Source organism: Apus apus, chromosome 21 (assembly GCF_020740795.1).
Source record: "Apus apus isolate bApuApu2 chromosome 21, bApuApu2.pri.cur, whole genome shotgun sequence".
Lineage (NCBI taxonomy): Eukaryota > Metazoa > Chordata > Aves > Apodiformes > Apodidae > Apus > Apus apus.
The window spans coordinates 7,187,121-7,238,830 of record NC_067302.1 but is presented as its reverse complement, the minus strand read 5'-3'; the positions used below and the strand labels follow the sequence as shown (position 1 = coordinate 7,238,830).

Sequence of the window (51,710 nt, the reverse complement as noted above, 5' to 3'; positions counted from 1 at the left end):
CCAAGGGCTGGAGCCATGAACAGCTTGTCTTGGCAGGGAGGAGAGCTCCAGAGATCAAGGGGTTTTCACTGTGGAATTGTTAAATTAACTATTCATTTAATTATATTTTTATTAAATTAGATACTTTTTTTTTTTATTCACAGCAAATGATTCTCTGCATAATTAATGTTGGCTGGTTCTGCTAATTCATTCACTGCTGCTGAGGGGCAGAGGTTTTGCTTGCACTCTGAGCTCTGTGCTGGTTTCCAGGAGCCTGGAGGACACCCAGGGGGGACACTCTTGTCCCTGAGGCTTTGGGGTATCTGGGACAGAGAAAACACTAGATCAGCATCCACAGAGAGGGGCTGGGATGAGGGGAGACCACTGGGGATGCCAGACTGTTTAGGATGGGGGAGGCCAGAGGGACAGTGTGGGCCCAGCTCTGCCAGAGCTGCTGGTGGCTACACTGGAGCTCCCCTGTGGGCTCTGAGAGAGAAATCTGAGTATGGCACAGCCTGACCCTGCTGCTACTTGGGGAGAGACCCAAACTGTCTCCCACTTCTCACGGATATGTGGAAGCTTCCGGAGCTGTCGTTACTGTGGGCTGAGCTGATGAGCTGTCTCCTGGTGAGAAACAAATTTAGTTAACCTTAAATTAGTCAGGAGAATGGGAGACTCTTCTGTGAAACGATGTCATTCAAATCATTGCACCTGAAATTATCCCCACTAGAAATGCAGCCAGAGATAGTAATTAATTCATTGTGGTCCCATATTAATTCTGCAGCTGCTGTGCTCCAGCCTGACTTTGACGAGCTGTGTCAAGCAGCAGTTCTGGGCTGGGAGCCCTGGGATGGGCAGCCTGGTCCCTGGTGGTTTCTGTGTAGCTGACCATCAGAAGATAATTTTCGGTTCTTCCCTGTGGTGTGTGTCTTTGTATCCTTTAAATGCCCTTCAGGCTTTGACAAGCTTCCTGAGGTGTGGAGAGTGCTGCCCTGCCTCCAGGTGTCTGATGGGAAAAGAAATGGTGAGTCTAGAGGGATCTGGGGTTTTAATAATGGAAGTTCATATTTTAAAAACTGCAGTGTGAGCAGGACAATTAGTTTAATTATTCTGACTGTGTTTGGCCAAAATTTTGTGCCTGTTAGGTGATGTCCCTTCCCCTCTCTGCCTCTGGTGGGGGGCACAGCACGTTGCTGCAGCTGCTGGGGAGGTGAGTGGTGGGACAGGGGCAGGAACTGTGGTGGTGGGAGAGGGACAGCAACAGGAACTCTGGTGGTGGGACAGGGGCCCTGGGGTCTGGCAGCAGGAGCAGATGCTGGGGGTCTGCAGGGAGGTGGGTCCTGGGCCAGCCCCTGCCCTGCTGTGGAGGTGGCTGGTGGTGGCCCTGCTGCTGGGGGGCTCTGGCCCCATGTCCCCAGAGCTCTGAGGGTGGGTGGGTGCCCAGGATGTGTCCTGGCAGAGCCTGGCTGGGGGAGGTGGGTCTTGGCAGGCTGCAATCACCAGCAAAGCTGTTCTGGCATCTTATGTGTTGCCCAGGGCAATGCCACCATGTCAGGGTCAGGCTGGTCCCACGGATAGCTCGACCAGGTGGGTGTTGGTGCAGGGGGCACGTGTGGCTCCACTTCTGCCTTCCATGGTTATCGCTTCCACTAGTAACCTCCTAGAACTGATTCCAATTAAGCTGGCACATCTCTTTGTAATCTGGATCCCTGTTGTGCTGTCAGACTCAATTCAAATTTAATTTGCAGAAGGTATGTCGGTCAGCTTTTTTACTTAGCACAAAACTGAGAGGAAGATAACAACATTGATGGGAAAAATAATACAAGTTTCTATTCCTCTTACCTTAAGGAAGGAAAAGAGATGCCAGAAAACTTAGCCAGATTTACATTTTAATGGGAAATGTTTCGACTGCCTGCTCCAGGAGGCACAAATTGGTTTCCGGATGGGACCCTGACTTCGTACCTAAGTGCAGGGAATTAAATCTAGCAGCCTCTGATGAGATGAAAGGGATATCTGGAAACTACTGCCACCAGCCAGACGAGAGGCCGGGCCAGCACTGCTGTCCCCATCCTGCCGGGGGGCACGGGCAGGGGGCTGGCAGCTCCGGGGCTGCGGGTCGTGCCGGGGCTGCAGGGCTGTTTGCAGGGAAAAATCTGTGTTTCAAACCCCAGGACACCCCGGCCATGGCCCCTGCCCACCGCGTGGGTGGGGCCGGGGAAGGGCTGTCCAGGAGCACCGACCCCGCAGCACCTGCCCCGCACCAGCCCCGCTCCGGCTCCCTGGGCCAGGGGCTCCTAGTCAGGGCAGCTGGAGCCTGCAGACGGGCTCTGGCAGCGTCCCTGCCGTGCCAGCCTGGTGTCGCAGATCTTCACACAGGGACACGAGCCGTGCCCAGGAGAAGCTGCTGTTAGTTTCTCAGTATCTGGAAGCTCTGTGAAGATGGAAGCACGGTGCAGTGCTGCGTGGCCTTGCTCTCTGCAGGGCCTGTTGCCTGCAGCCATCTCTGGCACATCCAGGAGCGTGCAAAGACCCTGCTGGGGCCGAGTCCGGGAGCTGCAGGGCTGTCACTAGGATTGTGTCTCCTGCAGCTCTGCTGGGTTCTGGCAGAGTGGCCTCAAGCTTGGGAGCCAATGGGCTGTTGTCTTGCACTTGTGACAAACAGTATATGAGCTTTTCTTAATCTCTGGGTCCTCTGAGTCTCACATTGCTGCTGGATTATCCCAGCTGTCCCCAGCCTGGTCCCTGCTCCCCTCTTTGTGTGCAAGACATTGGCTCTGCAGCTCTGCCTTGCAACTGAGATCCCACTGTGTGGGACCTGTCTGTGGGTCCTGCAGCTTTTTCCCTCCCCAGATGGTGCTTTTCCAGTTGTCAGGGCAGTTGTGCACAGTGGATGGGATGTAAATGCAGTGTTGTATGGCAAAGGCATCACTCAGGCAGGCAACATGCTTGCTGGGGACAGTTTAAACCAAATGAAATAAGCGAGTGTCACTGTTAGAGGCTCAGCTGGAGCAGATGTGCTGGCACCCATGAGGCTGCTTTCCTGGATGAACCAGTGTCACTCTCTGGAATCCAAAGCAGTGATAAATCATAGGTGACCTTCAGTAATTTATTACTGCCTTGTGCAAAACCCTGCTGTCTCTCTGGGCCAGTTCCCAGGCATCTGCCTGGAATTGGAGTAATTCTAATCTTTAGCATTGTAATGGGTTTGTCATGGGTTAGATAATGATAAAAGGCTGGGGTGTAGGGGAGGTTGGTGCTGAGCTGCTGGAAGCAGAGCTGTATGTGCACCAGAGGCAGCTGCTGTTGGTATTTGCTGCTGGGGAAGAGCTGTCCTGGGCTGCTGGGCTGGCAGAGCCAGGCAGGATCACCTAGGGGCACCTGTGGCTTTTCTGTGCTGGGACAGAGGTTGTTTCCAAGGTTTTCCCATTTCCAGGCATTAGCAGACTCTGACCTGTGCTGCAACTGCTTCTCTCAACACTTCAATTGTGAGGCAAAATTTACATTTTGATTTTGGAAATCAATAGCAATTCACAAATAATTCTCCTGTGCTGCTGCAGGTCATCCATCAGCTCTGGGCTGCTGCTCAATAGGAGCCATTAGTGGATTTTGTTTGTTGGTTTGTTCAGTGTTAGTGGGTTGTTCAGCTGTTCTCCAGGTCTGTGATATAATGATAAATTACAGACTCGTGGGCTCTTCCCAAATAGTATTAGAAAATGCAGATGGATGACATCATTAGTGTCACTGAGCCAGGACACCACGGCAGCAGCAGCTGTGAACATCTGGGATGAGCCGGTGCTGAGGGCATGTCCCTGTGTGAGGGGGAGGTGAGCCTGTGTCTGGGTGAGCAGGAGGGACCTGGAGAGAGAAGCTGGATGTGCTGGGGGCCACGGTGGCTGTGCAGGGCCGGGGGGCACAGGAGGGTTCTGAGCTGGTGTGGGGTCACCTCGGAGTGAGCCCAGAGCTGACGCTGCCCCAGAGCTGCTGGGCCCTGCAGGTATGGGGCTGTTTGCCAGCACTGGGCTTGTGCTATTAGGGCAAATTACCTGTGGAATGCCTTTTTAATACTGAAGGAAATAACTTGATTAGTAATTAGTGGTGCAGAACACTTGGAGAGCCTCTGCAAAAGACAAGGATGGGAGGGAGCTGCCTGTCAGTTTTGTCATCTAATTATAAGACTGTTCAGTGCCAATACTCTGGACAGAGAGAGGAGAAAAAAAAAAACCCTCAGTGTAATTGTATTGGTCACATTTTGTAGCCACTAATTAATTGCTTAGCAATTAATGTTTCTCTGGCTGGCTGAGGAGCTGTCATGGCTTTGGCTTGAGACAAATAGCTTGGTGCTTTCAGACCTTGCTAGTTGTGAGACTGGGTGGGAAAGGGGCCCAGACCCCCACTTGCTGCCCCCAGGCAGCAGGATGATCCCGCCTGTGGCTGCGCCCTGGGTGCCAGGCAGGGGAGCTGGGAACGGCTGCCACCCGCTCCAGGAAGGCTGCAATTCCACAGGGAGCGTCCCCTGACCCTGAGGAGAGGACTGATGGGCACTGATGTTATTCCTGGTTTACTGTTTGCTTCTAACAAGCATCATTTTCAGCTTATTAATTGTGACAGGATGTGAGCTGCATGAAAATTGATTTGGGCCCCGCCAGCCATGTGGGCAAACCGTTAAGTACCTATTTTACGCTCTCTACACAGACATTGTAATTTTTCTCCTCACACACTTCTTTACACCACCTTAATTCCAACACTAAATTGAAATCAAATGAAAGGCAGCTTTCCAGCCCGGAGGCCTTCCTGGCACACGTGCAGAAGAGGAGCCCCTCTCAGGGAGAGGCATTCAGAGGCACCAAGCGGGACAAACAGAGAAGCAGAGCTACAGACAGACAGAAGGATGGATGGAGAAGGGTCAACCTGTGTCTACAGTTGCTCTCGTGTCTCCGTTGTGTGAAGTTCCTGGGGGAGCTCCTGCTGTTACCAAGGTGCTCTTACAAAAAGAGCCCTTGGGTGGCCAAGCCTTTCCCAGGTCTCTGCTGGGCTCCTGCAGCATGGAGGTGAGGACGGCAAGAGCTGGCAGAGGAGGCAGGGGCTGCTGAAACTCAGAATCCCCTGCAGGTGCCTGGCCATGGTCCGTGAGGACCTGCAGCACAGGAGGGAGATGGGGGCTGGCAGTCAGTGGAGAGCAGGTGAGGGACACATTGTGTCCAAGTCTGGGACAAGGTGCCAGACCTGGGATTGATGGCTCCACCTGAGCTCAGCGTGCTCATAAATCAAAATCTTGGTGTGAACTTTAGCAGCATCCATAAATTCTTCATTTATCATTATTAATGATATGTCAACATGCAAAAATTGATTTATAGCTGGTAATTTAGATCATGGATTGCCTCTGATACAGTAAACTATTCATATCCAAAGCCCATCATGGAGTTTTCTACTCATTAGGAGTTAATGACTCCTAGAATAGGGCCAGAACAGGCTGTTAGTGAGAGTGAAAAGAAAGCTGTGACTGTTGGGGTTTCCCTCCTGTATTTCTGCTCTCAGGCTGCACTACCAGGTGCTCTCCTCTTAAATTTTACAATACGTATATTGAATCTCCAGTTCTCTGCACTGACAAAGCCTTTAAGTCCTTTATCTCCAGGAAAGACCATCTGCTGCTTCAACACCATGGAAACGGCTTTCAGCAGATGAAAACTTTATCATTTTAATTCAGCAACAAATTCCATGAGGTCAATTTATTGTGCAGTTTGCAAGGTATTTCTCTTAAGTATCTGGTATGGCTGTTGTTTGTTTCTAATGTTGTAGTGATTTTACATTAGTGTAAGTGCCACAGAATTGACATTATACAGCGAGACAGATTGTCCTGTCTTGAGCAGCACCTTGCAGTTAACCAGCAAGAGCTGCTAAATTGATGTGCTGTGTTGAGATACCTTTATAAATAACGTATTAAGTCCTAAAATAAAACTCTTCTAACATCTAAGTTAAAAGGAACCCAGGCTTAAATCATCAACTAAACATGTTTGCAGATGCCAGGCCATGGTGCTGGTGGCAGGCGATGGGGTGGGCAGTGGGAGCTGCAGTCTGGGCTGAGATGTGATGTTTCAGGTTCACTAATGAGGCTCGTTAAGTAAAGACCAGGGCTCCCTGCAAACTGCCTTCCTGCCCGGCCTCGCTGTCCTGCTCTGTTTTGGAAGGAGGAATGGTTCTGAGGGAGGGTTTGTACCAAATAATTTGCTGATTTTTTGGCTTTGTGGAGGATGTTTTGCATCCCAAATCTTGATTAACAAAACCTCTGCTTGTCCACTGTGACAAGCGATTGTCTTTTGGTTAAATTAATACGAGGAGATACTGGTGTGATAGAACATGCAACATTATCTCTAATAAGCAATTATATTTTGTAATAGGAATTAATTAAAATCTTAAACTAAGTAGCTAATTACAGACCTTTTATATTAATAGAGTGCAGAAAGGCATAATGTATATGGTAATTACTGAGTTAAGCAGAATGTAATGTGCATCCAAGGCTTGTCTAGGATGTTCTCAGTCAATACTTAATTACTTACTGCTCTCTGAAGTCCACATGGCATCTGGCTGCTCTGCTTGTGCTCCCCTCCCAAGACTGTCACTGCTGTGATTCACCCGTGGCTGCTCCTCCACAGCAGCAGTGGGCAAGAGGGACCTGGGGCAGGGGTTGTGTCTCATGGGGCTGGTTTGCTGGGGTAGGTGGGTGCCAGCCCTTAGACCTGCCGCGGGGAGGTGTTCAGGGTGTGTCTGCGGGGGGCTGGCAGCCCAGCGAGACCCTTTGCTCCTCTGCAGGCGGCAGCGGAGCCGCTCCTGGCAGCGCCCTGACGGGAACACCACGGGAAGATTGATCTGGCAAGGCCTGGGGTCAGGTTTTGCAAGTTCACGGTTGCAAGGTCTGGAACAGAGTGTTACAAGAGGAAACAAAACACCAACCGCAGCCCCCGCCAGCTCCAGGGACTCCCACAGCAGCCACAGGATGTGCAGGTTTTACCTCTCTGCCAGCGGGAACCAGGTGATGCTCCCTGAGCCTTCCTGCACCCACCTCAGGCCACGCTGCCATGTTCCCTTCAGGGGATGTTTGGTGAGGCCAAACCTTTCTGTCGGTGCGTGAACTGCCCTGGAGAGCTGCTGGTGCTGACCATGGCTGTCCTGGCACTGCACGACACCGAGGAGAACTTAAGGGCTGGACGTGAGCTTAACAACTGGATGTGAGTTTAATGACTGGCCAGCAGTGGGATTGGCTGGGTAAACTGGCACTTGACACAAAGTAGAGGTGTCCAGCTGGAAAATTCTGGCTTGTTTGGGAAAGGCCACTGTGATGCTGCCACACTTGAGCTGGCTGAATTGCAAACAGCTCCAAGAACCAGCAGTAAATGGAAAGTGGGATGAGATGTACCATGGGTTCCTCAGCAAGGGATCTGGGCAGGCACTGAGGGAACAGGAGGGCAGGAGGTCTAAATGATGCATATTGTGTTCAAATTAGAGTTAAACTGCTGGCTAAAATGCAGCAGATGAGATCAGAGCAAGGGCAGCAGCTGTGGGGCAGCAGTGTGAAGTGGTGGGATTCAGCTGGGGATACCCCTTGGGGATGGAAAAAGCACTGCAGGTGCAGGGTGCTGAATATTTCAAAAAAAAAATTGCTGGAGTCCTGTAACTGGAATGAAATGTCTTATTAGGAAGTGCGATGCTGTGTGTCAGGCCTGGCAGTGTGTTCTGCTGTAGGCAGAGTTCATCAGCCAGAAACAGACCTGAGTTATCAGTGCGTCACCACACGATTCCTGCTGGAATCTTCAACATCACTATCCCTGGCTTGTGGAAAATGCCCCCAGCTGCTTCACCAGGAGGTTTTCCATGGTCTCACAGGGCTGTGCAGAGGGGCTCGAGCATCACTCTTGGTGCCTGTTCTCCTCCGCTGCCCTCAGGCTTGGTCTCTGCTGCTGGGGGTGGTGGGGGCTGGGGTCCTGCCAGCATCTGCAGCAGGAGGTGGCACTGCTGCCACCCTTCAAAGGCAAAATGCTAATTTGTCTGAGCAAGAAGAGCCACTAATTGTATGCAAGCCCCTTCCAAGATACTTTATTTGTGCTTCATGCAGCAGCCCTGCAAAGGGTTTGAACAAGGATGAAAGTCCCCTTTTAGACAGAGAGGCTGTATGATTAAGCAGCTCTCTTCCTTTTCTCTCAAGTACTGTGCTGGTTGGCAGCTGTTCTGTGCCTGAGATAATTATGTCAAAGCCTGGGGTGCCATCAAGGGTCTCTGAGCATCTGCAAGTGAAGAGTTTCTTTCCAATTACTAGCACTGGCATCCCCTGTCCTCTTCGGTCTCAGTGGATGTTTGCTGAAGGATACTGGAAGAATTAGCAGATATAGTTCTCTCTAATCCTGTCCCAAGTGACAGCAAAATCAAACTAAAAAGTACTGGATAGTGTGCTGTTGTTTTAAGCAATAGCCCAGTGGTATTAATGAAGGTTTTTATTGTTCTGGGGCTTCATTGATCTAGAGAACCAAATATCCAAGGTAACAAAGCTGGATGAATTAAAAGCTTAAGAGCATAAAGAGGTGTTACAGCACCACCAGTTCTTCAGGTACTTGTCTGGGCTATCCCACTCCTTGAGACTGGTGTCCCTGCCTGACAGCGTTATCTTTTTATCGGGGCTGTTCATGTGTTGGGTTTCCTCTTTCTAAGAAGGAGGCTTTTTGGGTTGGCCGACTGGCCGTGCTGGTGCTTGCCCCGTGCCCTGCAGGTGACAGCTGCTGCCTGCCCTGGCCCCCATGAGGTGCGTGGAGGGGACCTGCCTGTCCCCACGGCCAGAGGAGGGGTGTCCTGCTGGGGACATGCTGCAGCCAGGCAGTGGTGGAGGGTGGCACTTTTGACAGGGACACAATGCAGTGGGACTATTGGGGGGTTCACAAACCAGGGCACTACTTGCCACTGTCTGTGCTTTGTCTTATATTTGATGAGCCAAATAATATACGTAAATGGTATTTGCAAAGGTGATGCTGCTGCATTTCAAACTGGCATGAAGAAGCAGCTTGGGGAAGAATCCCAGGGTGTGGATGTTTCTGAGAATCTTCTTTGCTCTTCTTTCCTGGCAATATCATCAGCTCTCAAGCACCTCTGCTCTCTAATCTAATCAGTCCTTGGGAAACAGGATTTGCTGCAGTGTCTGACCACTTAGGTACCCACCAGCAGAGTAAATACCAGAGAGACTTTCTGAGAATGGCCAAAAGTTCTCTCAGCACCTTTTAGTGCAGTGACAGGGACTCCAGAACCTGGACCTCCCCCTGCTTTGTGCTGCTGCTCCAAATTCCACCATTGCTGGCCTTGAGCAAGACTCTGGCAGGTTGGTTTGCCAAGGCAGAGGAGAATATGTACACAGGGAACTCCAGTATCGGGAAGGAATTCCTGTCCTCTCTGTTGGTACAGCAGCTCCCTGCACAGCTCTGCCCTCTGCAAGGGACAGCCAGGCAGGGACAGGTGCCCTGGGGGGCTCGGGCCCCCTCTGTAGTGCTACTGCCCCTGCTGAGGTTCTGACTTGGTGACACCGCATGGAGGGGTTGGTGGGGACCCGGCCGGGACTGCCAGAGCTGCTGGGGTTTCCCTGGAGATGCATTAGGGCATTTATGGGTGTCTTCCAAGGTTTTTTCCTTCATGGTTCTTGATTAGGAGATAAAATGCCCATTTCTTCTTTTAATGGAGTCTGTGATGTTAATGGCCTCCCTCCAGTCAGATTAAGGTGCTTTGGCCTGTTTTAATCTAATAGAGGATGATTGAGAAGCGTCTGGCTGGTTCACAGTTGGCTTCCTCGCAGGTCTTGCTGTGCTGTTCCACTGCCACCCCTGCAACGAGCAGCTTCCTGGAAATTATAAAAACCAGAGTCTGGAGGAGCTGACCCCTTCCCAGGGGCTGCCTCCTCCCGGCCTCTACTGTGTCATGCTGTGGACACATCTTGGGACTGTTGGGAGTGGGGAAGGGCTGTGCTGGGGCTGTGCCCACCCTGCTGAGCTCCTGAGGCAGTTCATGCTGCAGCAACTGCCCTCCCTGGCGTGCTGAAGGAGCAGCCTTGCCTGTCCCTGCCTGTCCCTGCCACATGCTGCCATCCAAGGACAAAGCTGAGTGCTGGAGCCTGCAGGATTATCAGAGCTATTAGAGTCACTCGTGTGTGCAAGAGGGTGTGAAATGCAGATAGATGGAGGACTCTGGGGAGTGGAGAGGACAAATGGGGATGTGCCCCTGTCCCTGCTGAGGCCAGAGGGGAGTGAGCTGTGGGAGTGGGTGTGGGGGTCCTGGTGTCCCTGTGCCTCCCTCAGCCATGGGTGGCTCCAGATCAGCTCGGAGCAACTCCCCATGCTGCAGCCTGGCTGTACAAGGCACCAGTTCTGCATTTTAAGTGCTCGCTTCTTGATGTTGTTCTGCCTCTAAATGATCCTGGAAATGTATCGTCTACTTAACTATATTTTAATTAAAAGTCAGGGATATTAGAAAAGAGAAATCAATTTTTGTCACAATTAAGACTTGCTTTGAACAATTGCGATGTGTTTCAGCAAAGGATCCTCTCTGGACTTATTGATCTGTATTGTCATAATGTCTGCTTTATTACCATGGCTCAGACCATCTTAAAATTAATATTTTGCCTGAATTATGCATGTCATCTGGCAGGCAGTGGAAGCTACCTGCTGCCAATCAGAACCTGCAGGGCTTCAGGGCCCCTGTGCCTGGTGGACCAGGGCTGGGGTGAGTAGTCTTGTCCCTTGTGCTGTCGGGCTCCTCTCGAGCAAGGTGCAACCCGGGAGGCTCAAGGTTTGCAGCCCCAGGAACCACCTCAAAGGCTGGAGGCAGCCTTGGCCAGTGGTACCAGGGGAGCAGGAACCTCTGACCAGAGCATCCCATGCCTGGTGTGATGCTGATGGGACCAGGACCTGGAGGGCATGATGGAGCCTTCCTTGCAGGTGTCCTCTCCCACTGGAGAGGGGCTGTAGGCAGATCTCCTATGCTCTCCCCTGTGGAAGTGAAGGAAGAATAGGAGGCTGATTAATCAAAATCTAACATGATGAAGGACCTTTTAAAAGGTAGAAGATGTCCTAGTTATGGCTTCTCTGCCCTTTAAAAGTTCTTGAAAACTAGGGGGTCTTGGAGGAGAGAAAATTGATTTCTCATGGTTCCTTTTGTACCTCGGGGCAGAAGTAAATTCAAAGGGGCCCTGACATGAAAGGTCAGAGTCTGTGTTGCTGCAGCTGATAATGAGATCTCTCATGGATAAATCAAAACACGTGGATTTTACCACTGGGGATCTGCTGCTTTAACCAGAGGTACTGGGATTAGGAAGAAGAGAGAGCACGTGCTAAAATCTTGTCTGCGTGGAAGCAGCCTGGGCAGCAGGAACACGTCCAGGGCCGTATCCTGCTGCCTGGCACAGCCCGTGCCTCCCCCAGTTGTGCCTCCACCAGCTCCTCTTCTGCTCCACCTCTGCTCTGGGCTCTGGTCCACAGCAGCAGCTCCTGCAGCTGCTTTCTCTCCCATTCCACGCTCCTCTGTCCTGTGCTGCCTGCGCGGCTGCTGTCTCCCAAGGCTGCATCCCACTAGATACCATTTGCTTTGTGATAAACAGGATGCATGCAATAATTTCTGCCTATTATTAATGCCTTTAATCTGCAGATCTCAGGAGAACTCAGGCAAGAAGTGAGCCAGAGAAAACCAGGAGAGAGCAATGTGCTCTGAAAAAAAAGGAAAGAAGGAAAGTGAGTAGGATGAACTCTTTACCTCTCTATCCTATTAGCACATTCACCACAGATTGCAAAATCCTGTTATGAGCCAGGGCTGGCCGGGCAGGGTGGAGCATGGGGGGCTCTACAGAGCCCTGGGCTCACCCTACTCGCCAGCTGGGGTGTCAGGGATGGCTCCAGCCCCACCACCCCTGCCCCACCTGCCTCCCCCTCCCCGGGGCAGCCTCCAGCTTTGGTCTTTGCTCTTCTTGTTTGTGGGTTAAGTGACTCTTGGGCTCCACGTTCCTGTCGTTGGTGTGTGACTAATTGGAGAAGTGTCTAATCTTGTCCTCCACCGATGTTACGCGACGCAGCCTGTGATTAAACATGCTGTCAGCCACTGCTGTTTACAGATAATAATGCTGCTTTCTCTCTGTTCCTACACTATCAGCCTCATTAGGAAGGTTTATGGATAAATTAGTCAGTCTGGGATTGAACAATGTCTCCAAATGCATCCACTGAGCACTGCACCCTTCAACCCCAGCTGGGCAGATGTGACTGTGGTAACACCAAAGCACTGTGGGCAGAGACGTGGCCCTACACCAGGGTGACCCCGGCTCTGGAGCTCAAGTGCTGTCTCTTTGTTGGCTCTCTTCATGGAGACCCCTTCAGGGGTTCAGTCCCCCATGTTTGCTACTAGGCTGGAGACAGCAGTAAGTATCTGGGTTGATAAAATTCTCTCTGATGCTTCATTACAGCAGAATCTGCAGTACACGCAAAAAGATGCTCTTTTCCCACTCTTGCTGAATGAAGCACTCACAGATTTCCAGAGAAAGCTCCTGGTACGGATGGTGCGTGGCCTTTCAGATACAGTGGGAACAAACTGCAGCTGCAGATGGGAACAGGTTGTTTCTGCCATTTGTTATTCTTTTCCCTAATTATAATGCAGATTGGACACTCTCTCCAGCATTTCCTCCCTTTCTGTTTATTTAAGCAGGATTTTTGTGAACTTACATGGCAATCTGGCCCTTGGAGGCGAATGCACCATTATAATGAAACCAAATCCATTGCTTCCCCGGTTGCCTCAGCAGGGCTTTTCCCCCATTGCCCTTTCCTCTAGCAGCTAGTGCTGAGCCAGGGGCTGGAGCAGAGGGCCAGGAGGGACCCTCTCTCCATCATCAGATGGAGCTGGCAGAAAGCCCATGGCCAGCATCTCAAGGTCCCAGAGAGGGGCCACATCCAGCCCAGAGCAGGGGCTCCCACATTGCAGGAGCCATCCAGCTTGCTGCTGCCCACTGAGTGCTTGGTAATTACTGGAGAGCATTGATGGAGCTGGACACACCATGTAGGTGTCTTATTTAGAGTCTGCTCAGGTGCTGAGTCCTGGAGTGCAAAATGCATCTAGGAATTAGCCCCAGCTGGAGTAAATTGCTAATTATCATTTGCAAAGTCTGTTACCCTTTTTTATAATGGACTAATGAAAAAGACTCTACGTGACCTCCCTGTCACCTCGCCCCATGACCAAGGGATAATTGGCATGTGGCTTGTGGTGATTGAGTTATGAGTGAGTCCCCAACTGTCCTCCTTCATCAGTGTGTTATGCAACTTGCATCTCTGCCTAATGAGTAGGAGCCAGAGCAGTGTTCACTCCAAGGAAACCACTGCAGCTTTGCAGGAGCTTCACTGCCCTTTGTGCTCAGGGACCTCCACTGTACTGAGGGGACAATGAGGTTAAAAATCTTGGTAATTGATTTTAAATGGTGATTGAATGCAAAGACTTGAACATATAAAAGCTCTTAACAGCTAGGGGAAACACTGTGTGACAGGGCAATCCCTGCCCCTGGGGGGTAGGCACTTTGGGGTGCAGGTGCAGAGCTGTGGGTCCCTTGGGAGCAGCACTAACCAGCCTGGCACCCACTTTGTCTCCACATTTGGACAGGTTTGGGTGGCTAGTTTGTCTTGGGACCACTGAGGGAGGTCTGGGAGGAGCATGGGCTGTGGTGACAGCTCAGCTTGGGGCAGGTGCCATCCCTGTCCCAGCTCTCCAGCCTGGACCGCTCGGTCTGACCAGGAGTGGTGGCCACGCGCTGCGGGTCCCTTCGTGAAACACAAACAGCCTGCGGGGAAATTATTTCTGACGCCGCTGAAAATGAAAATCCTAATGACAGCACTTCAAACAGAACTGCTGCAAATCTCTGTAAGTGATTTTAATGAAACCAGCCAGGAGTACCAGGAGAGCAAATCAAAGCTAGGACAACTCCTTTGTTCAAATTACAGGTAATTGGTATCAAAATTATTATAATGGTTGTTTGCACCATTATACTTGAGGTATATCATCATTTCTATCAGAGACCTTGGCTCTCCGAGACTCAGACACACAAGTACTGTCTGCAGTTCCTCCTTCCAGCCAGAGTAAGGGTAGGAGAAGCAGAGGGGCTGTGTGAGGGTGGAGCCCAGCTGAGCAAAGATCAGGGCACTGGTGTCCTGCCCCATGTCTGGCTTCCCTGGGGGGCCTAGGATGCCTGCCTGGTAGGATCCCCACACAGCCTGGTCATTGCCATGGTCTCCATTGTGAGGGGCTGCTGGGCAGAGCAGCTCTGAGGGACCCTGGAGTCTGGCTGGGGATGTGTCCCTTCAGTGCTGTGGGAGTGCAGGTCAGTGATTCTGATCCTGTCGCTCAGAAGTGACTGAATGGGTGGGACAAGACACAGTCCCAAATTCAATATGTTTACTTTAAGTAATTGGCATTAATTACAGCTAAATTACAGCTGGATTCATCTGGAGCTCTAAATTACTTTTCTAATGGCACCAAATGGTTTCTGACTGATCAAAGCCACCCAGGCAAGTGCTGGAGCCACGGGCAGTGAGCGGTGGTGGCCACGACCCGCAGGGGATATGACCCAGCTGCTGTGTGTGAGGCATTGGGGATGAAAGGTGCTGGCTCCCTGCCCCTCTCCTGGCGACTGCCAAACCCCACGGCCCTGTGCCCCTGGGGCAGACCCACCCCTCACCTTTGCCCCCCATGCCAGGCGTCACCCCCACAGGTGCCGGGCAGGTGGAGGGGTCGCAGTGCCTGTGCTCAGCCCCAGCTTGGGAGGTGCCTTGGCTTGCCCCACAGATTCTGTCACCAAATTGTGGCACCTGAATCCCTCCTGTCTGGCTCTAATTAATAGCATGTGATAATTTGTCTCTGGTTGAGTTGGAATTTAAGGCTGAATGGATTCTTGTCCCTTGTGGAAGGCTGGGTTTCATATTGATGGTGACAGAATGGAATATTACTTATATAAGTGTAATGATCTTATGCTGCCCAGAGCTCTGGATTTTCTCAGTCTTTGACGAATGTGAGGCATTTAAACAAATTAGACACTTAGTATATTTTACATTATTTTCTAGAATGTGGATCTCTGTGGGCTGCTTAGAAATCCATTAGCAAGAAATGTAAAGATGCTTAAAGGCATTTACCCAGATTAGCTGCCTTTATGTAGTCAAGGATCTTTTATGTGATTACCTTAAAAGCTAAAGAGCTGCTGCAAAACATTTATAGTGCAGAGATCCTGAAGCAAAGAGTACACATCTGACAGAAAAACGAAGCCATTAAAAACAAATGCATTGCTCTGGTTGCTTTTATTTTCAGACAAACAACATAGATGGCAAAAGGAGTTAATACACAGCGTATTTCCTTTTGATATAGGTCTTGATCACAAGATTTATGGGGAAGCTTTACATCAACTTTTATTTTTGCTGTGATTTGTACCTGTTAGGAGGGAGGACATGACGCAGGGACAAGACAGCACTGCCAGCAGCAAGTGGGGAAGGTGATGGCTGCAACAGAGCCTGATCCCCCTGGGAAGCAGTGTCTGATCCCCGGGATCAGCTGGAGGCAGCAGGTACCTGCTGTGAGTTGTTTGAGCTGCACTAACTGTCGCTTTCCTGTGCAGGATGTTTGCTTAATGCCAGGTACATTTATGCTGTGCTGCTGGTGCCTGCTCTGACTCTGGTATTGTCACAGCAGAAGGAGCAAAACTCATCCTAGAGCATGTTTTTGTGACATGCCCAAAATAGCACAAAATTGAACAAATTCCTTGTTTTCCGTTGTAAGAAAATCCTTTCAAGTGTGGAAGAGGAAGGAAAGGTGCAAAAAGCTTCCGTGAGGTTTCTGCCTGCTCCTTTCTTCAAGGGCAGCTCTTACAGGCACATCCCAGGGCCCACATCCTCCTGGCTCCTTTGTCCTTTAGCATAAAAAGTCATTTGTCAGCAAAAGAAAGAAAGTTTTGTTTTTCAGTCCAGATCTGGCTGTCCTCCCACTGAGACTTTCAACTCTTTATCTCAGGAATTGATGGTCTCGGATTCTGATCCTTTTTCCTTGGTGTTTGTATTGATTTTTGTTTTTTCCAAGAGGGTTATTTTCACTGTGGTTTCAAAACTATCTTTCTGTCTCCACTTACAGCAGGTAATAGCTCAGCTTGGAGAATTACACCTTTTCTGTGCTGTGCTGGCACCAGCTCTTTGCAGATGTTCCCCTGGAGCCCGGGGTGCCTTTGTGGGCTCATCCTGTGGTTCCACTCAGCAGTGGGGTGGGGAAAGCAGCCCAAGGGCTGGATATGAGTGCAGGTGACCAGACACCCAGTATTCCTCTCCCTTTGCTTATGGAAACTGGCTCCTTGTTGGGCACTGATGCTGGAGGAGATGGGTGCTCTGCCATGCCATCGTGGGGACAGTGTCCCTGTGTCCTGCTGAAGGAAAATTTGTGAGGTCATTTTCCCAAAAGCCACGATACTTCAAAATTGTAATAGCAATACCTCTGGCTGCTCTAATATTAAGCTAAGTGCTTGGAATAATATTTCAGGCAAATGGAAAAGTTTTTTACTCAATTAGTGTGACATACTCTTCTTCTAGTGAAAGTTGCATCAAATCCTCCATATCCACTGGAAATCCTCTTCCCTTTGTGGTTCTGCAGTGACATGAAGGTGGCATCTCTGTGGGCTCCTCGGTGCTGAAGAGAGCGGTCCCAGGGCTCTGCATCGATTTGCTTCACCACATTAATACCTTCCAACATGCCAGCAGCAAGACCCTGTGCATGAATGCTAAACAGGAGGGCATGTGCCCCAGGGGCTGGTAAGCGAGATCCCATATATTACACCATGAGAGTTGTGTGTCATATTAGAGCAATTTAGTTTTAAAGGGCATCTTTCAAGCACAAACTAGCTTTTTCCCACACTTGAGTGATCACACAAATAACTGTGATTAAAGGTCAAGTGCCTGGGTTTTTCTATTTTACTCCTTAAAAATTTATATGTGAAAGAAGACCTAGAAGTTAAGATAGCATGAAATTGTTATGCAGTTATGAGCCATTAACGACAACTAAATATCACTTTTCTTCCTGGGTGGCTGGAAAAATCTCCAGTAATAATGGGTCACTTCTGGTTTGCACTTGAGCAAGATTATAAATAAAATGTCTTTTGCTTCCCTGTCCCGTAATGTGATGGAGGGAAAATTTTAATCCTTTGAAGGTGTGACCAGAGTGCCCAGGCTGGCCCTGGGCTGGCTGGAGCTCTGGGGGGCTGGGAGCAGGGCTGTGCTGCCCCCGTGCTTCCCAATGGACAGAGCATTGACACATGGATGGGGATTTTCCTGCTGGTCAAGTTCACAGCTTTGGTGCTCAGCTGGGATGGGGGGGTCTGTGCTTTGGGGTGGGGAGGGAAGGGCTGGAAGGCACAGAGAGCAAGTGGAAATATTAGATCTATATATTGTCAAATCCAATTGTGAATTTCACCATGCTTGAAAAATTCTTCCTCCATTTCTCCTTGGAAACACAAGATTCCTGTGGAACAGGTTAAGGAAACATTGTGCTTGGGGGTTTGAGCTGGTCCCTGGGTTGCTCAGGATTCCTGGTCCTTCAGGGACTCTTGCATAGGTGAGTTCACATGGGCAGTATCAGTGACTTCAGGAAGAGAGTACTTAGAAGATGGGGCACAAAGCAAATGAACTGCAATCACCATATCTAACTAATCTCATTAGGCAGTGTGCAAATTTAAGTCTAATTGGCAGCTCCCGTGCCTGTCACTTTCAGGTGTTTGTGCAGACATGGCCCCTGCTCTGCCCCCGCAGTGCTGGGCCCCCCAGCCCTGGCATAGGCTGTTCCTGCTGCCAGCACGACCCTGCTCTCCATGTCCAGACAGCCCTGAGCTCTGGGAGCTCCTCACATCTGGGGGTGGCCAGAGGGGACCTGGCCATGCCAGGAGGGCTGGGGGTGCCCCTCCATGAGGCTGTGGGCCTGGCCCCAAGCACCTGCTGCCATGCCCAGGGGCTGTGTGCAGGTGCCATTGCCCAGCCAGGCTGCCTTAGAAGGAGAGTCAATATTTTTATTCCAGATTTTTTTTTTTTTTTGCATTTGACAGCACATAATCACAGTGAAGGGAACTTCCCACAGGAACAAGTTTTGCTACACAAGTGAGCTTTGGTGTCACTGTCTCAGCTGTCAGGTGGGAAACTGGCAGGCATTTGGCCTGACTAAATTTTGCAGGGACCTGCAACACCTACAATTAGTGACAATCAAACCTTGTCACGTTCCTTCCCCCGTGCTGGAGGCCGTGGGCCTGGTGGCACATACCTCGCCTGCAGCAAGCTGGGAATTGCCTCCCCCAGCTGAGCCAACCTCCTCACAGCCCTGCTGTTCTGGGCCTGCTGCCACAGCCCTGCCCTTCTCCCAGGGCTGCCAGGAGCCCCCCTGCCTGGCATGGACTTGTCTGGGACATCTTTCTGGCCACGCTGACTTTCACAGCAGCCACTGGGCTTGAAGAGCTTTGAGCTGAAGCTGGAGAATTTAAGTTCAACTCAGGCAGAAGAGGGGCTTTGATGTAACACTGGCATTCCTGGGTGGTGCTGGCAGGCAAGGGTGGTGATGAGCCCTACCCCCCTGCTCTGCTGGACCTGATGGAGCAGGAGCTCCAGAAATAAGGCTTTGACTCATCAGTGACTGCCCATTAAGAGGCATCTGGTGTCAGGGGCACAGCACCGTTAATTATGGCTGTGACCGCAAGGTTGCAGTGCCTCAGCGTCAGCAAGGGCTCTCTGTGCCCCAGCAGTAGTTTGGCTTCCATGGGGAGGGCAGCCCCTGCCCCCTGCAGCGGTCCCCGGGAGCCCAAAGCTCAGCCCCCGCTGCGGCCGCCCCGAGGGCAGCGCTGCCCGGCCCAGCCGCCCTCAGTAGGCTCCAGAGTGAACGGCCCCGCCCCGCCCCTTCCCGCCGATTGGCCGGGGCGGGGCGGGGCGCGGCGTCTGGCGCGCGGCGGCGGCGCGGGGCGCGCGGAGTCGGGGCCGCCATGGCGACGGCGCGCGGCGGCGGCGGGATCCCCCGCGCGCTGCTGCTGCCGGTGCTGCTGCCGGTGCTGCTGCCGGTGCTGCTGCCGGTGCTGCCGGTGCTGCTGCCGGTGCTGCCGCGCGCCGCCGCCGAGCAGGGTGAGCCGGGCGGGAGCGGGACGGGCGGTCACGGCATTGGGAACAGGACCGGGTGGGAGCGACACCACGAAGGGGACCGGCGGCACCGGGCAGGAACGGGCGGTGCCGGGACCGGGCGAGAGCGGCACCGGGCGGGCGGGGCGGCAGCCGGGGCGCCGATGCCGCCGCGTTGGCTCTGGTGTCGGGGCCGCCCGCGGCGTGTCGGGCCGCACGTTGCGGTGCCCGGTGCGTCCGAGAGAGGCCGGCGGGTCGGGGCTGGGGCCGGGCGCGCCTTCGCTGCTTTTCCCTGGGGCCGCCGCCGGTCCCCGCGGGCGCGGCGGGGGCTCCGCGGTGCGGACGCCGCTCTCTAGGCGCGGGGAGCGGGACGGGCCGCTCGGGAGTCCCGGAGCGAGGGGCTTCGGCGTCGCCCTCCCACTGCCCCCGGAGGAGCCAGCGGCCGCTGCCCGCCCCTTCCAGCGTGCGGGCGTGGGGCAGCGGCAGCTCCGGCTGGAGCTGTGGGCGGCACTGTCCTGCAGAGCCCCGGGGAAGGGCAGCAGCCGTCTCGGGACGTCATCCTCATTATGCCAGGGTGCTAATCACCGAGCTGCGAGGACTGCTCTGCAGCCCTGGTCCCTCCCGGTGCAGTTCCCGGTGCTCGGGCTAACGCCGTGGCTGGTGCGGGAGCTGCTCCCGCATCCTAGGACGTGCCTCCTGGCTCCGGCGGGTGCGGGAAGGGTCCGCAGCACTGATCGTCCCGACGCCGTCACGGGTGGGAGTTTGCCGGCGTTCCCTGCGCTGGAGAGTCCCTTCCTAACGTGCTGCGTGTCCCCCCCGCAGTTGTCCTGCTGGACTCGAAGGAATCGCAGGCGGAGCTGGGCTGGACCTCGCACCCGTCGAACGGGGTAAGTGCGGGGGTGGGGCTGTCCCTGCGCTGCGGGAGGGCTCGGCTCGGGGCTCGGTCGTTAGGGTCCGCAGGTGGAGCCGGTGGCGGGGCTGGCAGCCCGCGGGTCCCCCCGAGCAGGAGGCGGGTGGGCGGCTCGGCACGGGACCCATCGGCACTGTGGTGTGGGTGGGTCAGCGCTGGGCACCCGGGGAGCAGAGCCAGAGGTGACAAACTGGTCATGGGAGCGGTGTGGCCGATGTGGAACAGCTCCAAAAAAGGAATTTTACACTCCTGTAATAAGCAAATAACCACCGGCCAGCTGAGGCTCGATGTTGTAGTTGGAGTGAGCTCCTGGGGGTCAGCCCAGGTCCTGGAAGAGGTCTGTGGCTGGGGTGGGATTGTCAGGACATCTGGGTCATAGAGGGTCGGTTTTATCAGGTCCTTGCTTTGCTGCCAGGGTCAGTCTATAGCTGTTTTCAGGAGAGTGTATTGGGAAACTCGGATCTGTGTTCTTTATTGCTTTTGGTTCATGTTCCAGAATGGAAATGAACTGTTCTGTGGATGCAGTGATAGATCTTGCAGTCATCTCTGTTGCCCAGCTGTTAGCCTGCATAAAAAATTATTTTGGGTACATTTGGCAATCTTGCATGAATTTCCCCCCCAGAAATAATTGCTTTGGGAAGATGCCAGGTCATCCTGAAGGCTGTGAGGGTTGAATCAGTGTTTCACTCCTCAGAATCTCTGCTGGTAACTTCAGGGAAATACCATTTTGCTTCCAGTCAGATTTGTCCTGCACTAGCTAAAACTTCTCCTGACAGAGAAGCTGTTGCTTGCTGTTCAGAGAGATACTTGTCCTTGTGTGGTGGTGTGGAGATGTGGCACATCTCCTTGGCCGTCTTCAACTTCTCTGGGCAGCGCAACCCCATCTGGTGTCACACTGAGGTGATGCTGTGCAGAGGCACCTTCCAAGGAGTGTGTGGGAGATAAAGATTCTGGCTTCTTAGCAGATGATTTGTCCAGTTTCATACCAGGCTTTGTTTTATAAAGTCTGATGCCAGTGCCCTCTCTCTGGTTGTGTTTCCATGCTTACTCCTCTGTGAAGAGCTCAGGTGTAGGTGGTCCAGCAGCTCCACTGTGTTATGCAGCTTGTGGTTTTGATGGGCTCAGGGCTTGTGCCTGTGATATAAGAGCCCGTAGGTGGAGAGGCATGTGGTGGTGATATTTATACTGGTTGGTGTGTTTCTGCCAGGGCGGCTGGTTCTTGCTCATGGCAGCTCTTGAGCTGTTACAGACCTTTGTGTTCCTTCCCCAGTGGGAAGAAATCAGTGGTGTGGATGAGAATTACAAGCCGATACGCACGTACCAGGTCTGCAATGTGATGGAGCCAAACCAGAACAACTGGCTGCAGACGGGCTGGATTGCCAGGCGTGACGGCCAGCGGATTTTCATCGAGCTGAAGTTCACCCTGCGGGACTGCAACAGCATCCCTGGCATGACGGGCACCTGCAAGGAGACCTTTAATCTGTACTACATTGAGTCTGACTCCGACCTGGGCCGTAGTGTCCATGAGAGCAAGCACACCAAGATTGACACCATTGCAGCTGATGAGAGCTTCACGCAGGGGGATTTGGGGGAGCGTAAGATGAAGCTGAACACCGAGCTGAGGGAGATCGGGCACCTGAGCAAGAGAGGCTTCCACCTGGGCTTCCAGGACGTGGGTGCCTGTGTGGCACTAGTCTCTGTGCGGGTCTATTACAAGAAGTGCCTGGCCACGGTGCAGAACTTGGCCATGTTCCCGGACACAGTGGCAGAAACAGCCTTCGCCACTTTGGTGGAAGTTAAGGGCACTTGTGTCGCTCACGCCGAGGTGGAGGTGGACAATCCCCCCAGGATGCACTGCAGCACAGAGGGCGAGTGGCTGGTCCCCATCGGGAAGTGCACGTGTGGTCCCGGCTTTGAGGAGAAGGACGGGGGATGCAGAGGTAAAAGCGGCCGTCCGTTCCTCTGGTGGTTTTTCTCTGTGTCAGTCCGTGTTGCTCCCGGGCTGCTCTGGTCTGGCTGGTGCCTGAGCATAGCTCAGACAAGTGGAATTGCCTGTTGTCAGCAGTATGATTCTCTCAGCTGGTTGCAGCTCCCCAGCTCCCATCCAGACCATGATGTGCAGGGTGGCAATGGGGTAAATGGGGCACGTTGCCGGGAGCTGCTCTGCAGCACAGCCTGGCTGGGCAGAGGTGCCAGAGCTCTGAGTGCCATCAGGCGTCTCCCACAGCTTTATCTGTAGCTGTGAAATTACTCTAGAACATTAATATACCCATTGTCATGTAGACAGCTTAATAATTCTGTGACTTTACAGCTCACAAGGTTACATTTAATGACAGCTGTAAAAATGGATATAACCTCTGCCTTAACGGGGATCGCCTCTAATGCACCTGGTGCTGTGATCACTTTGATCTCAATTTCAAAGGCAGGCGAGAGCCAGGCATGGGATCAGCCCTGAGAGTTTTCTTCAGTAAGATACACCTGAAAACACCCTTCCCTGCCTGTGCCTGGTGTCCAGGTGTCTTTGGACCTCTGCCTTTGCCCCCAGTAGAAAATGGATTGAGGAAATTGGCTAAATGAGTCCCAAACAGGTATGGTTCCCGTGTGCAGGTCGTGTGGTGCAGAAGGGGAGTGAGCTTTTTCAGGAGCTACTTGAGACTTTTCAGATCTAAATGGTACCAACTGTGTCTCCTTCCCCAGCATGTGGAAGCCTTTCCCAGCACTGCGGGCAGTGGCTCTTTGCTCAGTGCCCTCCTTAAGGAGATCTTATTAAAACTATGGGGTTGAAATCTCAGTGCTGCGCGTTGCTTCAGTGGCTGCGTGGCAGCTTGCCATGCTTTCCCCATCTGTTTGGAGTGGGAATTTATATAGCGAGTCCCAGAAGGCTTTTCCTAATGTTTCAGGTTTCTCTGTGTTGAGTTTAAATAATTCATATTCTCTGAGGAAAAATATTTGAAGTAATTTAATGGACATAATTGAGTTTTTCCCCCTTCTCACAGAAGCAGGTCATTAGTCACTCTCTGTAGAGCAGTGTCTGATGTCTGGTCAAATATCAGAAAATAGTTTTTAAGGGTTGAAAGTTTTGGGTTTTCTTAGAGCCTTGCATTAGCATAGCACTAAGTGAAGAACTCTGAAAGATTTCTGATGAAAGCATCCAGGGCTGTGGACACTCTTCAACAAGGACAAAAGCCCTTGAGCTGCAGGTAGGTAAATACAGTGGGAGTTTGGGGATGTTCAGACAGCTGGGTAATGGCACAGCACATCTGGCTGCACTGCCATGGTACCGTGGTGGTGGGTCTGGGGAGCTCAGCAGGTGCAAGTTTGCTGGATCCTCCTTGCCTGTGAAACTTCTTGGCCACAGTCTCTGTCACAGCTCTGGTGGCCATGAGAGGCTGGACCCTGAATTTGTTCAAGGACCGCTTTGGGGACCAGGGACAGCCCAGGGGCTGTCCCCCATCCCACACCAGGGCAGCTGGTGGTTCTCCAGGCTGTCTTTAGTGCCCATTCACAGCTCCTGTTCTTCTCCCTTGCCCTTCAGTCTTCTCTGAGGACTTTATAGCTGTGCCTGCAGCACGGGATGTGCTGATGTCTGAAATCACTCAAGACCGTTTGAACCGATATCCCTGGAACCCTGATTCAAGTGCTGAACTCATTCTGCTTAATTAGGAGAGGTGAAAAAAGACTAATAGGCTTTACGGCACTAATTACTGCTGCAAGAAGGCTGAGCTGCTCTGCTGGCCATCCCTCTGTGTAGACCCCTTCTCTGAGGGTCCTGCACATGCCTGAGGGGCAGCCATGGGCTGCAGCCTCCAAGGGATCACTCAGGCCACAATCCAAGGCAGCAACAGATGAGAGGAGAGGTTCTATCACTGTAAATACATTTAGACTGCTTTTCTTGTCTAATACATATCTCTAGCCAAGTGCTGGGCTGCACTTACTCTGATCTCAAAGCTGATTTCCAGCAGAGGTGTGGCAGACCAGCGAGAAGTCCTCGTGTGCTGTGGATGCTCACCTGTCCATCTACTTTGTTTTCAGGAGGCTTCTCAGCACTGATATCTTTTTGCCCTTAATTTTACCAGGCCTGTGCTGTGGCCCCATTGTGCTGTTTACTCTGTGTTGCACTGCAATAGCTTTTGTGTAAATGAAGCCATGATGTGGAGGATCTGTCTGACATTTGCTATAAAATTGTCTATTTCGGCTTCATCTTTTCCATCCAATCCCTTGTAATATCTGCAAGGAGAATTTCAACAAAGTCCAAGGTTAATATTTACCAGCCGGATTTGCTGCAAATGAGACAACTTCAACCAGACGTTGAATTAATATGATGGAGACCAGTTTCAGAAATAGCTGTCAGCCACTCTTCTTTGACAGAAACGTAAATTTCTGCTGTAGCTAAGTTTCCTTCTTAATTTATTTCCCTCCACTGACAGCAGCAGTGCAGCTGGCTCTGTGTTGTGCCAGGGAAATGCCCCATGCCATGCTCTCCCCACGGCCACTCCAGTGAAGGCACCAGTCCACACCAATGAGGAAAGGGTGGTCTTTGCTAATGGTAACTGCTGGTGATGCATCAGGTAATGCACATTGGACACTGAGCAGGAAGCAAGAAATGGCCTTTCTGATCTACTGTGGAGTTCCTCAGTGATCTGCTGGAAAGTGAAGGACACTGAGCTGCAAGTCTGCTCTGCTCATCAGGTTGGGTGCGTGAATAATGGCTGTAATTTCTTGATGAATCTAACACTGTATGTAGTGTAATTACACTTTATGGCAGCTTATAGTTGTTGCTGTTAATGAGGAGATGAGACTTGTGACAGCACGGTCTGGATTCTGATGTGGCCCTGTGTTGTTGCTGTTTTCCTAATCTGTTATCAGCTCCCCCCCCAGTAAATCCTTGCGGAGCTGTGTCCTGGTTGGGACTCTGGGGTGCTGCAGTTCCCGTGGGATTGGCACTGGTGGGTGCTCAACCTCCTCTCACAGCCTCTGGCCATGCCTCTGCCACCTCTCCTGGCTCCTCACTCTCCTCCTATCTAATGCACATAACCCTTGCAGTCACTTCAGCTCATAACTTCTTGTCCTGGCCCTGTGAGCAGGGAGAACTTCCCTTGTAGCAGATTGTGCCTTGCTACAGATACCTCGGGAATGTCAATATTATCTTTCATGTCCTCGGCTTCTTAAATAGTGGGGGAAGAAATGGGTAAGAAAAGCCTTTGAGAAGATCATCCTGCCTGTTGTGAGTAGCAGATTTGTGGACAAAACTGCAGATGTAAATGCTGTGAAATAGGAGTAGATTCTTCATTGCTGCCAGACATTACCTGAACATAAACTTGGTCAATGTTTTGAGCAAATTTAAAAGGAAATATTTCTGCAAAAAAGAGGATTCGGATGAAGTCCTTGATTTTTGTGTAAGGGTAGTGCTACAATAGAGGAGGTGCTCGCTTTTTAAAAACCCCAGTCTTTCCATTTGTGTCCGGTTGTAGCACCTCTTCTAGTCCTTGTCTTCTGCTGCTGAGAATCTCAAGCTGAGTGTATGGAGAGAAATTACTCTGGTGCTGGGCTGGTGCCTCTGGAGGTGATGGTGCTTCTTCTTCTGCCAGTGAATTGCAGACATTGACTTCAAAAAAAGAAAAAAAATTCCCAAAGCAGTGGCCTGGCCCTGAGAGCTCCTGACACCATCTTTCTCTCCGTGACAGCAAGCTGTGAGCGAGGCTTGTGTCCTTGTGAGCCTCAAGGGCTGCGTGGCTGCCTGGTGCAAACAGCTTGAGGTGGGAGTGGGACGTGGTGCTGGTGTGGTGCTTTCCTGTGTGCTGCATGTGTCCCATCGGGGCATCATGTCACTACAGTGTCCTTAGATGGCACATGAATAGTCTAATTGAAAGCTGAAGAAATTTAGGACAATAAATTACAATATTTTGTCATTTAATGCAAAGATACCTCCTGAAGCCTAACATCTGCTTTTCTCTTTAAATACAAAGAAGATGAATCCAAATATACAGCGCTTGGGGCTTTTGATTTGTTTCATCTTTAATACATTAGCTTACAAACCTGGATGTGCTTCTGGAGTTTATTTTATCTTCTGACTGATGCTTGAGCATTATGCATAATAAGTTTATTTTTTCTCCTGGGACTCCATAAGTTGCACAAAGCACCAGGTTTTCTTTCACGGCTGATGCAGCCGGCGATGTCCCGCAGCCTGCGGGGCTGGTGTGTGGGTTCAGCCTGGCACAGCAGGGCAGGGGACGGGGTAAATCTGTGCCTGCTGCCAAGGGAGTCATCACTAAGGAAGTGTATGCTGCAGTGTCCTTCCTGGGTTATGGTTTGGCTTTCTCTGCCTGGGCATTGTGTCCTAGCAGAGCTGGCTGCAGCTCTTCTGTGTCATGGGCAGAGGGGCCGTCTGGAGGCACAGGGAGCTCTGAACTTGGAGCATCCGCCTCCGTGTGGCCCTGGTGCCTTATGGTGGCTACTGCTTCCCATTAGTCATGCACATGAAACACCCGTGTAAAATATGCTACCTCTTCAGTCTCTTTTTGGAGTAATGATCAAGCTTGGAGATATTTATTATTCAGGACTGCATATTATATTGCTGTTTTACAATGTGTCTGAAATAATTATGGCTATGGAAATTGTGGCAAAGGCAGACACAAATTACTCTATGACACTTAATTTTAGAGGAAACTACTCAAAAAATTACTAGCATCACAATTTGTTTGCAGGATTCCTGTCAGGTTTAAGGTCATAGATCCCTGGCTGCTGGATGGACGTGCTGGATGTTCTGTTGAAATACAGGGAAATGGGCCTTGCCCTCGTGAAGGGCATTTGTGTGAGATAAAGTGCTTGCCAGAAGCAGGGTGTACTGGGCAGCCCGTCCTTCCCAGGCAGTCATTTGGTGGATACATAGGGAACAGGAAGAGACAACAGTAATTGCGGGTGGCTCAGGGGATGTGCCTGCTTCAGTGTGTCCTTGAGGAACGTTTCTGCAGAAATAGCACTGAGGTTCTGTTCAGTGCTGCTGTAGCACTGAATTCAAGCAGATGCATTCTCTTAGATATTTCAAGACTGTCTCACTAAATGTTCTTGGGTATTTAATTTTCTTATAGACTAAATCACTGAATTTAATTTCAGCTGTTAAGGGCTCGTTGTTGGAGATACAACAAGGTCTAGCCTCTAGACATAGGTTTTCATTTCAGTGCTCTTCAAATTATTTAACAAGGGCAAAAATTACAGAGTAGTGTTGTCCTCAAGGTTTCAGAGATGCTGGGAACATGTTGGACTGTGGGCTGCCAAAAAGTATTATTGAAAACCAGGTACTAAAAAAGTTGGTGAAAGGCAATCTGCCTTTGAATTCTCTTGGGTGGTGCAGCCTGAAGGACCTGTCCTGGCAGGCAGAAGGTACTGAAGTGAGAGGAGCTGGAGACCTGATCCAGCGCTTGCATTGATTGCTCCCTCACCCTGACTTTGTCCCTCTTGTCCAGGCATGGAGATTGGACACGATTTATTTCCCTCCCTTGCAGTGGGGCTCTTAACGGCCTCGCTCTCTGCCTGCAAAGTATTGATTACAGTTTTTGCAATAACACAAGGCAAGATTGCAAACCCAGCATGTAAGGGGAAGACGGGAGCCTCTCTGTTACCCGGGGACATTTGTTGACAAGGCTCTTTCACCAGCTCAATACACCACTGAAACTTTCTTCTGCCAGCGTGTTTTGCATAAAGTGCCCTGTCTGGTTTTGGGCAGCTTGTCCTTGTCTGCAGTGCACCCTGGCAGTATTTATTCTTCAGGGTGCCTGCTCCACATTGATCCTTCTGCTCCTCCATGGGGCTTGCTGCCCTGTCCCTCCAGCTGCACTGGCCTGGAGCATCTCTCCTCTGATGTGTTGATGAAGTGTTTGGAACATGATCAACTGCGACTTGCTTGGCTTGATAATGGCCTCAAGACAGATGGAGGCTGGATGTGCCAGCCTGGTCTGGGGGGTGGTCAGCAGTAGCAATAGCTCCTGAGAGAGAAGTGTTGAGAACAGCTTCATACTTTATAAGAACTATTGTAACAGTGAGTTTGCAGAGACACGAGAAATGGATGTGGTTGCAGAGTGTGGCAGCCTGTGTCATGGGGACTGCAGGCTCTGTCCCCTCAGTGCTGGGAGGGGTGTGAACAGACCCTCTGTGTGTCCCAAGTTGCATTAATCCCAGGAGCAGAGACCTCTGTTCTCTGTGCTCTGGGGTACAGCTGTGCCCCTCGATGCTGGCTGCTGGTTGCTTCTGGGTGCAGTCTTTCCTGGATTGTGTTTTTATGAATGCCTCCTTCAGCAGAGAAAATTTACACACAGTAGAAGCAGATGAACTTTGTCAAATACAATTTGAAGACAAAAAATGGAAAGGAATTGATTTTGGACTACAACCAAGTTGTAGTGTTAATTATAAATGACTGTGCAGGCGTTTGGGTGAAGCTGCAGGCGTTATTGATTCGTGCTGGCACCCACGTGCCTCTTCCACTCTCTGCAGGAGTTCACAACGTGGAGAAGTCCAATAGTGCTCACGCAGGCAGCGTCCTTCGTGACGTGGCTTTTGTGTTCTTTGAAGATACCTGCAAGGTTTGTGGGTCAACAGGCTGAGCTGAGAGAGTTTGGAGAGAGAGAAAAAAGAAAAAAGCAGAACCCATCAAAAGCATGAAGACTAAATGCTGAGGAGGCTGTAAACACACCAACGAGCTCCAGTATGAAGAAAATTATTCCAGACAGCAAGGAGAGGGGTAAGCGTGGCTACGAGGGCATTGCTGGAGCTCACTGCTGAGACAGCAAAAGCCTCCCACAGCCAGTGAGGGGTTCATCCTGGAATAGGATTCAGTCTTTGCTCTCATTTGGTTAAAAGCCAGTAATTTTCTTTGTATCTGTGGAAACCAACATGCAGAGCATTTGCAGAGGAAGGCTGTGAATCCTTACAGGTCAACTTCTGTCTTTGGTTGTGCAGTCTGTGTGCTGGCAGGACCTCCGTAGACCCCAGTCCTGTTCTTGGTCTTATTTGTCTTGTGTGACTGTCCAAATCCAGCAGTTGTTCCATTTTCCTGCTTGTCACTTGGCTAGTGTTTCTATACTTCAAAAAGAAAACAAATATTAACTTAATTGTTCAAGGTAGTCAACTGTTTCAGCGATGGGTGTAAGTGCACAACATAAAACGCTGCTGACCTGCTGGTAAATACTGCCAGGGTGATTAATAACTTCATTTTACTGCTGCATGCAAAATTTGGCAAAATCTTCACCTAAACAACAACTGCGATCAACCCTGGAGCTTACACAGCCTGTGTCCTGCGGGCAGGTTGTCCTCTGTGATGTACTTAGTGAGTCACTTTTAATCACTGTTCATCCATTAACAAGATCAAGCTGCTCAAACTCTGATGCCCTTTTGCCGATTAATCAGGATCTTTTCTGCAGTTTTTTAAGCCAAAACTTGAACATGCAGCTAATTGTAGCTTAGCAAATGTTGAGATCCTTGGTGGTGAAGGAGCAGTTCCATCATCCTTGGAGCTGTGACTCTGAGTCTCTGGCCAAAAGGAAAGAGCCACTGGCGGAAAAATCTAGTTGGCAGCTTCATGGTACTGTAAGATGGAGATGTCTGAACTGCTGGGGAGGAGAAATTAAAGCTGTTCCATGCCAGCTGAGTAGGAAATCATGCGTTGTTCAACTCTGCATCCTCAATTGCTCCTACTCTCCCTATGACACAGACTGGGCGTGAGAGGACATTGTCCTCTCCTGGATAGAGCTGTCCACTTGTCCAAGGAGCTGCGGCAGATGAGTCTGTAAGAGAAACCCTTCCCATGGGGCATCGTGCTGGGTGATCTGCCAGGCTGCAGCACAAACCAGTGTTGCTTATTCTGCTGGTCATTAGATTGTGTGTGCACAGTGTTGTATCATGGAGGGAACATGTGCTCTCTCTGTCAGTGGAATGGATAAGGTGTGCCTGGAGAGCAGGGAGTAGCTTTTGTGGCAGCAGTGGTGGAGCTGGAGAGAGGCCATGAATCTGTCTGACTGTCCAGCTGCTTCTCTTTGGCTCTAGGAGAATGTATTATTGAATTTTATTATTTCATATTTAAGTAGCAGTAGTACCAGAGGACAAGGACTAGGATACAAAATCGTGTACCAAAAAAAGGTAATTTCATTCTGTAAATTGATGGCCTGATCTCTTTGAGAGCTGTCTCATACCCACAGCAAAAATGAGCACTGCGAAGTAACAGGGACACCTAAACCAGCTGGGGACCAAGAAAAACACTGGTAGGATGAGGTGATGGAGGGTGGGAGTTTATCTGAGAAAAGAAATGGAGACACACACATGATGCATTACATGAGCTGGGGTGCTTTTGTTCTTCTCAAGTGTAAGATTCAGACAAGCAAGAAACAAAATGAAGAAGTAAGCCCAGGGGCTGAGCTGTGCCTGGCACCTCCTGGTGCTCCCAAAGGTCCTGGTGCCTGTGTCCTGGGAAATGCTAAGGGAGGCTTTTCATATGGTTATTAACCAAGTATACCTTCCAACAGGCACTTTGGTAAACTATTTGAAAAAAGGGAGGAACAGCCTGAAAGATGCTTCTCATTGAAAATGTTCAATTTCCTACAATGAGTTGTCAAATGTATGTAACTGTCAGGCTTGTCTTTACCTCCGAGGAGTGGCGGCTGCACACCTGGGGTTTAGTGCTCGGGTCCCGTTGAGTTTGTAAACAAGATTGATTTTTCTGCTCTGCCTGACAGAGGGTGAGAACAGGATCTCATGCCCGTATTCAGGCTGTTAGGTAAGAAAAGCCAAAATCCCTGAGGTGTTGCTGCTCTCGGCTCTGCCGGGCTGCTGCCTGTTAGATGGAGGGACACAGACCTCAGCCGTCGTGCTGCCGTCCCTCCTGTTGGTGCCTGCAGGACACTGGGTTCTGCAGGTCCTTGTGGCAGGTGAAATAACCTCTGCTCAAAAACTCAGCCATTCTCAGCATCCCAGGGAAGGATTCTCTCTGCCCTGTGCTGTGTCTAGTGCTTTGTCCTCAGATCACAGCTGTAGCTGCCAGTTTTATATCATGCTAAAAATTAATGAACCAGAGTGCACTGGAATAATGTGCTTTAAAAGGAATGGTCTCAGCAGCCAGCTCCTTAAAAATGATAAGAGAGGAGACTGTGTTAGTGGAGCTGTTCATCTAGGAACTTTACAAGTGATTAAGTTTAAATATTCAGGGAGCTGATGAAGGGACAGCAGACAGCAGCACCACATCAAGAAGATGAAGCAGCAATACATGAGTGCTTATGTTTGGCTTGAAATCCAGCTGAGACCAACTCCTGCTCCTCTGGCTGGCCCTGCTGTGGTCACCCCTCAGTGCAGAGGGGCTGCCATCCCGAGGGGACTGTGGCTGGCAAAGGATGTCCCAGGAAACAGGGAAATTCAGTCATAAAACATGTCCCTCATTCACTTTGTGGTCTTCTTCCCATAACTCCTTCTTTAACTTTTCAGCTTGCCTTCCTGGATTTTACAAGCTCTCCCTGCGTCTCCCTCTCTGCTCTCCTTGCCCTGAGCACAGCTTCACGCATGAGGAAGCCTCCACGTTCTGTTCGTGCCAGAAGAACTATTCCAGGTCCCCGTCAGACCCACCATCTGCCTCCTGCACACGTATGTCTCGCTGAAATGGCGGCTCTTTGCAAAGCGAGGGGAGGGGGATCCTGAGGCCATGTCTGCCCTGCCCTGCAGAGCCGGGCAGGTCCCCAGGAGGCTGTCCCAGGATGTCCTCATGCTGTGCCACCCCGGGACATGGGGGTCACGTCTGGTGGGAGGGGTTGGCGGGGCTGTCCCTGCCCCGTCGGGCTCGGGGGCTGGGGCTGCCATCTGATGGGACAGACGTGCCGCCAGGCCTGCAGGCTCCCCCACAGAATGAGGGCACAGTCATTTAGTCAATGTCGTTCACAGATTTTAATTAAGTGGCCTCTAGTTGATTTGGATCGGACCTCAGCTCCTCCAGTGGCGGGGGAGCTGCCAGCACAGCCGTGGGGAGCCCCCTGCGCGGCGGGGCGGGCAGGGCGGGCAGTGCTGAGGGGCTCCGAGCTCCCTGCTGAGGAGCCAGCGCCCGCTGGGGCTTCTCCGCACCGTGTGAGCTGCAGCTCGCTGTGCAGGACTTGCCCCTCTGCTGGGGATCCTTCCCCCCGTGTCCCTGCCTGTCCCCATCAGTGCCTCCGTGTCCCCTGGCGCTGCCACGTGCGGGTGGGCTCGCCCTCCTCCCCGGGCAGCGCCCAGCTGTCCCGGCGCCCTGCACAGACCCCTCTCTGCTTGCAGGCCCGCCCTCGGCCCCGAGGAACCTGGTGTACAGCCTGCGGCGCTCCTCGCTGGTGCTGGAGTGGAGCGCCCCGGCTGACGCCGGCGGCCGCAGTGACCTGACCTACAGCCTGTGGTGCGGCCGGTGCCCGCCGGCACCGCGGGGCCGCTGCCAGCAGTGCGGCAGTGGCGTGGGCTTCGTGCCGCAGCAGACGGGGCTGGTGGGCCGCACCGTCACTCTGGTGAACCTGCTGCCCCACGTCAACTACACCATCCGTGTGGCCGCTGTCAACGGCGTCTCCGGGCTCTCCCCGCTGGTGGGACAGGAATACGCTGAGGTCAACGTCTCCACCGGCCCGGCAGGTACGGCCAGCGCTGGGGCGAGCGGTGCCTCGTGCCCATCGCCCCGCGCCGCCTTCACGTCTGTGTCACTTCTGGGGCGCCTGGGTCTGCCCAGCAGCTGGGGGGACAGGGTGTCTGGAGGGGACATGGGCTGTGCCACCCGGCGCCCTGGCTGTGCCCCCATTCCTTGTGCTTTGCTCCAGGGGCACAGCCATGGGCCCGGCGGTGGCAGGAGGGGGAGATTGCACCGACCTGCAGCACTGCCGAGGGGTCAGGCGAGGGGCTGGCGGTGCAGGAGGAGCCCGTGGGACTGTTGTCTCCCATGGCACTGGCTCATGGCCAGCACGGGGCATCCTGGGCTCTGAGAGGACAGGTCTGCTCTGTGATCCAGTTGCAATTTGAATTTACAAGTCACAAAAAAGCACCTTCAAAAAAACAATGTTCTCAGCCCATTCATAAACCCCCCCCCCCTTAAAATAGATAATTCAAACATTGACCATCCAAGGGAAACAAAAAATAATCATTTAACCTCTCTTCCATGCTGATCTGTGGCACAATTTCTGACTGTGAGAGTCCCCTTGCACTTGTTTGTCTTGTCTGTTCCCTTGTGTGGGACAGCAAGCACCCAGCCTGTCCACAGGAGTCCTGGCTGGCTGAGGGGTTTGGTCCCTCCTCAGTTGTCAGCTGTGCCTAAGGAAAACCAGCCCTGGCTTGTTGTGTCCTTGTCCGTTCCTCTGCGAGTGCATTATTAATTTGCACGAAAACCCTTTGCCAAGCCACAGTTAATGGAGACAGATGATCCTCACATACCTCTTGGCAGGAATAGGCCAACAATTTCATCTGAAGAGATTAAACTTTGATCTTGTTATAAATAATTTTCCCACCACTAGATCAAATGTTTTTGTGTGTTGTTGCTTTCTCTTCCTTCATACAATCATTTCTGTGAATCTGTTGAGTGGATGCTGTGCTGCAGACTGCTTTTCAGTGGAGGTGTCACTGCTCATTAGGATCTTTGCTGTTCAAGGATGGATTTAGCTCTGGGCAGATCTTCTGTTTCCTGGGCTATTCCTGAGCAAGAAACAAGCTTGGGAGGGGTGAGCTCAACAAGGTCTGATAACGAGATGTCCTTCCAACAGCTCCTGCCTCGTGTCGGGCAGAGGGACCCATGCTCAGGAGCTGCCTCCTCACCTGGAGCTTCAGGTCTGAGCTGGGGACCAGGCCAGGTAAGGGCAGGAAGGGCCCCATCCTCTGCAAGGAGTGAAGCAACAAGTCCATGGTACCAACCCATGCCCTGGACCTTCATCCATTTAATAGAGCTTTTCTTCTGGATAAGTGGAAATCTCAACCCCTTACTCAACACATACTCTTGGAGGAACTGACATTCGCATAAAGGATATAGCATAATTAATCTGGTAATCTGTTCAAAATCAGTCTCTCTTGTTGAGCTGCCGAGTCTCCGGATGCAGATGGTGGATCAGAATTAGCTGAGCAGCTGAGGCTCAAGAAGTTTCCTGAAACACTTAAATTTTTTGCTACCGAAGGTGTCCTGAGGCAGTGCCAGGCTGGAGCTGCTCTGTCTGCAGGTGCTTGGGGGGCCCAGCTCTGTGGGCAAGAGGCGACAGTGATAATCCACCTGCACCTGTTGGCAAGGAGCAGGAGAGGGTTATCTCCTGCAGAGGCAGCTCCTCAGTCTGGGGGGCTGTAACACCCCTCTGGGCAGGAGCCCCCACTGTGAGGAGGGCAGAGCATGGAGGGGATGTGGTGTGGGCAGGACGTGGAGCTGGCACAGATGGCTTGCAGAGCTGTTCCTCAGGGTGTGCCATCTCCAGCCAGTCAGTCCTGAGCCCTGCAGCCCCTCATCATGGAAACCCATGACAGAAGTGCTAGATGGGGCCAGAGATCAGGAGAAAGGGAGACCTTGGGAATGCTGAAGCAGTGGTGACTTCCTTGGCAGCTGTGATGTGATGGTCTCAGGAAGTCATTTGCAGCAGCAGGGACACTCTGGCTGCAGATATGCAGATTCAGAGCCAAAACTAAAGAAAGAACCAAGATCCTATTTAACTGTCAGATCCCTGCTTCTCTAAATACAGTGCAGTGCAGCCTTGAACTGCCCGTCTCCTTCAGCAGTTGAGGAGGGAATTAACTGTTGTTCATTGTATTTGCAGGGGAAAGGAAAAGATGCTATTTAGTCTGCAGGAGGCAAAATTAATACTGTGGTTTTTCTAATCTGGCCCAGCGTGAGACTAAATAAAAGTATTTGAGGAGAGAAGGGAGCTGTTTACCTGCAGGAGCAGAGCTGCATTAGCTATGTAGATGTACACTCTGGGACAATGTCATTTATATTCCTGGCAGGGATCAGCTCCTGTCTGAAAGGGCTTTTAAATCTGTTGCAGATTAATAATGCAGCCAGTGCTGGAATGTGTTCTTCTTTCTGAGGCTGGAGTAGTAGTTTGTGCTGAATTAGGTCCCCTGAAGTTGCCTGCTCTGTGTGTGCCTGCTGCTGAAGCAGCCCCTCGGGGAGCAGGGGACAGCAAGGGTCTGCCTGTGGTGCCCGGCTCTGCAGAGCTGGGGGGGAGTGCTGGGGGGCTCTGCCTGCCCCAGGGCCCTGGGCACTTCTGGTTCCTTGCCCTCTGTAAGTGCCATTGTCCCTCCCTATGGCTCCTGCCAGGTTTGGGGTGCCATGGGTCATTCAGTGGAGGGACGTGTTTGTTTTATGGCTTTTCTGCTGGTGCACTGGTTAATTAAGAGGAGTAAACCCTCATATGACAGACTGGAGTTTATAAAATCAGGCAGAGTGGTGAATAATTTAATGTTTGCTTTTCCAGAATAGAGGCAATGTTAGGGGAGCTTAAAATATTAATGGGAAACACATTTTTTTTCCCCAATGTGAAATGCTTTATAGTCTGTGTGATTTTCTGTACTGCCTTTTAAACACGCTTGAGACGAGTGCCTGCTTTTCTAGCACATGCAATGGGTTCTGCTCTACAGCCTGTCTCTAAGTGAGTGAGATTTTTTCCTAATGACTTTAAGTCAGGGCCACTTGTTCTGGTTTCTTCTGTCTGTTTGCTAGACTCAGAGATACAGGAGGGCAAGGCATCTGTGTGATATTTTATTGATGGGAATCGTGTAGAACAGCAAGGAGCACTTAACGTAGTTTGCAGAAGCAAACCCCAAGGCAGGCATTGGGCTGTCCTCAGCCTGTAGCACCTGCTGTTTTGTGGAACACTCAGTAGCTCATGGTGGGGCTACCCTGAACCCCCTGCCCCAGCACTGAGAGCTGCCTGTGCCTGAGGGTGGTTGTGTGTGCACAGGGGTCACTGCTTGTGCAAGACTGAGGAAGGAGGTTGAGAATATTTCTTCTTAGTATTTTTCATCTTGTTGAAACACTTCATACACGTGAAAATCATTCCTACCACTGCTCCCAAACAGCAAATGCCATGTTACAGCCTGTGCTGGCCTAAGCCTGGCTCTGATGAAGTGGAAATAAGGAACAATTTGCAGGGTTTGGAGCAAAAGTGTGCCCAACTGGTCCAGACTGGGTCATAGTCATTACTGGTGTCTGAGGTGCCAGAGGGGGCACGGGGCTGCCTGGCAGGGTGGGGGGTCTGGCAGAGTGGTCCCTGCAGCACAGACAGGTGCTGCTGCTGTTCGCTGTTCCCCCTGTGTGGCAAGTTCCTGGTGCAGCTGCCCAGGAACTGCCATGTCCCGCCTGGCTGGTGGGAGCACAGATAACCTCTCTGCCCTGCTCCGTGCTGCTCCCCCTTCTTTACGTCTGGACAGTTCAGTATCCCCCTGAAGTTGGGCTCTGGGGCCAGTGTATTTACTTGGAGAGCTCAGTTTACAGCTGCCAGGTGGCAGGCAGGCAGCTGCAGGAGCTGCGTGTGCGGGGGCTCCCGGATGCCCCCCGGGTCCTTTCGCTCTTTCAGCAGAAGCTGAAGGGACTTTGAATCAAGCAGCAAATCATCATGAATAAAACATCAGGAAGACTTTTTTCTTCAGCAAAGATTAATGAGCTAAGTAATAAATAGAAAATTTCACAGATACTTAAGTTTACTTTCCAGGGACTTGTTCCTCTCCAGAGGAGTCTCTGTGGTATAGTCAGGGTCCAGCAAATGTCCTGATTTAATGCAGAAGTGGGACAAACCTAGAAACAGCCAATTCCCCGTGCCTGCTGCAGGGCTGGTGGTGTAAAGGGTGAACAGTCACTGCAGCTCCTACTCACTGGTGTGTTCTGGTGGTTACTGGGACAATCCAGGGACCACCCTTCTGTGTGCCAGGACCATGCCATCCAGCTTCAGGCACGCTGGGCAGCCCCAAGCCATGGCTGCAGGAGGCTTTTCTGCCATTCCCATTGTCTTTTCAGTCAGGGAGGAGACTCTGACCAGGACAACTCATGGGACTGCCCCAGGAGAGCTGTGAAGACCTTACTTAGGGTCTTCAGCCATCGGGGAGGTCAATTTTTCTAATCAGTCCTAATTTTTTCTCTAATCAACCCAAAGCAGAACAAGGGGCTTGCAGCCCAGATGAGTAAGAGGATAGAGATAAATTCCTGGTAACCTGTGATCTGGTTGCACACACTTGATGGTTCAGACCGAAGCCTGGTGGTGCACAGTGTCACTGGCTGTGTCCCCAGGGTCTGGCCCAGACCGGGCAGGCTGCAGGGCCAGGGTGGGGGGATTCGGGTCCTGGTGTCTGCAGGGAGGGCAGGAGCAGGAGGTGCTGTGCCCCCGCAGCACCACAGTCATGAGCTGCTCTCCCTTCTGCTTTTTCAGCACCGACTCCCATCACCGACGTCCGCACGGATAAAGTTGAGCAGAAGAGCATCTCATTGTCGTGGCAGGAGCCGGGCTTCCCAGTGGCCAACAGCACCGAGTATGAGGTCAAGTACTATGAGAAGGTAGGGTCTGGGGACGGGCTGGCTCTGGGGACAGGCTGGCTCTGGGGATGGGCTGGTTCTGGGGGTGGACCGACTCCTCCAAGATCCAGCCCTAATGTTCACATCTCCCTGGGAGAAAGAGTAAAGCCAAAACTTTTCATTAATTTTTTTTTTTTAATGCATTGAATGGCTTTTTCTAAGGCCATTAGAAATCTGAGGTTTTGGTGCTTGCCATTAGCCAGCTAGACAGGGACTGCTAAACCATACAGAGTTCCTAAATCTTTGATGAGATGACACCTATATTAATAGACTGCTCTCTGGGAAGGTGTTGGACCTTGTGCTCCTCACTGGTTTAGAACTGAGGGCCACCAAACCTGTGACTTCTGTGAGCTATGAGTGGTCTTCCACCTAGGAGGGGACACAGACAAACATTTTTATGACAGCCTCTTAATGTTAAAAATAGCTACTATTTGACAGATGCAGTGACTCGAGGATTTTAGAAGAAATACTGATGGGTAGAGAGCAGGGACAATGCTCTAGATCAAAATAAATGCAGTTTATGACAGAGTTCCACAAATTACCTTATCTGCGTGTGCTCAGGCTCATTATGAAACTGATTACATGTCAAACAAACTGTGCAGGTGACATGTTGGTGCTCTGTATTTAGAAATAAGCTACCTTGAAGCTGATTCATATTAATGTGATTTTCAGCATCTGACAGGTTTGAAAAGAGGGATCTGTGGGTGAGAGTGAATGCTGAAGCCTGAGACAGTAATTCCTGTGCAAATGGGCTGCAGCAACAAGATACTCAGGGTATGTGAAATGAGGAAAGGTCTTGCTTGGGCAGGGAATTCACACTGTAGTTTAGCATTTACTCATTGAAATGAGGCTCTTGATGCTGACATGAGAATCAGCCTAGTTCCTAATCTTTGCTTTTAAAGATGTACTTTGACTGTGGGTGTTGAAGGGCTTCCTGTTGTGCTCTCCCTTTGCTGAAGCGGAGGGATCCATAGGTGAAAAAAGTCCCAGGGAACAGGACCGTTGGCAAACCCACCTGCCAGCTTTGGTTACTCAGCAGGTGCTGGCACACACGGATTCACCCCAGGGCTGGAATGGCCGTGGCAGGGGAGCAGGAATGGCTGGATGGTGCCAGGAATCAAGCCCTGGCAGGGGCAGGAGAGGAGCCGAGCACGCTGGCACAGCTGCTCCCCTCCACCCCGTCATCCGCCTGGCTTCATAGCACACATCTGGCTCCATCTGCCATTTCATGTGGCCTTTCTGTGTAATTTCTATTAATGAGACGTCTAGCAAACACATTGTATCTGTTGAAGGTTTTCTTTTAGATAGACTATCCTGGTGACAATACAGCTGTACTGTGACTGCTCCATGTGCAGCTGTCAGGCCAGCTCCAGCTTGAATATCTCCTTATTTCTCAGGATCAGAGAGATCAAAGTTACTCAACTGTGAAAACCACCTCAACAACCGTGACAGTCAATAACCTGAAGCCTGGAACCCTCTATATTTTCCAAATCCGGGCATCTTCCTCGCCTGACTATGGAAACTACAGTCCCAGTATTGAAGTGGAGACTCTGGCAGAGCGTAAGTGTTGGCTGGGCTCAGCATCTCCTCTTGCCCTTGCAGTGATGGGTACACCGGAGTGACTGAGGGGGTGGTTTTTGTCTTGGTGTGATGTTGATGCTGGGACAGATGTCACCAGGTCCCTTCTGTGGGGCCACCAGATTGGTGCTGGAAGGGAGCAAGTCAGTCCCTGCTAGCATAAGCACTGAAGGCACAATCCTGCCATGATCTGCAGACCAGATCCAGGTCTGTGGAGTTGTGCAGCCCACAGGCACTGCAGGGATGGGTGGGATAGCTGTGCAGGCTGCTGCAGAGGAGGCAAGGCCAGCCTGGAGATCTGTCTGGCCTTGGACTCGTGCCCCAGAGAGGAGGTAACTGCTTCCCCCACCATCGTCCTGGCTCGTGAGGCACTTGGTTTGTTCACCCCTTGGCTGAACAGGGTTGTACAGCAGCAGTGTTACTTGCTGGGGCTTTTCCTCTTCATGGTTTCTGTTCATAACTACAGTCCAGAAGCATCTCATTTCTCTGACTAAAAGATGGCTTGGAGAGCTGGTTGGGCTTCAGCTGAACAATGCACCCTGGCTAGAAATGAAAGCCCTGAGATGGCTGGCTCAGTACAACTCTCACAGATTGTGTTTAACAGGGCTTTAAATTGCATCCATTTGCCACACAGAAGACATTTTCAGAATGAATTGAAGCCAATAAAAATTTTATATAGAATGTAGCTTTCTAATACCCGTTTGCAAAAGCAGGAAGGGAAGGGATTAATGTGAGGAAGGAAAGCGATTTGTAAGCCATAAATTTTAATATGTCCCTCTGATAAACAGGATCCTTTCCTCGGTGCTGATAAAACCAGGAGCTTAGTGTGGCAGTGCTGAGGTTCCCCATCTGTGCCCACAACACTGTCCTGCTCATTGGTCTGATTGCACCAGCTCAAGCTCTTAAAACTGAATCAATGTGAATTGTTGCAAGGATGGTGAGAAGTAGCCTGGAGCTGTGGGTGGATTGTGCCAGGGCACTGCTGGAGGATGCAGGCCAGCCCTGGAGCTGACCCGCTCTGCTTCCCTCCCTCCCGCAGTGACCGTGGCCTCCAGCGAGCAGAGCCCTGTCCTCCTGGTCACGGTGGGGACCATCGTGGGGCTGACAGTGCTGGTGTCTGTGGTGATCGGCGGGATGGTCTGGAGGAGGTGAGCAGAGCCGGGCACGGACCGAGGCGGTGAGGGCTGGAGGAGCTGGGCCCCGGAGCACAGGGCAGTGCTGGCTCCTTGGCCACGGGGCTGGGCTGTCTGTGCTCCCCAGGGGCTGCTGCCCCATAACTGTGTGTCCTCCATCTCCTTGCAGACAGTGTGGGTACAGCAAAGCCAGCCAGGATGGGGACGAGGAGCTGTACTTCCACTGTAAGTGAAACCGTGGCTGGTGTGGCTGTGTGGGGATGCCTGCATTTATTGCTATTAATAACCCAGCTCCCAGCAAAGCAGCCCTGAATCCTTGCTTTTGAAGTGTTGTCATCCCATGTTATCCCTGAGCTCAGCACAGCGAGGCTCTCTGGGGACAGCAGGCTTGACAGCTTCATGAGCCTGTGTCCGTCCTTCCCGCACGCAGGTCACTGTGTGGAGGGGATGGGGACATGCTCAGCCCTCCATGAGGCGGATGAGTTTCTCTGTCAGCTTTTCACAAGCAGCTACATGAGAATACAGCTTTGTTTTCTGGGGCTACTCCTGATTATTGAGCAGCAATAATTTTACAGACAGCAGTTGTCAAAGGAAATTCAGATGTTAGGATTGAGGAGTTTATTTGATTCCTGGCGTAAGCCCGTGAAGGACACACGTGCTCTCCTGCTCCTTGGAGCATCTGGGAAGCAGCAGACCCCCCATGCCACTGGGATGTGCCTCGGCTGTTGAACTGGGCTTTGGAGGGGCTCGTGCTGCTGAGCTGCCCTTGGGGGTTTGCTGAAGGTTTCTGTGGGGGTGAGTGGGGAGCTGCACATGGTCTGACTCCTTCCTGGAGAAATCAGGCTCTGCCCAGGGTCTGGTCCTGGATGGGTTGAGCTGCTTGTGCAAAATGTCCATTGTCCTCCTCGCCTTGCCCTGGGGGGAGGAGGAGACATGGCAGAGCTGATGTGCTTCAGTCGTTCTTTGGGCTGGTTGTTTTCAGGAGGTGTGAATTAGGGTTTTGAGGAAGCCCCAGTAAGCAGGAGGCTGTTTCTTCCCAGAGCTTTGCAGGGACTCCTATCCATGGGCCATCCCTCCCCATGGCTCTCCTGACCGTGCTCCAGCAGGGCCACTCGCCATGCAGCAGATGGTGAGCACCTGTGGGAGGTGTTTTGCTGCCTGTGCTGCCAATCGAGAGGACCTGGAACAGGGCTGTTATTCACTGCTATAATTATCTCTCCTAGAGGTGTTGGTAATGGAGATTATTTGGATACTTGAGGATTGGCACTGGAGGCAGACAGGCTCAGTTTGGGAGGGAACTGCACTGGAATGAAGGAGCTGTTCTCCTCTAACCCAGGGGTTGTGGCAGTGGAGCAGAGCAATTAGGTTCATTTAACGCCACAAGAATTTTCCTGGCAAACTTAAAGCCACATCTACTGTTTTGCTTATAAGAAGGTGGCTAGTTAGTCCTGCCAGCAGATGGATAACCTGGGAGAGTGCTTCCCGGGATGGGTGGACAGGAGCTCTGCCAAGCCTTGCTCATGTTCCCTTTCTGCCTTTCCTGCTTCCCTGCAGTTAAAATACCAACCAGGAGGACGTACATTGACCCCGACACTTGTGAAGACCCCATGCAGGCTGTGCACCTCTTTGCCAAAGAGCTGGATAATGCTAACATTAAAATTGAGAGGATCATTGGGACAGGCAAGTTTCTCTGCGGCGGTAGCCGTGCCTGTGTCCATCCAGAGCTCGAGCTCACATTCCTGTTGGTTTTTCTCAGGCACTAAGAACAGTGAGTGAGGCGCCAACCAGAAACCATCAGCAATTATCTGCATCTGGGCAGTTTGACAGCAGCATGAAAACTATTTATAAATATGTGAACCTAATGATTTATTGATTTTCATCAACTTCACTGCCTAAAACTTAAAAGCAAATTAAAATCCCCTCACTGAGCCCTAGAGCTTTAATCACTATGTGCATGCCAGAACATGGGAAACACAATTACTCTTTGTAGTTTCATTTCCTAAAGATAAATTCAGCTGCAGAAAAAGACAAAGTGGAGGAAGGGAACAGGGAAGGGCTTGCCCACCACCTTAAAGGACAGTGTTGAAGAGGACACTGAGGAGCGGAGGAGGTTATCTTTGTAGCTGCTGAGACTACTCCCACATACCCTTCAGAAGCGAACTGGAGTTTGAAAAATCAAGAAAAATAAGTCAGGAATATATATTTAAACATAAGGAATTTGGGAGTGCATGTCTCACTGCTGACCTAACATTTCAAATCACTAAAGCTTTTCAGAGCTACACGTTTTTTACTGTAAAGCAAATATTGGCCTTTTTCATTATGGATTTGGTAGCTCCTGCTGTTAGGCTGTGCAGAGCTCTGCCTCCAGGCCTGTGGACACCCTCCTGGCCCTGCCGTGCTCCGTTCCGTGAGGAGCAGATCCTGCATGTGCTGAGCTGGGAACAGACCAGCCTGGCCCAGGGAGCCCAGCTCAGTGGCTGGGGGTTAATCCTCTTTTCCTGAGAAAAAGCGCAATATGTGCTTGAGCAGAGTGTGGAGAGAATAACTTAGAGGTGTAGGAAGAGGGAGAAATCCTGTTGCATTATCACACGTCTCCAGGGTCACATGCTGATGCTAATCATGTATGGAGGTTGTTTGTGCCCAGCAAAGGAGGAAGGTGGTGAAACAGACTGTGCGGGGGAACGGGCAGCCAGGCAGGACTCTTTGAGTTCAGGGGTTGGCAAATCCTCTGGTTAACAGGGGGAAGATCTTGCTTGTCTAAGGAGCAAGAGACATCACTTGTGCTAGAGGAGTGCACTTCATGGTTCCAAAGCAAAGAAAATATCCCCCAGAGGGAAGCTGTGAGGGACGTGCTGCCGTGGCCATGGACGCTGTTTAACTCCTCTCTCTGCTGCACAGGAGAGTTTGGAGAAATCTGCCGGGGCTGCCTGAAGCTGCCCAGCAAGCGAGAGCTGCCCGTGGCCATCCAGACGCTGCGGGCCGGGTGCTCCGAGAAGCAGCAGCGGTCCTTCCTGGCAGAGGCCTGCACCGTGGGCCAGTTTGACCACCCCAACATCATTCGCCTGGAGGGGGTCATCACCAGAGGTACAGGGGACGTCACCAGGGGTACAGGGGACATCACCAGGGGCACAGGGTCACCAGAGGTGCGGGCCAGCCAGGCACTGGTGCGGGCATGTGCTCAAGCTGGTGCTGGAGGTGCAGTTCTGTTGCTCTCTGGGAATCAGATGTTTCCTCGTGTATTAGCTATTTTAGCATTCAGATGATTAATAAAATGCTTACAGCTAGATTAATAAATCCAGGTAGTAGGACTGGCTTAGCAGCAAAACTGTGGACTCTCAATAAAAGCAAATTGAAGTGAGGTTCTGTCAGTAAAACAGATGACTCTGACTGCTCTCGGCTCTCGTGGGAGCGTGTGAGCTGAACTAGGCTGCGAGAGCTGTAGTTAAATGGATATTCATGTAAATCCAAAGAAATGTGAGCACGTGTGCTGACTTTAACTAACCTTTTTGTTAGGTAAGGAAGTATTCCTACTCACACAGTGGTCCTTGTCTGTCCCTGCAGGGAGCACCATGATGATAGTGATGGAGTTCATGGGGAACGGCGTGCTGGACTCTTTCCTCAGGGTAGGCAGAGCTGGTGTAACTGCTGGAGTCTGTTGCCTGCACGGGTTCTGCTGGTGATGTTCCATGAGCTGGGCATTGCTCACCTGGGGCTTCCTCTCCTCTTTTTCTACAGAAACATGAGGGACAGTTTACAGCCACCCAGCTTGTTTGCATGTTGCAGGGGATTGCCTCTGGTATGAAGTACCTGGCAGAGATGGGTTACATACACAAAAGCCTTGCTGCCCACAAAATCCTTGTGAGCAGCAGCTTGGCTTGCAAAATAACTGGTTTCAGGCAGCCACAAGAAGATAAGATGGAGACCATCTTTTCCACCATGGTAAGCTGCATTTCCACGTGCATTTCCAGCAATATTCCCCAAAAGCAAAGTGCTGACAGAACAGCTACAAAACCCCTGCAGAGGTGGATCTCTGTGTGCCTGTACAAACTGGCAGAGAGGCAGCTCTGGCAGCCTCAGGGTTCATTATGTCTGTTTCATCACTTGTAATGAAATTCATTATTTTCAATTAAGAATTTAAGTCCTGCTTGATTCACACTTGTGCCTCGTGAGCTCTGCTAGCCAGCACAGCTCCTGAGTGCCTGCACACACTTGGCGAAGCTGCATGGGAGCTCTTGGGCTGGAGCTGCCCCTTCCCAAAGCTGGGCAGGCAGCCCTGGGTCCCTCGGACCCCCCAGGCTCCCAGCCCCTTGCTGGAGCTGGTTCCTCCCTCCCTGCTTTCTTCACACAGCACTTCGGTGTGTTTCACTGGAGGATGCACCGATGCATCTGGAGCCCTGGAGCAGCAAGACACGTTTCATTTGGCACTCCATGGCCACCCAGATCTGCTGGGGCTGGTAACGCAGCACATTATCAGGCATTAGTATTTTAAAGAGCGCTCATTCCTTGATCAAATGATCACTTACTGTTTGCAGGGAGCATTGACCCAGTGCCTGTGTCCCAGCACAGGCTATGGGCATCCTGGGGGGTGAGCCTGTTTGCAGGGTTCAGCCACGCTCTGCCAGGAGCTGCTGTCATCTGCCAGCTCTGAGCAGGGCAGTGACAGAAAGAGCCAAGGAAAACTCATCCATTGTCATGAGGTGCAGAGAGGCAGGGTTGGTGAACTTGTCCTGAGGAGTCTCTGGCAAAGCACAGCCTCACCGTGCTGGAGCGTTGCCTGCAGAGCTGCAGCTCAGCCGTGGCAGAGCAGGAGCAGAGCTGCCCCAGGCGTGGAGCAGCCACTGAGCCAGGGGATGCAGAGCCCAGCAGGAGCCCTGGCTTCTCCTCCCGTGGAGTAGCAGGGCTCTGGCTCTGGGGGTCAAGGTCTCCCTGCTGTTAATTACAATTAGCTGCGGTGCCTGTCACCAGCTTCCCCTGATGCATCCAGAGGGCTCTGCAGACACCGAGACAGGGATTGCTAATTACAGGAGAGCAAGTCAGGGTGGAGGACTTTGTGTTTGGCAGCTCTGGAACGCTTTTCATTAAATATTAATGTATAAAATGCCATCAGCTCTTCCCAGAGGCATTCTCCTCTCCCATTAATATTTCAGGGCTCACACTCCCATGGCCATTTTAGAACAAATTGAGGCAAAAGTTTTCTCTTAGTACTAAACCTGTGCATGGCACATGGGCTTGCTTGGTGTCTGCCCTGCAGCAGGGCACGAGGAGGGGTTGTTCCCAGCATCTGTGTGAGCTCATCTCCTGTCCTGCCCGTCCAGCGTGGGAAGAGCCTGGTGCTGTGGTCGGCCCCTGAAGCCATCCAGTATCACCACTTCAGTCCAGCCAGCGACGTGTGGAGCTTCGGCATCGTCATGTGGGAAGTCATGTCCTATGGCGAGAGACCCTACTGGGACATGTCCAACCAGGACGTGAGTCACCGGCGGCCGTGCGGCAGACGACGATGTTGCCGCGGCTCATGGTGTGCGGGGGCTCCGCGGCGCACGGAGGAGCTGCTGCTGCTCCCCAGGCGGGCCTGAGGAGGGGGCTTTGCCCCGGGGTTTGCCTGCGATCAGCACCGCAGCGCCTGAGCCCTCCCCTCTGCCCTTCTGTGCACTGCAGGTGATGAAGGCCGTGGAGGACGGGTTCCGCCTGCCCGCCCCGGTGAACTGCCAGCCGTCCCTGCACCAGCTGATGCTCGACTGCTGGCAGAAGGATCGCAGCCAGAGACCCAAGTTCTCGCACATCCTCAACATCCTGAGCAAGATGGTGCAGAGCCCGGAGGCCCCACAGTGCCCCAGCTCCACCTGCAGCAGGTGAGTGCCCGTGGTTCTGCTGCTGGCAGTTCCCAGCTGGGCCGTGCCGGGCCCTGCCCCCTCCTCACCTCCACGTGTTGTTGCAGGTCCCGCAGCACGTCCATCCCTCTGGCCGAGAGAACCTTCTCAGCCTTCCCATCTTTCAGCTCTGTGGGCGAGTGGCTGGAGGCAATAGAAATGGGCAGGTACAAAGACAACTTCACCGCTGCGGGCTACTGCTGCCTGGAGTCAGTGGCCAGGATGACAGCCCAGTAAGTGAACTGGTTTCCTCGTGTTAGCCTCGAGTCGCTGGGTGCAGCATGAGGGAGCTCTGCTTTGCAGCTACAGTCAGCTGTCACTGACAAGGGGACACATCCTCCAAAGCACAACCCTAAGAGCTCGCTGGGGCTGGGCTGCGTGTGTTGTGCATCTCAGTTGCTGGTTTTTGAAGCTGAGATTTAAATCTGCAGTTTCTGACCAGAGGGGTGTTGCCCATCCCTTCCAGAGAGCAGAGTCAAATCTGATCTGGTTCACAGGGCGGGAGCCGTCCCACGCCTGGTGTGCTGCAGGCTCCTGTCACCCCTGGTTCCCTGTCAGGGTCTGTGTCCTTTAGCTGGGACAAGCTGGGGATTTCTTACTCTGTCAGGTTTGCATGGGGCTGATACCTGAACCCACGCTGCCTGTGCCCTGGAGCAGTTGGGGTGGGGGCACTTTACTGCTGGGGCTTGTTTTTCATGGCTGACACAGGACTCGTTTTGCAGAGATGTCCTCAGCCTGGGCATCACGCTGGTGGAGCACCAGAAGACCATCCTGAGCGGGATCCAGACCCTCCGGGCCCAGGTGATCCACATGCAGGGCCGAGGGGTGCAGGTGTGAAGCAGCCGCGACCGACCTGCGCTCCCGGGGGGGGGACAGCCAGTGGCCCTGAACCTGCCCTAAGCTCTGGAACCTGCTGGTTTCAGGGGGGATGTGGGAATCACTGGGCTGCTGCCAAACCAGTCGTTCCTCATGGAAGGAGAGCATGGCCAGCAGGGCTCTCCCTAGCACTGTTTTGTAAGATGAGTCGAACTGTAACTCCCATGGTAATGAGGTTAACAGGGTCGATGGACATTTGTGCACTGTCTTAATCCAGAGCTGACAACATTTTCATACCTAGCATCCTACTGGTGAAATCCATCCAGCTTTTTATACAAGCTGACATGTTCTAGCAACCCCACAAGGAGCTTTGATTGCTTTTATTTTTAGAGACCAGAGCTCAGCTCACACCCAAGGCCCAACTTCTGGAAGGTGACTTTCCCCATCTGCTCTGCTGAAAGGAAACTCTTTCCCAGCCGGGTCCCTTCCGCTCCAAGAGTCACTTCACTGAGTCTTGACACCACAGTTGGTGAACAAAAACAAATATTCTCCACTGAAGTGCAGAGCAAATGCTGCTGAATGTTTCTAAAGCTCTCTTGACATGACAATTTCAGGAGAAGAAATGAAAAGCTTTGATGAAGAGAGCCATGGGTGCCAGTTTTCCGCCACAGGGCAGAGGTCTATGCTTGCAGTGCCAGCACATCCCAGCATCCAGGTCGGGGGGGGGGCTGTGCCCAAGGGACCACACGTCCCTGCAGGATGCTGGGCTTGGGCAGAGCTGACTGTTGCATCCATGGAATCCCTGATATTGTGCCATGCAATCCAGGCAAACCAGGCACATCAGCACTTCAGTGCTGCCTGCCAGCACTGGCAGCTCCCACTGGTGCAGGCTTGATCCCTGACAGAAGACAAAAATAGCATCTGCTTAATAATACAAATTTCCTTGAAGTTAGTTAATTAAATGGGTCTTTGCAGCCTTGTACAGAGTTTTGTAGGCCTTTTATTATCATCTATAAGTATTGCAAGTGAATTATTAACGATGAAAGGAAAAGATTTACAAAAGGAATGCATGCTGTGGGAGATGTTCACACTGCGGCTGGAAATCTGTTCCAGTCAGACCTTCCTGTGAGCCTGCTCAGAGGGGAGGGGGATCTGTGGTGCCTGAGGCAGCCCTGGTGGGGCTGGCCCTGCCCTGTCCTGCCTGGGCATCTTCCTTCTCCCTGGGTCCAGCAGAGCAGCTGCTCTGCATGGCCAGAGGTGCTGCTGGGTGTCCTGGCTGGCAGCAGGCGAGGGCTGGGTGCGTTCCTGGGAGTTCACTGCTCTCTGGGATAAACAAGCTCTCTCCTTTCTGCCACTTCAGCAGTTTAAACAACATTCCCCAATGTCACTTGGTTAGTTTTTTAATGGAAATAATTTGTCTAAGTCAGGCCCTTGCCCAGTCCAGCTGGTCACTTGCCATCCTGCTATTTCACACCCAGAGAGTGATAATGGTGAACAAAAACCTTAATTTGGTGGAAATGCCGGATCCCAAGGATCAAGTGCAATTTGTATGCTCTTTATGTTTACATTTTATCTATAGAGAAAGAATATTCTAGTTCTCTAGGCAGGGACTTGAACCAACTTGATTCCAGATCCTCTCCAACCCCCTTCCCTGCTCTTGTCTGCCCGCTGAGATTTCCAGCAGCCTCCTTTGTTGGGAGGTGACTGTTGGAGGGAGCAGAGGGTCCTGGGTAGTGGCCATGGGGGCAGGTCCCTGCCCTCCCACTGCCCCAGAGCTCTGCCCAGGGTGGCAGCCCCAGATCCTCCTCTGCCCATTGCTTGTGTGATATACTTGCTCTGTGCAAGCACTCCAAGACAAACGAGGCCATCTTCCAACCATTTCTTTAGTGTTTCCCCCACTGAACTAGGCTCCTCTGCTACATTCTGTAGGACAATCAGAATTGAAGGCCTAGTTTCTTCCTCTGAGTCTCTTTAACTGTTCCCAAAAGAAATTCAGTGTTTAATTAAACCAGGACAATTACTTTTCTGAGTTACTCTGGTGAGGGACTCAGAAGAAGCTGTTTCTTTCAGACTCCATGGTTCTGTGGATGGGACTGTTCTCTATTTCAGCAGGTACAAGGAGGATTTGCTTTCCTGGCCTCTCCTTCAAGAAAGAAAAGAAAAAGTGCATAATGGAAGTATGCTTTCTAGCTTAGCTTGCTGCAATAGTAAACGCTTTTGATTGAGCTTCTTGTCAGCACTGAAGATAATAGAATGAGCAGATTAAACAGTGCAGACCCCATTTCCAGTCTTGTGTCTTCAGAGCTGGAGCCAGCACTGGGGGGGCAGCTGGACATGGCACCACGGGCAGAACACGGGGCCTGGCCCCCCAGCACAAAACCAAAACTGGGATCAAGTTGGTTCTTCTCCAGATGCTTTTTGATATTCATTAACCATGTGTTATATACTGTAAATACATACTTGAGAAGTCAATATATATTTTTATAAGCTTGAAACAAATGTAATATATTATCATAAGGGACACTGTGTGCATTTCATGTTCCAACTATAGTCAGACACCTCCAGGGAATCACTGTTGGTTTGGAATAAATAATTATAGTAATAATGAAAATGGTAATAAAGATCTATTGACATTTTTGTTAATTTTGTATTTATTGAGCTATGTTTAAAGATTGCAATAATGAGATACCTAACTACTTAAGTAAAAACTACCACTCCTGCCCAGCTTGTCTGTGTGGGTCATTTCAGGCACCACTTTAACCAGGGTAGCAGGTGTCAGCAGGAGATGGTTTTCACAGCAGGGAGGTGTGAAATGCTGCATTGTATTAAATAGCTCATGTGCTGGAATGAGAGACTTTGCTCCTGCTGCAGCCCTGGCAGCAAGGGTGGAGCTGGGAATGGTGGTTCCTTGCTATTGACACCTTATTAGGGGGTTAATGACTACATGAGTTAACAAGTACATGAGTTAACGAGTACAACCTGTAGGGTGTGGGCTGGCAGGTCCATCCCAGTGTGCTGGGCAGCAGGGATCCAGCCCAGCACCTCGGGATCGCTGCCAGCCTGAGGCTGTCAGTCAAAGATACGTGCTGCTGTGTCAGGGTGGGGATGCTGCTGAGCAGAGGGAAATGCTGCAGTTACTGTGCTCAAGGCATGTAATTAATTGTTTGAGTAAATGAAAGCAGTGTATGGCCAGCATGTTAAATGCAGACACTGCACAAACAATACTAGTTAGAAATAATTCAATGTGACTCTTTCACTAGTTCACATTTCTTTTCTCAGGTTGCTTGGTGTCAGACCCATGAACAAGCCCCTCATCCTGGTGTCCTGGCAGCAGCAGCAGCTGCTGGGAGAAAGGAACAGAATGGATGCTTCAAATGGGTGTAGCCTATTTGCCTTCTGTCGACCAATTAATTCAGCCAGCCTTCCCTAAGAGCCTGGCCAGGGCTGTATTGGTGCTATAAAGAAATAATTAGAGCTCTGAAGCAGGGCTATGAATAGTGGATTGCAAGTCACAGCCAAGCAGATGTATTTTTGCCCAGTGACCTACCCTGGTGCCGCCTCTGGTCAGGTGGTGATGTGTGATGTCCCTCCTCTGTCACCTTCCTAGCACAGCCTTGGCTGGGGCCGTGGGACACCCCCCTTGCTGGGGACCCCAATTACCCCCAGCACAAGTAATGGGGGAATTAGAGGACATGGGGGTGGGGGTGCAGACACAGCCCCCCCCTTGGGGCCAGCAGCGATGGCAAAGGTTCAGCCCTGGTGCCTGGGGAGGGGCAGCTCCCCCAGGGGCTGCTCCATGCTGTGGAAATCAAGCCAGTAATTACTGAAATTGTGTCACATGGAGCTGAGCTGAGGTAGGTGATGTGTGGCCTCTTGCAGAGAGAGCAGCCCCAGGAAAGGCTGGTGTGACAGGCGGGTGGGGGGCATCAGCCACGGCCACCAAGAGGGGAGCCAGCAGCTCTGAGCCCCCTCCCAGGAACCAGAGCCCTTCTGTCTGCCCTGGCAGCTCTGAGCACATCTCACTTGATGCCTTGTGTGGAGTGGAAAAAAAATAAGGAAAGTAATTGCCCAGAAATGAGTTGTTACATGCCTGTATAATTAGCTGGTATTAATTAATGGCACAAAAGGGGCTCCTTCACCTCTGCCACCCAGGGGGCAGAGCTCCCAGCTGTCCCACCACAGGTCAATGCTGGAGCAGCTCCCTGCGTTGCCCCCCCCATGGAGGCAGAGCCACCTGCCCAGCAGCCAGTGCTGCCTGGAAGGCACAGGAGCTGGTTAATTACACAGTTATAAATGTCTTTGGCCTTTTTATCTTGCCGAGGCTGACAAGTACCTTCAGCATCAAACAAAGAGCCCTTATCACTCGGTGCAGCCACTGCCCAAGGGACATGAGCAGAAGCAGAGGAAGGGCAAGAAAAATCAGCACCCAGCTCCAGTTTAGCAGACCTCCCCCCACCCCCAGCATTGCCCCATTTGCAGCACGTTGCAGTGGGAGGTTTGGGGAGCTCTGGCTTGCTCAGGTGCAGGACAGGGAAGCCATTCTGGTCATCTCACAGATGTGCTGAGTCCTTGCCATCCAAAGCATGGACAACCAAAGTGCTGTGTTGCAGGGCAGCGGGATGTGCTGAGCTGGGCAGAGAGGCCTGTGCACTCAGTGCTGCAACAGCCTGGGTACCCGAATCCTGATTAGGTGCAGAGCAGGGCCCACATTGCCTGCAGCTGAGTCTAGCTCAGGTTTCCACTTAAATAATT

General features: G+C 51.7%; 1 protein-coding gene across 6 annotated transcripts; it reads left to right on the top strand.

The window, feature by feature from the left end:
• The first annotated feature begins 19,012 nt into the window (after positions 1–19,012).
• Positions 19,013–49,673, top strand: EPHA10 (EPH receptor A10). Of its 6 annotated transcripts, XM_051638117.1 has the most exons (17): positions 19,013–19,148; positions 19,965–20,029; positions 21,323–21,992; positions 31,516–31,671; positions 32,329–32,670; positions 37,422–37,546; positions 38,962–39,124; positions 40,182–40,290; positions 40,445–40,500; positions 41,830–41,955; positions 43,174–43,359; positions 43,837–43,898; positions 44,011–44,214; positions 45,591–45,740; positions 45,931–46,124; positions 46,211–46,375; positions 46,865–49,673. In XM_051638117.1, the coding sequence occupies exons 1-17, from the start codon at positions 19,013–19,015 to the stop codon at positions 46,977–46,979; spliced, it is 3,024 nt and encodes a 1,007-aa protein (XP_051494077.1). In that variant the 3' UTR covers positions 46,980–49,673. The 6 variants fall into 6 exon arrangements, with proteins under 6 accessions (XP_051494077.1, XP_051494078.1, XP_051494079.1 ...); XM_051638118.1 differs by lacking the exons at positions 19,013–19,148; positions 19,965–20,029; positions 45,591–45,740 and having other exon boundaries at positions 21,328–21,992; XM_051638119.1 differs by lacking the exons at positions 19,013–19,148; positions 19,965–20,029; positions 44,011–44,214; positions 45,591–45,740 and having other exon boundaries at positions 21,328–21,992.
• The last annotated feature ends 2,037 nt before the right edge of the window (positions 49,674–51,710 follow it).

What these genes read in the sequence shown, in the direction of transcription:
- EPHA10 (XM_051638117.1), top strand. Translation starts at nt 19,013, where the DNA reads ATGGCGACGGCGCGCGGCGGCGGCGGGATCCCCCGCGCGCTGCTGCTG. An exon ending in ACCATCTGCCTCCTGCACAC is followed by an intron (nt 31,672 to 32,328) that starts GTATGTCTCGCT and finishes CTCTGCTTGCAG; the next exon opens with GCCCGCCCTCGGCCCCGAGG. An exon ending in GGGACATGTCCAACCAGGAC is followed by an intron (nt 45,741 to 45,930) that starts GTGAGTCACCGG and finishes TGTGCACTGCAG; the next exon opens with GTGATGAAGGCCGTGGAGGA.